This window comes from Peromyscus eremicus, chromosome 1 (genome assembly GCF_949786415.1).
Source record: "Peromyscus eremicus chromosome 1, PerEre_H2_v1, whole genome shotgun sequence".
Lineage (NCBI taxonomy): Eukaryota > Metazoa > Chordata > Mammalia > Rodentia > Cricetidae > Peromyscus > Peromyscus eremicus.
In genome coordinates, this window is record NC_081416.1 from 175,975,094 (window position 1) to 176,047,182 (window position 72,089).

A 72,089-nucleotide genomic window follows, 5' to 3' on the forward strand; every position below is an offset into this window, starting at 1 on the left:
GAACCATTCTCTGCTACAAAGTTGTTCAAGGCAACCCTGGCCTACCTTAGGGCATTTCTAGAGAATAACACAATGTGGTTGGTTATTAAAGTAGAGGACATGCAGTCGCAAGGGCTTGGGAATATGAGGGTGGATTTAGAGGACTTCAGAGGACAAGAAATTGGTGAACGTATTCAAAGTGTATTGTATCATATATGGTACTCTCAAAGATTTCATAAAAATGCTTTGTTAAAAAACTACAACAATAATCATTATTCTCCCTTAGTATGTGCAGAGAAACATGCAGACAAACAATTAATTTAAAGGAAGTTCAGAGCAAAATAACCCTAAATAAAGAGCCATGCATTGCCTATCCATATAAATTACTTCATGCGTGAAATAGAGCACAGCATAGTTCAAAAGTGATGAATGACATTTGCATAGTGAAATTAATCTAACTTTTAGCAAAAGTCTCTTGAAGAGAGGGACATAAAGATTATCCATTGCCTCTCCTTCCTTTACACCTATTCATTCAGTTGTACTTCAGAGTTTAAAATTATCTGTTAAGGATGTCTGGGCATTAGAAAAGGCTCTCAACTCGTCCTATTGAAAAGACCAAGCAGATGCCATAGTGGGCTACTCAGTCTTCTGTAGCAGGAATCTTAAATATTCTTGCCAGTTCCTTTGCTGATCGTGTTTTCTCAGACTAGAAGCCTCTGAGTCCTCATATCTGAATGGCTCTAAGCTGAACTGCTGCTCCAAAGCCTGAAAGCTTAACCAGCCAAATGCTTCTAGTTTCTGGTCCTCACGCCTTATATACCTTTCCACTTTCTACCATCACTCCCTGGGATTAAAAGCTTGCATTCTGGGATTAAAGGTGTGAGTCACCATGCTTGGCTGTATCCTTGAACAGATGGATTTCTGTCTCTGGAATGCTAGGATTAAAGGCGTGTGCTACCTACCACTGCCTATCCTAAGTATCTAGTGGCTTTTCTGTTCTCTGAGCCAAGATAAGTTTATTAGGGTACACAATATTGTGGGGAACCCAATACCACCACATTTCCTCTCTTTTTGTCTAAAATTAAAAAAGCTTATAACTAACACAAGAAAAACTATCTAATACGTCTATACAATATATACAGTAAAAAACTCCATTATATATATTAACAATGTCCAGTCCAATACCATTTTATAAACTCAGACAATAAAATTTTCATTACTTATCCTATGTAAAACAAGTAGTTCCTTTTTTTGGGTTTTTTTTTTTTTGGCTTTTTTGAGACAGGGTTTCTCTGTGTAGATTTGTGCCTTTTCCTGGATCTCGCTCTGTAGACCAGGCTGGCCTCGAACTCACAAAGATCCACCTGCCTCTACCTCCCGAGTGCTGGGATTAAAGGTGTGTGCCACCACCGCCCAGCAGTAGTTCCTTTTTAAAAGTTTTTTTTTTTTCATAATAGATTCAGTAATCTACCTTTTGTCATTTTTATATCTTCCCCTTTTTCCTTTTAGAATAGATTCAATTAACAACCCATTTATCTTATTACTTCTTTATCTTTTTTTCTCAGGGCAGATTCAGTGATCTACCTCATATCTATATTCTCTTCTTTAATTTTCCTTGCTTTTTTTTAAACAAAACCTCTGAATCTAATCTCCATGATCAGCTTTTTTCCTGACCATTAACAATTAACAACTTGTAACCAACCATCATAAACAATGACAATATCCAAAACTCATTAAACGACCAAAAATATCCCATCCCACCTCTTGGGAATGTGGGTGTTATTTCCTTAAAATTACTTCCTCTTTCTAGGGTTGAAGACATTTTTAGGGCATCCTGAACCGAAAACTTTTGGGCTAATTGTCAAGTCCTGTATCATTTGTCCAGTCGCTGCATAGTGAGAAAGTTCAGGGCTTGTCTCAAGTCCTTGCTCGAGTAGTCTGTCAGGCTGAATCATCTCAGCTAGCCATCTCGAAATTGTCCTGAGCAGTTTGTAGTCCAAAGCCGATCTTTCCTTGGTGTTAATCAGCTTAATGGCTTTACCATAGTCCATGTGGAATCATCATTGTGGGATCCTATCATCCTTTGAAGAATCCAAAGTCGCTGTTAGGTGTGGTCATGGTTCCCTTTAGAATTTTTTTTGTCCCTCCTCTGTGGTTTGGAGCAAACACAGTCTCATAAATGTCTGTTTCTCAGAACCATGAACGTTCTTCTCTAGAAAAGAAAATCTTCACAGCAATTGTCTTGCCAACTTTCCCAAGCTGACCTTTGTCGATGTTTTCTTGTAATATGATGGTCCTGGCAATTCTCTGAACAAGCATCAGTAAACCCTTTGTCCCAGGTAGCAGCTTCACCACAGTCACCAATAAGATGAGAAGGAGCCAGCAACTCGGAGCAGCAGCAACTGTCTCCATAGTCCCACTGCTGTTTGTGGCTCAGCCCCAGCCAAAGCTTCTCCTAGGTTGGCCTCACACTCAGGATCCTCCTGCCTCTGTCTTCTTCAGTAAATCCTACCAGTGTGTGCCAGCACAAGTGGCTGAGTGTAGCTCAGGTCTGAGCTGGGGCCCACAAGGCCACAGGCAAGCTGCTTTTTCGTGAATTCGTAGCACAAACCTTGGCCGCCAGATGTAGCAGGAATGTTAAAAGTTCTTGCCAGTTCCTTTGCTGATCCTGTTTCCTCAGACTGGAAGCCTCTGAGTCCTCCTATCTGAATGGCTCTCAGCTGAGCTGTGCTGCTCCAAAACCTGAAAGCTTAACCAGCCAAATGCTTCTAGTTTCTGGTCCTCACGCCTTATACACCTTTCCGATTTCTGCCATTATTCCCTGGGATTAAAAGTTCACTTTCTGGGATTAAAGGTGTGTGTCAACATGCTTGGCTGTATCCTTGAACACATGGATTTCTGTCTCTGGAATGCTAGAATTAAAGGTGTGTGCTACCACTGCCTATCCTAAGTATCTAGTTCTCTGACCCCAGATATTAGGGTACACAATATTTTGGGGAACACAATACCACCATATTCTTCTCTCAGAGATCAGGCCTCAATGTCAGTTTCATGAACTGAGCTATTAGTTTCTGGGAGGGCCATGAAAAAAGACAGTTAATCACTGATGCCCCTGCCAGCAGGACAGGAGATAGGACACACCAAGTCTGTGCCACTGAGCCAGCCCCTACAATCAACACTTGCTAGGCCAGCCAGTCTCCACAGCAGCTCAGGAAAAAAAACATGGGACTGGTCCATGCCTGCCCAGAAATGGGTAACTGTAACCCCAAACTAACCCTAGCCAATTAAAGTTACTAGCATAACTGTCACTCACATAAACCAATCCCAAGTCTGTTCCTATGTAGTCTGAAGACCAGAAGAACCCCTTGCTTTACGCCTATGAAAACCCTGCCCCATTGCTACTCTGGGTCTCTCCTGCTCTGCTGCATCAGATAGACAGAGAGGCCAGGGTTTACCCAACAACAGTAAAAAGATTTTGCTTTTTTAAAAATTTTTTATCAGATTGGTCTCTTGGTGGTCTTTGGGGATTCTGGGTACAACACTACATTCAGCAACTTCACATTCTTAACCTAGGCTCTTTGCATGTTCTGCATCCCTTGAGAAACTGCTGACTCACAGAGATGTTTTCTCCCGAAGTCCTCCTAATTGCTTCACTGGATTTGCTCTTTTGATTTGTACACATTTGAACTGACACCTAATTGTTGGAGCGTCATTTAAAATTTCCTCATTTCTTTATGTACATGATATTATGGATTGAGAGTTGAGTTGAAATCCACTTCTGTAGTAGGAAAGGGGACCAGGGAATAAGAAAGCAATAAATCAGGGCCAGAGTGTCATCTCAACACAGGACACTCAGCGGTTCAGCTCAGCAATTGCTACTGTGGCATCACACAGTATGCAGGTGAGAATTACTTTAATATGTACATATAGATAAAGATAAAATTGAGATTTTCCAGGGTAGTGTGAATTGACTATATTGCTGTGACTAGAATTGAGTTTAAAAATATTTTAACAGGAATTGTCGGGTATTTACTACTAGATGTAGAAATAACTGTATTCATCCCTTCTGGTGAAAATCTAATTATTTCCAACAGATCCCAAAAATAATCTTTAATACCTTTGCACCTTAAAGTACAATCTTCTAATCTTCTCTTCATTTCTTCTTCCTTTCCTTTTGTATTTATTTAATCCTTCATTCTTCCTTCCATTTTCAATGTACGTTTGATAAGAGTTGTTAAATTTCCATCAGTAACCAAGGAGCTATTTGTGAGTGATTGCTGCCAGGAGAGGTCAAATCAATTGTCTTCAATCTAGTGGACCATTGGCACTGGAATGGGACAGAAGGCAGGAGGCAAGCAGGAGAGTCTGAAACACAACATTGAAAAACCAGAGGTTGTAGCAGGTTCATTTCTGTTGGCAGAGAGAGTGGCATGTATTTCTCTTTGTAAAACATGAGGTTTGATAGACATGAGATGAAGACTGTGATCTGTGGAGCAATTAAAATTGGGTGGCCCAAAAGTGCAAGGTGATTTTTTGGTCTCTCTTCATTATTCCTTTGATTACTTTTTTTCTTTCCTTTGTTTACTTTTCTATCTTTGATTTTGTTGTTGCAATATGTTTACTTTCAGTCCATTCTTCTTATGAATTCACAAAGTCATTGTGGATGGCCATGCACTACAATTCTATGGCTTCTGCTCCCCAGATCTGGGGTTGAAGATTGCCTCCCTCCTTCAGGCATCCTTTTTGTTTGTTTTTCTCTTTAATTCTGGTTTGAAGAATTTTATCTCTGAAACCCCAGCTGGAATTCACTCTGTAGTGTGAGATGGCCTCAACTCAGATATGCACCTGCTTGTGTTTATTTAGTGATGGGATTAAAGGTGTGTGTAGGGATTTAAGGCACCTGACTTTCTCCAAGCATTGGAATTGTAAGGCTGAATTGTGTCCCCTGCAATTCTCATGAAGGAAGTGAATAGTGAAACACAGGGGTATGTTTATGATTCTCTGGAAACAAATGTTTTCATAAGAATATTTCTTCTGGCCAACATTGCTTTAATTACTTAAAACCCAGAATATCATCAACAAACTGAAGATTCAATCATATTCACAACTTCTGGTTAATCCATTTGCAAACTTTGATCATTTTTTCCTATTATGTGGATTTTTTATTCTCCCAGAAGAACTGAGGCTTGAGGTTTCAACATTCAAAATTATAGTAATATATTTTTAAAGGACTTCAGACTTCAGAAATATTAGTCACTGAGCTTTAAGGCTTCTTTGGGATGATTGCATTTGGGGTTCTGTCAATTTGTTGGGAATCAGCACATTTTGATATAAGACCATAGTCTTTGGGCATAAAACCTCAACATGTGGATATCAGGGGAAACAATTCAATCTAAAAATCAGCGTGCTTGGAGAAATTCATTCATAATGACACAAGCCTTTAATCCCTACACTTTAATCCCACAGCAAGCATTTGCGAGTTTGAAATTAAACTGGACTAAATAATAGTTACAGTACAGCCAGGGAGACATAGTGAGACAATGTTTTAAAAAACAGAACAGCAGCAACAACAAGACAGTAAAGAACAGACCGAAAACCAAAATGGATTCTTGAAGTAGTGAGACAGCTCTGGGCCCCCAGCCCTGAGTACTATGAAGCCATAGAATTGTAGTGCAAGATCATTGTCTACAACCTAATGAGTTTGTGAGTAGACCTGGCTAACAAGGCAGCCATTTGAAAAAAACAAGCAAACACCAACAAATTAGAAAAGCAAAGAATAAAAGACAGGAAAATGTAGACAAATTTCTAAACAGTCTTAATAAAAAAGAAACACAGAGCAAAATATAGGAGTAATAGCTGAAGAGATTAGAGAATTAGTGAAAAGCCACTGACTACCCTTTAGTTCACCATCAAGTTGTAGTTTCCTACACCAGAGAGCTTCATCCTGCCTAACCTGAGCTTTTATTACTTTCCTGTTCTGCTTTCTCATTGACTCTAAGACCAGCCACATGTCTTCCTAGTCACTGCCTGTCTATACAGACATCCAGGTCTCTATGGTTGGTACTGGGATTAAAGGCTTGTGTCACCAGGCTTGACTGTCTCCTTGACCACACAAAGACTCTGCCTGCCAGGTCATCGGATTAAAGGCTTGGACTACAACTGCCTGATTTCTGCTCCAGGCTCCCTGTGACTTCTGATCTCCATGCCAAATTTATCTATTAACATACAAATAGAAACCACTTTTGAGCACAATTAAAGTATCACCTCAGGGAAGTCCACATGTTGTATATACGTTTTATTTGCACCCTAAACTACAATCCTCCTCACATATCTATCATACATCATGTAAAACAAGTCAAACATCTTCACTTTGTCCATAGAGATGAGCCCAGGAAAGGTTGTCTTTTCTATGTTGTGCTTCAGACACCTCCTGGGCTCTTTTCTCTGTGTGTCTCATTCCACTGCCAAGGCTTTACCATATTCACTGCAGCATTTGAATTCCAAACCCTCTGGATATCAGAAATTTTTAACCAGTTTGGAATGAGCTACACGTCAGAAGTCATAGTAGGTGAATGACAATCTTTATATTCCTTTCAGCATGTTACTGTCCCCTTTCACTGCAGTGACTGACTATGCTTGCTTTGGATGTGTTCTCCTTCCATGTCATAATCCAGGATTGCATAGAGATGCAGAGCTGGGGGCTGAGGGAGGATTCCATGTGTAATTCAATCAGAGGGGCAAGTGTCTTTCCCGTTTGGTTAGCTTGTTTTTTTCTGCTCTAGTGAGGCTTTTCACTGGTCTTCCTACACTAGCAGGCTGTCCTGGGACTGGAGACCCTCCAGTCCACTTATTGATTGATAGGATTAAAGTGTTGACTGCCACACCCACACAGGAGGTGTGGTCCAATCTTATTATCAAGTGATAGGCATCTCAGATTGAATCACTGAAGCCAATCACTATAAAAGGAAGTCAACTTGAACAGAACCTCAGATGAAGAAGAGCAGTGACCTGGAGACACATTGGCTCCTAGTGCCAGCTGGAATCACTGGAGAAATTCACTGTAGAGACAAGTAACTGTAGAATAGGAACATTTGACTTCTTTGTTGCTTGAGTATGTGTGTTTTGTGAATATTTGTGGGGTTTGGGAGATGCTGCTTAACAGTTTTGGGAGATCTCAAAGGTGTAGTGTGGTCTTTTGGACCTTTCTGATCAAGGGTTTAACCATTAAAATTCTGAAGGATAGCAATATGCTTTTTTTATAGACTTGTCTTGGCTGTCCTGTGAGTTAAAGGTTGTTGGTCATTCAGTTTCAAAGTTTTTCTTATGAAAGTTTAGCTTTGTGGCTCTTTAGAATGGGAGACAAGGGTGAATCTTAATATTTGAGGTTCAGCATCTACAACTTCACCTTTTATAGGAAAGGAACAGACGGTCCTGTGCTACTGAACACCTTGCTGTTCTCTTCCTTCAGGTCTTCCCATGCTCAACCTAAGATGTTTCTCTCTGATGAGTCATGTACTGTTACAGTCACATCTCTTTGTTCTGGTCTCTAGAATAAATTGTGTAGGACTCTGTTTAAGTATTTAGTGTCAAGAAAAAATGGAACTGTGTTTATTAGAATTTATCTGGGACCCATAAACTCATAGGGAGTGGCACTCTTAGGAGGTGTGGCCTTGTGGTAGAAGACTGAATGAAACATGCCTTTAATCCAGACCTTGATGTGGAGGGCACACCTTTAGTGTGGACCACACCAACTGGAGTAATTGAGTCACTATTGGGGTTGGATTTGAGGTCTTTTTCCCAAGCTTCAATCAATAAGTAAGATTATATCTGTTGATGTCTCAGCTCTAGCACCACCTCTGCCTTTCTGAGGTCATGCTCCCCTGAACTGTAAGTGAGCCACCAAAATGAAATGTTTCCTTTATTAGAGTTTCTGTGATTATGGTGTCTTTCACAGCAATAGTAAATCCTCAATAAGATAGAAACCATCTGTGATAAGACTCTTAGTTGTTATTATTTAATTGTGTTCGTTTTAATTTATAGCTTTAACATATTCACAAATTTCTTAAATAGATCTTCAAGTCACAAGAGAGATACTTGACTGAGAAAGTTGAATTTTTTGAGGAGTCTCAACAGAATGGCTTTCCAGCACAACAACTCCTTTGAACCCCAGTCACCAGAAAGTGGCCATGTATTAGACAACAGGAACTTCATTCCAAGCCAGGACACTTCTCTACAGTGGGAAGAAGATATCTGTAACTCCTCAACTGCTCAGCTCAACTTTCCCACAAATGACAATGGTTCCTGTGCAAAGCATGAGCTGCAAGCAATCTTGAAGTCATTTACCTCGTGGTTGAAGCCAGAAAAGCATAGCAAGGAGCAGATGATTTCTCAGCTGGTCTTGGCTCAGTTTCTCAAAACTGGGCACTACAAGGACAAGTCTATCTTGAAAGAGAAGTGGGAATCAAATGGCAGAAACATGGGGAGATTCATGGAAAGTCTGACTGATGAGTGCTTGAAGCCTCCCGTCATGGTGAGTACCTTGGTTGAGAGATGGTTAAGTTAGCAATCAAGACAGTCATTTATATTTGCAGAAAAGTAAGAAGATGTAGTTATTTTATATGTGAGGCTGTCCCACTCCAACAAAATATTTACAATGGAGATTATGTATTACTATAAATGTGATATAAATTTAATGGGCTTAAAAGTGCAAGAAGGCATGGCTCTTTTGACTCATACAATTATTTATATTCTTTACATGGTGTTAGGGAGACTGGGAGATGATATTTGAGCAAAGCTTGTAAGTGTTTAGAATAGAGACCCTGGCTGGGATTGGAAGATGGCTCATTTAGGTAGGTGATTATATTGTAATTATGAGTGTTTAGTTGGAATTGCAGCACACATTTAAAATTCTGCCTCTCAGACCTAGCCTGTTATTCCAGGACCTGGGCTGTGGAAACTGAGGATCTAATTGTCTTAATGGTTTTCTAAATTGTCTACTACATGTCATTAAGTTCCTATGTAAAAAACTGAATGTGCAGGAATGTAGAATATGATTTCTGATGCTGAAATGTGGCTATTAAATGCACATTCAACACCAACACATCCCTAAGAAAAGTCCTGATGAATAATAAAGGGCTGCAATTCAAAGTTTTAGAACTGAAATTCTTAATTTGGATGTAACTACATTGAAACTTCTTTAAATGTCTAGGTCTGCATAATTCTCAGTTATTCTCAGAAATGGTCAAGGTGGTGACATTTTTCAAACACCGCATACATACATTTCTAAATGTCATGGTTGAAATAACTTCTTATTGCCTTAAACTTTTAAATTTGGATATTAGTTGGTTTGTTTGGTTGCTTGGTTAGGGTTTTTTTTCCCCATTTGGGACTGACTTTTGTTCAACTGGCTTGAGTAGGATTCAGAGGAATTATACTTTCCCAGCACTTCAAGTACTGGATTAAAGCTGTCCACCACCACACCCTGATGTTTATTTCAGGTTTTTACTCTATGCACACATTGTCATTTTAGTTTGTTTTATCCCACATTTCACTCCTTTGATTTTGTTTTAAACTGATCATTTCATGATTGAAACTGAATTCCAAATAAAATGCTGTCACGTTCCTAACAGCAGAGACAGCATGTTTAGGTGGAGACAATATATGTGTTAGAAGTGTTTCAGTCAGATGTGAGTTGTACTAAGGACGTAATAATAGAAAACAACATCACTTACAAACAGAGCTATGATACTAAGGGCATCATCAACCAAGGGTTTTTATCTAGAGTTAGTATTTAAATTTAACAACCAAAAATATAGGTATTGGAAATACAACCCACTCCCACAGCAAAGTGAAGTGACGGTGTAAGAGATAGGGACCACTGACAGACTAATGGCCGGAAGTGGGGGGTGGGAAATCCTCAGCTATCTGGGAATGAAAATGTCAGAGTTAATGGCATGAAAGCAGAAAGTTACAATTGCCAATATGACACCAGGACACCAAAAGGACATCAATTACACAGTTACTGTAGACATCCTAAGAATTTCAGAAAAAAAACTAACTATTACTAATCAAAGGCTGAATAAGGAGTTTCTAGCATAGCAGCCATCTTTCAGACAAAGACTACAGAAATGTTAAGGGTTCTGGGCACTGAGTAATAACTATAGATCCTGGGTGCAAGAGAAGGAGGAAAAATAAGGAGCTTCAAATTAAGGAGATACAGAGAAACACTAGCCATACAACTCTTTATTAAACAGAAAAAAAAATATTAGAACAGATAACACCCATCAATTAACAGAGGAGGCCCTAGAGGTGCAAGCCCCACAGGCAAGTCTATGTCAGAATTTTTACAGGCTCCTTTGGGTCTTCTCGATCTCCAGACTACCTCCCTCCTTGATATGTCCTACCTAGCCTTGGTGTCTTCTCAGTAAACCAGCTATTTCATTATAGTTGCCCTAGATTGGGTGGAATGGGGACAATCCTTGGAAAAAAATGAGAAGCCTTTTTTGATGGAGTAAGTCTCTATTTTCTGGATTGGAACAGGAATACCTTTCCTTGTTCAATGCATTGACCAGGTGAAGAAAATGTTGTGGCTAGACATTGCAGAAACCTAACCTTACCTTTTCCCTTGGTACAGTGACTCAACACTTGCAAATACATTGTGAATAAGGACTTTAGAGAACATAACTTGTGAATGACAGAATAACACCATTAGAGATGAGAGATAGACAAATGACCTAACTCATAGTTCAGTGATCCCGTGCAATCAGTTAGAGGACAGGTTTTCACTCATCCACAAATCCACAGATTCATTGGTAATGGTCCTCTGGCTTTGTTTACAGGTTCACGTCTCCATGCAGGGGCAGGAAGCCCTCTTTTCTAAGAATATGTCCTTAGAAGAAACCTTCAACCTTCTGAAAGGGCAGCAATCAGCAAGAAGTTCAATACAAGAGAGTGCAAGGACACCCTTGCCAATCCCCCAAGACATGTTATTGACAACAGGTAAGTGTCAGGAAGCTGCACAGAGGAAGGGTGTTGTGTCGGGATCTTTTCTGGGCACAGTTTCATAGACTGTCTTATTTCCACAGGACATGAAGACTGGGAAGATGGCCAAAACAATGGCTGGAGCACTAGTGATGTAAATGATGGGAATAGTCGTCCTGGAAATGAGATGGACTCCCTTTCCCTTATCCAACAAGTTCAGTTTAATGAACCTAAAGACAGAAGTGTTTCTGATGGAAATCCTCTGGATTTAAGCAGAACAAGTCAAGTCACCTCTAGGTACCAGGAAGAAATTCATAGAGGAACTTCTTCTGAAGATGTCCCTATGGAGGTACAACCAGAGATGATCTCCAGTCCAGAGCAGACAGAAGACTGCCAGAATCATGATGCAAGCTCCACACGTGGGGGTCGCCAAAAGAGACGCCTCAGAGACCCAAAGACACACAAATGTGAGGAATGTCCCAGAACCTTTAAATATCCCAGTAGACTTGCCGCCCACCAGAGAATACACAAGAAGCAAAAGTCATTTGTCTGTAAAACATGTCATAAGGGCTTCTATACTCGCTCAGACCTGAGAGTACATAAGGTCATACACCAGGAAAATAAACCTTTAGAATGTAGTACTTGTGGAAAGTCTTTCAGCAATCAAACCAATCTGAAAGCTCATGAGAGGATTCACACAGGAGAGAAGCCCTACACCTGCTCCCTGTGTAACCATAGCTTTCGCCAGTCATCCACATACCACCGTCACCTGAGGAATTGCCACAAAGCAGAATGAACTGTGTACCTTCCTCACCAGATGATAGCAGGGCTCCAGCTTACTGTTTCATCTGTAGATGAGGAAGCATGTAGCTTCTAAACAGGAAGTAAGCATTGAAGACATGATTTGTAACTTCTGGATTGTTCCATCTGTCTGTGTGGATAAAGAAGATGAGTCTGTTTTATGTTAAGTAATATTTTTCTAAAGCATTAAATAGCTTATAATTTCTGCCTGATATATATTAAATAAATGAATGGAATTGTAATACAATTGCCTCTCATGTATATTTTGTGTGGCTTGTGCTTGTGATTTTGTGAGTTTTTGTCTGCTTTTTTTGGTCTCAGTTCCACAACATGAGTGGACAATAGAGGACTGTGTTGTCAGTTCGTTAATTTTGCCTTGTTTGAGACAGTGTCTTTCTTGTTAGGAGCTTTGTACATAAGTATGTCTGGTACTACAGATTCCAAACATTCTCTGCTCTGCAGCCCTTATCTCTACAGGTTCATGTCAGTGCCCTGCCATTCCCTCTGACTTTGATACCCCATTAAAGTTTAAATCCCAAGTCTCAGGCTTGCAATGTAAATGCATTGCCCTCTCAGCCATCTCCCATGCTATGAGTGATTACTGCTTAAAGTTCAAGAATGTGCACCCACAGGTTGGACAGGGTCCTGATGTAGAGTAAAAAGCTTCAGTTGCTCACAGTGGCTCAAATGAGCCATCCCTATCAATTCCATTATAGTCCCACTGTAATGTTCATAGCTCTATCCACAGTTCCCTAGAAACTTGTGGAATAGACGGGGCTGTGTGGATGCTGACCTCACGTAATGACAAATAGAAGGCAATTGGCAAATGTTTTCAACGAATGAACTCTAAAAAGTATCTTACAGAAAGGAAAAAGGACTAATATGTATATTGTAAAACAGGGTTCTGTGCAGAGTTGAAGACAAGCATAGGCTGATTGAGATGTTGGCATCTGTGTATGTGTTGGTGATTTCCAGGTTGAAGCCTAGCTGAGTTCAAGTAACCTGTAGACGTGTTGTGGCAAACCATGATATCCCCCTGATGTATGTAGTACAGCCTTACAGCTAGCCACCAGGAGCCTTCAATTTATTAAAATACAGAAAGAGCTGACATGAATACCAATACAATTTATGCATTTTGACTCTGAAGTTCTTTTTTTGTTTGTTTGTTTTTTTCAAGACAGGGTTTCTCCATGTAGTTTTAGTGCCTGTCCTGGATCTTGCTCTGTAGACCAGGCTGGACTCAAACTCAAAGGGATTTGCCTGGCTCTGCCTCCCACTGTGCTGGGATTAAAGGGGTATGCCATCTCCACCTGGCCACTTTGAAGTTTTTATTGTTGGCATACCTTGTGGCTGATCCTTTCCCCAGCATTTGGCTTTCTGAACCCTTTCCTTATGATATGTTCTCCAGTCTTGTTTTTTTTTTTTTTTTTTTTTTTTTTCCTCATGAGACTTGTAGATTGGCAGGATTTAGTCTCTCAAGATTTCAGTATTAAAGATTCCTGGATTGTGATGGTGGGGATTTCTTAGCCTTTTCATCTTTAGAGATAGTAGCCTTTGTGGGATTAGAGAATTTTGGAATAGAATCACAGTTTTCCATATGTTTCTAAATGAGGTCATATCCTAGGTTTGAGGGTTAAGACCTGTACATGTGAGTGTCAGAAAACAGAATTCAGCTGATAACAATGAGATATCCTGATGGCATGGAGCATTCCTGCACCATAGCACCTGGGAGATGTGGTCAGGAGGATCATAAGTTCAGTCCTTCTCTGCTACATAGTGTGTTCCAGGCCACCCTTGCCTACATGAGAGCTTTTCTAAAGACAACAAAATGAAAAAATCACACACACCAAGTAAAATCAAAGGTTCAGTTTTTGATGCCCATTGTGGCAGATGTGTGTAATCCAACATTCAAATGCACTTGTTCTCAACCTGTGGGTCTCACCTGCTTTGGAGGCCAAGTGACCCTTACACAGGCATCCTATATCCTGCAATAAGCTATTTATATTACAATTCATCAAAATATCAAAATTACAGTTATGAAGATGCAACAAAAAAATTTTATGTTTGGCTGTCACCACAACATGAGTAATTGCAATAACAAGTTAGTGTATTATGAGTAGGATAGAGAATCAGTGTTCAAGCAGTTAAGGCAGAAGGATCCAAATCACAATGCTAGTGGGGACGCATGCCCTAATCCTGTGTAATCAAACCAACAGTAATGTTTGTCAAGAAATATACATGTGGACAATATGGCTATCTCAGAAAGACCGTTTTAGGGTGAAAAATCAAACTCATTAATCTGGCCATATTTTTCTGCCACGAGTGCCTGTAATCATAAGAACATTTAAAGGGAAACATATGTAAAATTTCTTGAAGATAAGTCACATGGGAACTTCTTTGTAACATAAAGTGTATCAGAAAAACCATGCTGATTCCACAAACTGGGATTCAGAAGGAAGACTTAGTTCTCATTTTGCAAGAAAATCTTAACTCTCAGAGACATGAAGTATCAAATATTGATGAAATTCCATTGGATCTAAGAAGGTGTAGTTTATTGCCTCTCATATGTAGACACTACAATTCAAGTGAAGTGGCTGGTCTGACAATGTTGTGTAAATATGGATGGAAAAGGGTCACCTTAAGAAAACAGTCAGGACACACCCTCCGAGACTGCAACTTTTTCCTGACACAGAGCCTGCCAGCACCCCACTGGACTAAGAGGTGAGTCTTTATCCTCATACCCGAAAACACGTCCCACCCCTTAGGCTTTGGGCCGAGGGGCACAACCCTATGCCCCTACACTCTAACTCATTGGAGTTCCAGTTTCAGGCCAGTTGGTAGGCAAACCTCCTGCACACAGGTCAGACTACTCCCATCCCCCATCACACCCTGTAACCCAAGCCCCACCTCCTCAAATCCCACCCACCCTCTGGGACTGCAACTGTTTTCTGAGATAGAGTCTGCCAGCACCCAACTGGACTAAGAGTCCAGTAGACAGGCAGACATCCTGCATACAGGTCACACTACCACCATATACCACATGGTAAGACTGCAGCTGCTCCCTGAGACAGAGCCCACTAGCGCCAGTTGGACTAAGAGCTGATCCCTGAAACAAAAAGTTCATCAGCATCGACTAGACCAAGAGCTTTTTTTTTTGATTAGACAGGATTAGGGTATGTGTCCCCACTAGCATTGTTATAGTGGCAAAGCCCATATTGTGTAAGGTAATCTAATAAATAAAAAATAATAATAATAAATTACAACTGTAAATGTATCATAATATATCTATATCTATTTCTAATATCTAATATATATTAGAAATCATTTACTCAAGAATTAAGGAAAACAATATTTTTCTTTTTATTAATTAAACATATATTACACTTATGATTTGTTATATATATATATAAATATAAATATATTTATAATATATGGATATATAGATATAAAGCCTGAAATCTATCAGGCTGATGATCAAGACTAACAATCAACAACAATCTGTGAGATTTTTAATCACAGTGATGATGCTGTATGCATAGCCACTTAGACATGTGTTGCACGAATCTTAAAATGTCTTTTAATAAAAAGCCCAGGCCAGATATTGGAGTAAATGCTGAAAGATCAGAGAGACAAAGGAACAAGCTACTGCCATATCTTACCTCTAGAACTCTTCAGCCTAAAAAGCTCTAAGTCCTCACTCAAAAGTCTCCAGCAAAGAAAGTCTTTATTTCCTGTCTCATCATAGCTTATATCCCTTTCTCTCCCAAGCATTAAGGGGGTGTATGCTTCCCAAGTACTTGGATTAAAGGTGTGTGCTGCTACTGCCTGGCTTTGTTTCTCCCCTAGACTAAATCTATATCAGAACTTCCAGGGTGACTTTGAACTCACAGAGGTTCATCTGTAAAGCCACCTAGGTCCAAACATTATATTCCTTGTCCTCCTATCACCTTATCTTCTGAACCCCTGGTCCCTTCTCCCAAGACTCTGACACTAATGAATGACTTGCTTGCCCATTTCCCATGGGAACACACAGGAGAACTTACATATACCCAGAAGAACTGCACTCAACAAATAAATGACATACATCTCACCCTTTTTAAAAATATTATGTGCAATTGTTGTATCATTATCCACAGTGTTTTTTTTAATGCTTTTTAGAAAATGTCTTGGAAACTTTAGTCAGGTATATAATGAAATATGAGCCTTTATATACCCTCTATTCGTTCACTCCAATCCTTCTTGTATCGCTTTTCATATGACCCATCTCTAAAATCCTGTCATTCTTTTTGATAGCGTATAAGACTATTTAGTGCTTCCTAAACAAGCATGAGTGTAGGATCATCCACCAAGGGTAGGAAACCTACCAGTGACTACAAACTCAAAGATAATGATTTCCCTTATTCAGTAGCTGTCAACTGCCAATAGCTCATCAGTGAGGCATTGGACCTGAAATACTTCTGCTCCACTTATGCATAGAATTAAAACTAGTATTATAACTAGACTAAAGACCTCTGTATGTAAATCATGAGTTTAAAACTTTACAGCTATGCCCAAGTTCAGAGTTGCAGTTGTCTTTCAAAGGATAGTATCACAAAGCACCCAAAGAAAACCCTGCAATTTCTTTGCTTGCCAAGTATCCTGAAAAATGGCTATGTCTCAGGAGTTTGTCACTCTGAGCATTGCACCCCCTCCCTCTTATTTCAGACCTTGGATGCTTGGATTACCATGGTAAAGGCTATGCTCTTTATCATCTATTCTAAGAATGTGCTGTGAATTTTAGAGTACTGAAACTTTTCTCAGCATTGCAAGGAGTCTTCTGTTAGAAATGTATGGATAGTCAGACAAGAGAGGAGCTAAGAATGAGAGCTGAAAAGAAGATATAGAGAAGCAGTAGAACATAGAGACATGAGCAGAGAGATCAGAAGCTTACATAAAATAATAAAATGAATGGACTGAAAGAGCATGGTGTGCGTAGATTTATTCATAACCTCAGATAAGTAGAGATTTCTAGCTGTTTGTAGGTTCTTCCTTGCACACCTGGAGAAAGCTTTGGGTGCTGGACTTTAAAGCCTTTGTTAGTGAAGGGGGTCAGGAGGTCCCACTACTGGCTGAATATTAGCTATTGGCCACAGATGGCTTCTGGGAGACAAAGTGTCAGATTTCTTTGAGTATTCAACTTTAAGAGGCTAACAGTGTTTCCATATGTGTCCCTGAATTAGGCACATACTAGATTCAGTAAGTAGACTCAGTGTTTATTTTGAAGACATGAGATTTGGAGAGAATGCTGGTGGAGGGTATGAAAAGTAAACTGAAAAGTAGACAAAGGGAGTGCACCAAACTAAGAGGCATACGCATCTATGAAATACTCATTTTAAGTAATAAATTTTATAAATCTTTTTAAAACTAATTTGATTTGTGCTCAAGAAGTCAGTGAAACCTGTATTCAGTGAGATAGAGAAACTTCACTAACTTTCTTGTGAAACAGACCTCAGAGTTTCTAATGCCATCCGAAAGGGCCTTAGACTTGAGGAATTATGGAAACTCAATGCCTCCTAACCACAATTTGCCTCTGTGGAGATATTCACCAGAACCTCTTAAGTATCTTTGTTAATGAGCATCTGGAAAAGTTTCATCAATTATTTTGTCTCCCAAACCCACACTGTCATTGTCACTGCAGATGAAATGAAAATTGCAGTTCTGGAGGGAGGTGAGGTCACAGACTTCTATCTCAGGTTTGACATGACTCTATTACAAGTGCTTCTTAATCCTCAGTATCTCTCCTATGACCCTACCTTCCTGCAGATGATGAAGCCTGGTTAGTACTTTGTATTTCAGGTTGGGTGAAATATCCATCCGAAGGGCGAGGTCTGCATAAGTGCTCATGTCTGGTAATGGGAATCTGTGGTAGAACCAGGTCTGTTGAACAGAGAGAGAAAGCACAGGTATAACTCATTAACTAAAGAGGGACTGAGAAATATACACATTTTTTAACATTGTTTCCTCCTTGTTGGTTCTTACTACTATGTAAGGTCCCCACTAAAGATAACTATGGATAGAGTAGGATAATGCAGGCCAACTGTGAAGGTCCTGAAGGACAATTGTAATAATTCAATGTGACAATTTGGCCTACTTTCCATGAGTGTTGATTATTTTTGAAGTATTATTATTATGAGTGAACATATCATGATTTTTTCTGATAGTGGACAATATAATGTGACTATAAGAAGCACACAACCATGGGAAGGTCCCAGATGTGAATGTTTCTGGAGTTAAAAAGTATTCTTATGTGACACTGTATTTATCATCTGGTTATACAGGCAGTGGTAACTTTGTGTTGAATGGCCAGTGGTAAAATATCTGGTTTGAAAACTCTTTCTCTTGAACTTGGAAAGGTAACAAGGAAAGGAAGGTAGAGTGTAATTATTGGACAATGACAACCAGGACCATAATAATTCCAAGCTAATCAACACAGTATGGAGTGTAGGATTAGTTTTCCTATTGACTTATTACAATAGTCCTTAAGCACCCTCACAGATGGCCTGCGTTATTCTGGGGTATCCACAGTCACTGAGTGGGGGACTTATATTACAGTAAAAATCACAGGGACTGCAAAAAGTTAGGTACATATCCATATTTCTCAGTCACTGCTAAGTTATGGTGTTATTCTTGTGTCATCTCTTTCTGTTTTACACATCAGTTTTTACCCATTATTTCCAATTCCAGTTATCTCCCCTGTATTAGTCTTACTTTAACGTTAAGCAGAATGTGACACCATGCCTTATGTTACTGTTTATTGTTATTGATTTTAGAACATAGGGCTTTGTGCTTTGCAAGCCTGGGCTCTACCACTCAGCTACTTCTGTAGATCATCGTCCTATATACCATTGGAGAATATTTAAGGAATCTCTTTATTCTGATTATTCTTTATAATCTAACACACACTATCTGAATTTTAAATCATCATAGATTTCATTATACTGTATAAATCAATATAATAATAATTAAATATTCCTGTTATTGAGGTGCCTAACTTTTATGTCATCATTTTTAAAGCATGGGTAGGAAGTCTCTGTGAGTTTGAGAGCAACATGATCTACAAAATTAGTTCCAGGATAGCCAGAGGTACATAGTGGCACACTGACTTGAAAATAAAAACAGAAAGGTATTAGCAAATAAGTGGAGAATTTTCAGTCATTTGTTTTGGTCATTCAGTTTTATTCTCATGCTTTTATTTGTTATTCACATGTTAGTATTTTATATTGCATTTTACAGAGTAATAGTGTTAATAATTCCTCATTAGTTTCCACTGTAGCTTTTATATGTGTAATGATAATAATGCATATTTCTGGTAGAATCATAAACTCGTGGTGTATCTCATACTTGTGAAATTAAACTGAGAGTTGGGGCAATATTCTATTATGTCAAATCAAACTTAGAACACTGTATTTATTTACAATCTTGAAAGCCTTATTTGCACCTTGTACTTTTTTATGGAGGAAACATTCATGTTGAAGTGAAAACTAAATTTTAAAAAGATGTTTTTATTTGTCTCTTTTTATTTTGTGTATATGAATGTTTTGCCTGCATGTATATGTGTGCAATGTGGGAATTCAGTGCTTACAGTGGCATATGAGGGTGTCAGTGTCCACTGGAACTTCCATTGCAATTAATTGTGGGCCACCCAATGGGTGCTGGGGACCAAGCCCAGGTCATCAGCAAGGGCAGCAAGAGTTCTTTAACACTGAGCCTTTTCTCTAGTCCTCTCAGATAAAAATTAACACCAAAAAGCATACAAGTACATAACAACAAAATAAAAATATCAGGTGGGAGACACAACCGTGTAAGAAGTAAATGTGTTTGACAACGTGTATCACGGCCTTATAATCACAGACTGAGGTCACTGTGTTTGTGATACACTTGCCACTTTCATGACCTTTTTGTATCCACTTTGCAACAAAACAGCTGTTGGATTAAAGAGGCATTTATTCTCGATGTTTCTCAGATCAGATCATGACAATATACACCTAATACAGCTAAAAAAAAAAGAAAAAAGAAAAGAAAAAAAAACAAGAAAAGTGTCAAACTAAAAGGATAACAGGGACTCAAATATTTCCACTGCTATCTGCCATATATACACTTAATTCATAAAACTTTTATTTGCCTTTATACACTCAATCCTTAACAAATAAACACAGTGATTATTTATTAGTGAGAATATTGGGGTTCAGTAGATGTGATCAGTAATGTCTTGCCTTGTGTGAAATGTACTATGCCTGTGAAAACAAATATTCATTACCAGAATTGGGCAGTGTGACCTTACAGATTTGTGCATAGGAATAGCCACAAACAGTCATGGTCTTTGGTCCATATTTATTTTACCATTTTTCTTCACTAAAATGAATGCAGGTGGACACTGAAATACTCAATTCTAAAAGATGTGGTACAGACATTTCCTTGTCACTGTTATTCAAGGAGTTTCGAAGACCACAGCAGGTCTTAGCATGGAGCATCTTGTTGATACTTCTCCATCCTCACAGATGCAGCAGGGTAGGTATATTGGCATCAATTTCCTGGAAATGGGCCTGGCATCTCAGCAAGGAAACAGTGCCAGGAAGGTAGACCTTTGAAAAGCATCCTGGGATGTTGTGTTTTTATGTGTCCAGTGTTGGTGATGTGTATCCTAAATAATGTCAAGTGTCCTATACATACGATCATCATATGAGCCAGCCAATGCATAAATAGAGAACATACTTATGACACTGTTCTGACAAACATTTCAATGAATTCATAGGTCAGTCAGTATCAGTGTTCCCAAATATTGCATGGTGTTCATTAGAAAATTGGTATCATTGTTATTCCATGATTTTCATGTGCAGATGTCAGCTGCCGTTCAACCAACAAAATTAAACCATTCTCATTTTTGTTTGTGATTTATACTTTTTAAGACTTAAAACTAATAACCATGAATTGCATGGGATTTCTCAGGGAACCCATCACTGGGAACTCAGTGGTATATAGCAAAATCCAATAGTGTAAGATTTTAAGTGGTGTCCATGTATAAAAAAGTCTATTGTGTATATATTGATTATTTAATCAAGGGCTGTTAATTGATCATGTGGGTGATTTTCATGGTGATGCTCCTAAGAATACTACTGTGTTATATACTTCAAATTTCTTCAGTAACCAAAGGAAATTTACTTTGGTGTTGTGTTGGTTTGAATAGGTAGGTATATTCCCCACAAACCCATGTGTTTGAAATCTTGGACTATTGGTAGTGACATTGTTAGGAGGTGTGGCATTTTTGGAGCAGGTGTGGTCTTGTTGGAAGAAGAGTGTCATTGTGGGTCAGGCTTTGAGTTCTATATGCTCAAGTTATGCCCAGTGTGGGACTGAGTTCACTTCCAGTTGCCTGTGGATCCTGATGAAGAAATCTCAGCTACCTCTCCAGCTCCATATCTGCCAGCACTCTGACATGTTTCCCACCGTGGAGATAATGGACTCAACCTCTGAAACTGTAAGACAGCCTCAATTAAATATTTTCCTTTATCAGGGTCATAGTGTGTCTTCACAGCAATGGAAACTCTAACTAAGACAGAAGTTATTCTTAGGCCTGGAGTTATTGCCAAGCACTTTTGTATTTCTTCTTCTTAAGCAGATGTGATCAGTTTGGCACAGCACTGGGTGTTACATTCAGGCACATTGCCACGATAAGAGGTTAATCTACAAACAAGCCCAAGCTTGGTATTTCATCCTTTATTTTTCATTTTATTTTCTTTTATTTTTAGTTAGCTTCAATGTACCCAGTTTCTTTAAGGCTTCTTCATATTTAATGTTTTAGTTGAAACAATCCTTCCTCTCCTCATCTCACTGCTCCTTTTCCATCTTATCCATTGCATGCACATTATGTTCCTTCTGTTCTCAGACCTTTTGTGCTTTCTTTCCTTCCACAGCCTCTCTCATGCAGACTCTTTTTAACTCTCTTATGACCCAATTCTAGTTTGTTGGGATCAACATACGTTTGTTCCACATAAACATGTGTTTCTTACGCCTATAACTAATGAAACCACATTGAGACAGATAATACGCCAGTTACCTTACTGGGACTGTCCTACCTCACTGAATAGAATGCTTTCTATATTCTGCTGTAGCCATCCCCTAGGGTGTTCCACAATACAAGTGAATGGAAAGTGTGTACTGCTAGTATCTAGTAGTTCTTAATGTTATAGCTCTTATATCCAGTTTATTTTAACTTTTTCAGGTCCCAAGAATCTTACCCAATTTTATTCCAGTTCTTGATTGTTTAGTTGAATGTCGTTGCATGGCTGATGATTACATGGAGCAATTCTGCCTTATCTGGGACTGTATGGTTCAGCTTGGTATTGATTTACAGATGTTTCTGCCTACTTCTTCAAGGTAATCTCAGCTACCTAAGAGGATTTCAGACACCTTCTCCCACAGGAAGAGAGTATGGTTTGCTGAGAGTTTACTCTGACATCACTTCACTGATGGACTGTCTAACATATTGCTTTTTTTTTACTATCATTTTCTCTCTCAGCCAATGGAGGTGTACATGATTATCCCATACACAGTTTCAACTGAGGCACAGAATATTATTCCAGTAGCCATCATTCATAATATATTGTACTTCTCCTTGCCATTTATGGTAGTGTTTTTTTTTTTGCCTTACACTATGCTGTTGTGTATTCTTTGAGATTTCATCACATCTGATACCCACTTCTCTCTAACAGCCCAGAAAGTGTGCGCATACATGTGTTTGTCTATGTTTTATGAATTTTATGAATACATGTCTGAAAGTGATGTCAGTTGTCACTTAAAGACTCATTCTAATGCATTTTGTGCTTTTAATAATTTTTCCTTATCTAAGACTATTGTAGGGTAAAGGCCCAAAGACAACGCAGCATGAACAAAGTCCAAAATGAGATTCTGTATTAAGTGGATTTGGTTACTACATGGAGGAAAAACACTTCGCACAGTGAAGATTGAAATTAATTTTTCAGATGTTTTAAAGGCAAACATACCAGAACACTTATAACTGATTTGCTGTTGTCAGGGATTTGTGTGGATAAAGCAATCAAGCACTTAAAAGAAGTTAAAAACATTCAGTTTTGTGGGGCACTTTGACTCCCATTTTGTAGAACAGAGTTGAGTACTTTCCAAGAGACTTTTCATAGAGGAAGTAGAAAAGGGAGAGTTAGTTTCAGCTTAAACAAAAGATAGCTCCACCTGAGTCAGGATGAGCTGAGGGAACTCTGGCCACATCAAAAGACCATAGACATGTTCTTTGTGGTATTATAGTTTCCTCACTCTATAATCTTCTATTTTTAGATGAGATAAACATTAAGCATTGATATATTTAATCTGTGTCAACATTATTGAAATTGTTTTCTTTTATGCCATGACTAGAAAATATCAAGATATTCGGAAAATCTTGCATTATATTTGTTCTATGGGCTGTCATTTTTCACTGTCTCTCATGGGCCCATGTCACATCATCGTGAATGTTTCATTTTCTATGAAACTTGTTGGCTCTCATTCCATCGTTATGGACATCCTGAGTTATTGCTCATTCTCATAGTGATTGATATACATGGAAAGTAACTAAACTTGTCAAACTTTTGAGGAAGAGGTCTGTTTAAGTGTTCAGATTGGCCTTGAACACCTTAGCTTCAAAGTACTTTTGTTTCAGTCTTCCAGTAGTCCAATCAATTTAAGGCTTTTCCTCCACTGCAGGTTGTAAATATTTGTCAGTATTTTTCTGACCAGATGAATTGTGTGTCTATATTCTGAAGGTAATTGTACCAAATCACATAATGGACTTCTGGAATATGGCAATGAGAATTCTTTTCTTATCACAAATTTCATCTGGAATGTTGGGAAACTCCTCTCTAATTTTCTACTATCTCATCCTTTACTGTAGAGAATGCACATTAAAGCCCACAGATTTGATTCTCATGCACCTAATGGCAGCCAATGCCTTGATCATTCTCTCTGCAGGAGTGCCCCAAACAATGGCAGTATGGGGACTTAAACATTTCTTGGATGATTTTGAATGCAGGCTCCTATTGTACATTCAAGCATTTGTCAGGAGTGTGTCCACTGGCATCATCTGCCTCTTGAGTGTGTTTCAGGCCTTGACCATTAGTCCCAGGAAGTCCTGTTGGAAGGATCAAAAAGTGAAAGTTGAGAAGAACATTGGCTGTCACATTTACCTCCTCTGGATCCTGTATATGTTGATAAATTTCATTCCTATTGCATACACATTTGTCAACAGGAATAGCAAAAATGTGACAACAAGATGAGACTTTGAATACTGTTCCATCGTAGTTCAATATGAAATTTCTGAATATCTCTATGCAGCACTGATGGTGTTCCCTGAAGTCTTCTTTTCTGTGATCATAGCCTGGTCTAGTGGATCCATGATTGTCATTCTTTACAGACATAAACAGAGGGTCCAACACATCCGTAGCACTCATGGTTCCAGCAGAAATTCCCCTGAATCCAGAGTCACCAAGAACTTTCTGATCCTAGTATCTACCTTTCTGGCTTTTAATAATTTCTTCTCCAACTTAAGAGGCTTCATTAGTCTTTTGTATTATCAAAATTGGTGGCTGACAAACATCAATCGCTTAAATTCTCTCTGTTATCCATCTTTTGTACCCTTTTATTTTCATGGATCATTACTCTATTGTATCCAAGCACTGTTTATTCTGGATAAGGAATAAAAAGAATGTAATCTCATTTTAACTGTGGAAATATGTTTTGCTTGGTACTTAGTTGTTTACACACCTTTCACACTCAAAAGGTCAATACAGGAAGTTAAATTGGTAAATTTTTGCCTTTTTAGGAGTAGCTGAATTGATTATGGCCATTTGTTCAGTGATTAAATAGCAGCCTGCAGGATCAAATCCTAATGTGTGAGGCCCATTGTACTCTTCTACTTGAAGGGCTGAGAGTCTTCCCTCTCTAATTTTCTACTATCTCATCCTTTACTGTAGAGAATGCACATTAAAGTCCACAGATTTGATTCTCATGCACCTAATGGCAGGCAATGCCTTGATCATTCTGTCTGCAGGAGTGTTCCCTGAAGTCCACCTGATACACTAAGGAGCCAGCCAAAAGCTGCCAATAGAATATCTTTTATGTGACTTTCATTCTGTCTGGGAATCTTGGCTGCTTGGTGATTTCACAGGTAGGTCTCTTTCCTATATTCTAAGTGCACCAAGATGGAAATAGGGCATGGCCATGAACTTGGGACAGGGTGCCCTTGTCCCATTTCAACTGGTGTGCTCTGTACCAACATAAGAAGAAAATAGGATTAATATCTATACAAAAATCAATTAAAAATGACTGATGGTTTTGGGGTAATTCTGAATTTGGTTTGCTAGTATTTCAAAGAGAATTTTAGACTTATCAGAGATATTGACTTGTAATTTTCTTTACTGTTGTCCTGTCTTCGTCTGGTTTGGCATCAGTGTAGTGCTGGCCTCACCAAAAGAGTTTGATAGAATTTAAAACATACATAATAGAAATCATTTTGTTGTTTCTCAAATAAACAGAAAAAGGAACAACTATTTGTCCCAGCATTTTGTTCCTGGGCATATACCCAGAGAATGCCATATCATTCCCCAGAGACATTTGTAATTCTATTTCCATTACTGCTCTATTTATTATCAAAAGGAAATGTGGACCACTTACATATCCATACATGGACAAATTGATAATTACATTTGTGTCCATATACAAAATGGAATATAATTTGACTACAGTAAAGATGAAATCACAAAATGTGCAGGAAAATTGATGGAATTATAAGGGATAATATACAGCCAGGTCACTTATCATGTAGATAGGATAAGATAAATAGTAGAATATTGAATCTACATCTAGAAAGCAGCTACTAGTTTTTAATATTTTATATTGGATTAGATGTTTGTATATTGTATACAAATTATGTACATTGATACAAATTTGAGTTGATTTTGTTAGAAAATTCTGTACACATACTTCTAATCTTGTTCAAGGTTATTGGACCTATACAGCACAATTAAAAATGTAATGCAAATTGCTAGTCCTTGAAAATTATTATTACCTACTAATTAGGATATAAAGAAATACAAGTTGTATTTAGGCACTCACCTATTACAATTGAAGTCACATTAGGTATATTTTCAAAGTCAAACAGAAATGTATTTTAGATAAACATGTCATCTTCAAACACTTCAGAGATCTACACAATATGGCATTTAAGACGTTTTAATAATGTAGATTCTTTTTTGTTTATGAAAATGAGACATGTCTTCTCCTGGCAGCACCAATCTACTTCAGAGAAGATAATGGGCATCAAAGAAAGTCCATATGGAGTTTACTTTCTTTGTGGTATGTTAGCCACTGGGCGAGAAAGTGTCCTTGCCTCAACAACTGACAGTATGCTGTCCAAAATGGACAAGCAGGACACAAATTGAAGGACTGCCAGTCCTTGCCAAGACAAGGTAGGAAGGCCCTTTAAAAAATCCTATTTCACAGGAATCTGTCAGATATTCTAGGTCTGTAGGCCAAAGATGAACACTCCAACATTGCAGAGAGTTCTTGGGTGACTGTCCAGACAGCCAGTTATTTGTCATAACTCACAATTTTTTGGAAGTTGCTTGCTTGCTCTTTGCTTTCTTAGGTAACATTATTTCCTTCTTGGATCTCTGAGGGAATAGAATATTATATAGTGATAGTTATTGTTATCTTTGTTAACATATTCAGAAAAGAAACTCCCTAAAGATATATAAAGTATGTAAGTTTGGAAGACATCAAAAGATAGATCCTTCTGGTTCTCTCTGAGTTCAAGGCCACAGTGGGCTACATGAAATTGATCTGGTATAGGAAAGAAACAGAGCCAGGCAGTGGTGACACACACCTTTAGCCAGCACTTGAGATCTCATGCCTTTGCTTGGGAAGTACACACTCCTTTAATCCTAGGAAGTAATATGGCAGGGCAAAGAAAGTTTTATAAGGCATGAGGATACAGGAACTCTCTCTCTTTAGGCTGAGGATTTTGTAGAGGTAAGCACTAGTGGCTGCTGCTCTGCTTCTCTGATCCTTTAGCTCTCACCCTGATATCTGGCTCTAGGTCTTTTATTAAAAGACCATCTAAGATTCAAACATTATCTCCTTGTTTCCACTTCTTTGCTAAGTTCTATTATACTATGTTCTATTATATTTGGATTTTGATATGTTTCATTATCTTTCTTCCCATCTTTTATTATATCAAATAGGCACCCTGTTATATTGAAAATTTTATATATGAGGACTGTATTTACCTCCTTACCTCCCATTCTCTACTCCAACTTTCTCTTGGTCCCCTCTGCTTCCTCCCAAATTCATAGACTCTTTTAATTTATTTATATATATGGATAATTATAATCTTCAAAGTCCACATAGTGTTGATCATATGTTTATATTTTTATGGCTGAGGACTTGGTATTGGATTAACATTTAATGGATTCATTCCCAGGGAAGACTAATTCTCCCTCTTTCTGAGCTCATTAATTACCTGTAGCTTTACTTTTTTCTTTTGTTTCTTTCCTTCTTTTTTCATGGTGATTTTTTCTTTCTTCTTGAATATAAATTCATCTCTCATACATGATGTGTCATTGATTAAGATGCACTCTCATGAGAATTATAAATTGCTGTGATACATATAGTCCTGGTGTTGACATTTTTCTATTGGTAATGATCTTACCAGAAAGAATACTAACACTTTTCATATTTTCACCGGACAATAGGCATTTTCCTGTTGAAATTTTAGAAAATGTAAGCTTATAGCTAAGTCTTACATGATAAGCACAATAAATGGACAGAACCAAAAGAATGGGAATAGGATTTGCAGTGTAAATGTTAGAACTCTGAATTCTGACATTTGTTGTTTGATATTACCAAGTCCATCAGAGCCTGGAAATTGAGGTGTAGTGTCTGATGATAAGAAAGGGACAAAATGTTGGGAAGCATGCAGCTGTTGGTGCACTGGCATTGACCAGCCACCTAGTGTTTCCATTTACAAAGCATAAACATGGTGAAGATGCCAGGAGTTGAATAAAGACCACAAAACTGCTCACCAGGACAAGCATGGTTTAGGTGGCTCTAGTCACAGGAGATGGCCAACGACACAGAATTCTGAAAAGTTTTGGACCCTCTGCTTGTGCTTCATCAAGAAAAGCACCAGAGAAACATTGAACCACATCATGATTACCAAACACATAACATCCAAAGATCTGAATAAGATGACAAATAATGTGTAGTTTAGATTTTAAGCTTTGGCCATACCACAATATAGAAACTTTCTAATCCCTGTGCAGTTTCTTCCATCCCTCATGTCTGTCACAAGCACAGGAATCAAGTCATTTACCATTAATTTCAGGGCCAGCATAGGCAGCCAGAACTTCTGATGATGGGTCTCTGTCTTTGAACTGTACTTGGCAGTCCATGAGGTGATCAAGATAACCTGGAATAAATTTAAGATTGATTTGGATCCAAGGGATTCTCCTCTGGCGACTCTATAAAAAACAAGTTTACATGCAATGTTATGTAGAAAATATGTCTAACCAAAAGCAGCCATTTTCTGAATGATTCCTTTACAGAGAAGAACTATGAAGTTAGCCGTGGTCAGGTGTTTGACAATTAGGTCATTTGGCCTGGCTCTGATTCCAGAGAATACATCAGTAAAGAAACGGCAAAGCAAGGCTGAGTTAAACAACGTCCCCAGTGCATTCTGAGACAGGAAGAGGATCCCCATGGCCATGTCTGTGGATGACATTCTGTTATATTACTGTGACTATCACTTAATGTGAGATCCAGAGAACTCTTGATAGACATGCAGGACTACTCTCTTCATGCCATTCTAAATACTGTGTTCACCTTCAACCAGTACATTCCAATCTAGAGGAATTAGAAAGTGTGTCATTTTCAGACAAAGCTTCTGAGTTTAAAAGTGCGCAGACTGTGGTGAATGGTCATCCCTATAGTGTCCTTCACTTTGAGTTGGCATGTTGCACAGTACCTCACAATCAATATTCGATTTGAATTTGTTGCAGCACTGATAGATGGATACAGTTAGTGAACAGCTCACAGGAGTATTATCTGACTTTCAACCATGTAAGTCTCTGGAATTCTCAGGATTGGAGGCAGGCATTTTACTCACTGCACCATCATTCTAACTCCAGATTCACCAGATCCCACCAAGGGTAAAAGACTTAACTGGACTGAGAACAGCTGCAGCAAATGAGATTACAGTGTTTGGAATACATACAACACTACCATTCATCACCTTTTAAAATATTTCTTGTTTGAATATAAAGAAAATTTGTTCATCTAGCTGTTCTTTTCTTTGTTCCATTTTTAAATTCCTTCCCTGTGTTACCAAAGAATCCTATTGAAACCTGAAATATTTTCAGACCTGTATTATGAAGGTATAAAATAAAATAACCCCAGGAAAACAATGCAGGTCATGTGAAGATAAATTTTACATACAAACTAAAATAATTAAAGGTAAAAATAGTCTCATAGTCAGAATTGCAGTCTCGAGAAATTTACCTATATTTTTATAACTAAGGTACCATTATTCACACCTAGAAAATGATCAGTAATATACTACAGTTGTCTAAACATGTTGCAAATTAAATTAAACATACATAAATATTTACAATATATAATATTTCATATTAAAAGGGACAATATGTTCTTTGTCTGTTTATATGTCCAAGGAAGTACACAGAAGACAAAATAATATCTAGCAGTTAGACTCAAACAGTAGCATTGCTGTGAACAGTCAGCTTCAATTATGAAAATGTAAATTTGGTACATAGAGAGAAACCCCATTAGAATTACTTGCTATTGGTTGCTACCGATGTCTGCCTTTTCTACATTTTATATATATAAATATGACATTAGATCCTTGTTACTATTGCTTTCCTTTACAATGTGATCATATCCCTTAATTCCTACTGGGCACTCAGCTTTGCACTAGGAAAAAGAAAACCATCAACTTCTGGAAGCCAGAGTTTGTACATTTAAGCAGGGGTGGCTCAAGTCTATACGAATCTCCTCCTTTAGCTCACTGTTGCTGCCGTGCATTGTAGCATCTTTCTGAATACAGACTGATATTTCTTCAAAGGGTAAGGGAGAAGATGTGAACCCATAACACTGTCACACTTTGTTTTACTCATAAAGGTCTTACTTCCCTCTTTCTGGTACAGACCTATAGCTAAAACTATAGCAAATAGTTTCAAGAAGAGCGGAATAGGACTGTAAGAGCATCTCATGTACAGGTTTCTTTAACCCTTATTATTCTAAAGCACATACTGGATCATTTCCTCTGCTTACAAATTTGCCTTTTGCTCTGTATCTAGGGAAAGGAAAAGACCAGTTCAGAGCTGCACTCACATAGCATGCAGCAGACTGTCCTAGCTTCTATAATTCTGAGGGAAGAATTTAAGATTTACTTGTGAAAGTAGATTCTGTGATGGCTGATGCTGCCTGCATAGGACCTCAGTGGTCACAAGACAGACAGCCTGTCTCTATATAGGTGGAATTTCCTGATAGAGTGTGACTGATATATCGTTATGTCATGAACTCATCTCCTTTCTGGTCAAGATGAGGTCATAGGAGGTAACCACGGCATTGCCTGTTTAGGGAAGTGATGTCACCCCTGAATAACCTTACTTCCATCACAAACACTGAGAAAGATTCACATGCTATTGATCTGCAGAGGGACATGCTGAAGATTGTCTGCATTCTGCTCTGCTGGGTCTTAGGACACAAAGGCAAGCCAGGGAGCTGGAGAATAGGGATGGATTTTGAGGAGGAGTGAGTGATGGTGAAAAGGGAAGAAGTGGATGGGTTTTGAAATGCAGAGCCAATCTCACCAAAATTACTGAACAAACCAATAGAAAATGGCCACCTCCCCCACACAAACAGAATATCAAGCCAAAATATTTTCCCAGGATGCCAAACACCACCCTCAACAATTTTTTATAGGAACGAGATAGGATTACATAATGCCACTTTCTTCAACCTCTGTCACAACCTAGGGAATATATTCTTATTCTATTTGAAAAATTTCAGTATTCCCTATGAAACTGAAAATTCCACATAGCATAGCTTGCTTCTGTTATGGGTTAGGGTTGCTCAGAGATTCACCAGGACTATGAATAAATGTTAATAAGTAGATACTTTTTATATAGTTACTGGAGTGATTGGGGCCTGGTCTGCACCTGAGAGCTCTACTAAAATACAGAACTAACCCTCTCCATCCAGACATCGTAAAGGCAAAACTCACAAGACATATACTCTGTTTCTGTGTAGATAGAGGCTTATTTTAAAATATTTTCTTGTATATGTCCTAGTCATTTCTCTGAGTAGAGTAAGGAAGTTTGGTTACAAAAGTAGAAGTATCCATTAGTCTTTATTTTCTCATAAGAACATGAGATTTTATAAGCTCAATCTATTTTAAAAAATAGGTTTTTATGTCTGGAAAAATGGGAATGAGCTGTTAAAAAAGCCTATACAATTTAGGGATATTTTAGTTTCATATATGCATCGTAAGCATAGTAATTGAACCCTTAAATGTATTGGAAGAGAGCCTGGCATGGCCATATCTGATGAGAACAGAAAAAGTCATAAAGCCAGCACAGCTGCTTGACAATGATCCAGGAATGCTGAGCCCCATGATGGCTGCCATGCCACCTCCTATTTTCATCTCCACCTGTTGCGTACTTGAGGCACTTTTCAGATTTGTACAATTGGGGATATTGGATTGATGGAAAATTTCTTATCAATCATTTATGCCTTCTCCCAAGAATGCTGCTTCTAAGCTTTCCCAGAACAGTCTTGAACATACTATTTCCCCCTGCTTTAAAGAAGATATCCTTATCTACTTGAAGGTCTTCCTTATGCCTTGGAGGTTGTGTCAACAAGATTTGGTGGGCTAGCGGAGTCGCCTATAGATCAGATTACAAGCCTCTTCCCAGTATACACTCAGACAATTACGTGGTAGTAACAATTGAGGTTATCTCTGCCCTACACAGAGACTTATACTTATGGGCAAGGAATGATGTAGAATGATGCTAAAAGTATGAAACATCAGGATCTCTCTTTCTTAGAAAAGTTAGCTCATGCAGCACCCCTATGGTGACACATGACCAAGGAAGAACAGAATGCCAGGATTAGACATACAAACAAAATTTACAAAGATAAAAATGTGAATATAGTACAGGCAAGAATTTGAATAATAACTGCAATAGCTTTGGCCTGAGGATTTTTTTCCTGGGCACTCTGACCATTAAAAGTTAATAATGCATGTCTTGGGACATAGCAGTATGCCTGGGCTGGCTTGAGAATTTTGTTTTGGTCTAGCGTCTTGAAGCAACCAGAGATAAAAGCCTGAGAAAGGACTGTCATATGCCTCTATATTCTTAAAAATTGGGTTATGGAGTTAATGAATAAAAATGATAACTCTGTTTATCAGTGATGTTAAAACTTGAGGGAAATTTTTGGAAAAGATAACTGATTTCCTATGGTTTATCAGTGATGACTAAAAGATGTTCAAGAGGTAATGATTTTTTGTATAAATAAAGCCTGTGAGAGAGACGGGTTGCCAGACAGAGTAGGAAGAGTCATACTGAGATGTGCTTTCTCTCTGTCAATCTCTTGTAAAATGAAACTCAGAAGTATACCATGTCTAATTTATCTGCTGCGAGTTTTGCATTCACCCATCCCTCATCTGGACCTGACACCAGCAAGAATCTACTTCTGTAAGTAAATTACAGTACCTCTGTATGTAAATTACAATTTGCAGAGACCAAAATCTCAGAGGCCAACATTCTCTTACTATGTGGTCAAAAGGAATGTTTAGCATGTGTTGCACTGTGAAATTGATAGATCTGTAGGGTTCTAAATGGTTAAGAATGAGCATTTAAAAATATGGTGAAATAAAGTGTTTGGCCCACACTGGATAAAGAAACCTCAAAAGATGAGGGAAATGATTTAAAATTATGTGGAAGAGAAATTTGAAATAAACTTACACAAAATCAGCTATGTCAGGAGGAGTGTTTGTTAAACCATAAATAAAGAGCTCTAAGATATTTCTGGAAACCATTAGGTTGTATCTTTTCCACACTCAGGTTTATACATAAATCACTGAAACAACACAGAGAGCTTCCACCTCCTATGGCTCCTCATGTCTGTGGAAACAAGAAATCAATGCACAGAGGTGCAGAAGGAGAATTAAATTGCTTATGCAAAGAGGCTTTTAATTGAACATTTTTATTTTCTGAAATAATGCAGGGGATATTTAAAGCAACAGGAGAACAGTGTAAGAAAAATAGCAGTAGTCCGACAAAATTTGGTTACAAGTAATAGCCAAGGTTATTCTCCATGAGAAGCTTAATATCACAGATTTGTCATGGATTCAATGCTCTTCTATATTTCATCTAGTAATGTTTCCTGTCTCTTCCATCCTCTCCCCTAGCATCATAACTCCTCCCTACTCCTGTTTTCCTCTCCTCTCCTCTCATCTCCCCTTTGCTCTAATTTCCCCCGAATTACTCTTTCTATCCAGGACCAAGTCCTGGTACCCAGAGATTTCTTTTCAGGAAAAGAAGAATGAGGACCACTCTTGAATGACAGATTCTATAAACTGATGTTTTTCTGCTTAAACTCCTTCTGCTAGCACCCAAGTTCACAGAACTTCTGCCAGCAAATGTTGCTTCTCCTTCCAAGCCATCAGACCTTTTATACATAAATCAACACTGAATGCTACATGGGTCACCAGGATACTATGACAGTGGCAAGCTATTCGGGGTACACAAGATTAGTGTTCAGCCATATTTCTACAGTTTTCCCTGACTTCTAGTGAACACAGAGATACTCGTGTGGACTGAATGCTTCAAAGTCTGAAGGACTTTGCCTTGGTTTCTCAGGACATGAAAGGCACACAGTGCCACAGGGGCCATGGACTCTACTCTGAATAGCTATAATACATTCCTGTCAAGGTAACTATACCAGTCCAACTCAGTGATTCTGCACAGAAGGCAAAACTTTTTGTCACAGCAGCAAAATGAGAAAAAGACAATGAAACCCTTGATAAAAGGAGTTTTGTTAGGATGAAGAAACAAACACCACTTTATTTTATTTTACTTTATATTATATTATTTTGGTTTTATCAATGTTCATGGTACATGAATCCATGTTACAGTAGAGCTTTTCATACAAAAATATATTCTGAACACATTTTCCTCACACTCTTCAGCTGCCATATTCTTGCTCCTTCTGTAGGTCTGCGTTGTTCCCCTGGACAATTTTGCATATACATACACACATATATATGTATCTATATAACATCTTTGCACCATAAACAGGAAAAGAATATGAGTGACTGGCTTTTCTTTTCATTTATTTCTTTTCCTTTCTGTTTTCTTTCTTTCATTTTTTTTGTGTCAGTGTCTCTCTACATTTATTTGCTATTCAGGAAATCAATACATAAACCAGGGTGGCCTTGAACTCACCAATATGCCAACCTTGTCTCCTGAATACATATGTTAAAGGTATGTGCTGTCATACCTATGCTGTAATTGCTTTATCTATGACTGTCTTTATTAGCTTAGTGTTTACATCAATTTTCCAAGAGCAGTATAAATTTGCCTAGTTAATGGTTGAGAAGAAAACTATGGAGTATATACAATCCATTTTTGTTGGATCTCTATCTGGTTTTCATTTCAATGAAAATAATGGATGTGTAAATGGAATTTTGAAATGTTCCTGCTTTATGGAGGGAAATCACTCTTGGTGCTTGAACCCAGAACTAGTCAGTTCATCGATTTTAGAGGAGAGTTTGCATTGTCATTTTTACTAAACTAGAATAATTGCTTACTGCACTCTAGATGTTTATTTTTATACACACAGAATAATATAGGCTTCACACTTCATCAAAGAAATGTCGTTGAGAGGCATCTAGGTTGTTTACAGGTTCTGGCTATTATGAATAATAGTGCTATGAATGTAGTTGAGCAAGTGTCCTTGTGGAATGATTGAGCATTCCTTGGGTATATGCTCAAGAGTGATATAGCTGGGTCTTGAGGTAGATTGATTTCCAATTTTCTGAGAAACCACCATACTAATTTCCAGATTGGCTGTACAAGTTTGCATTCCCACCTACAGTGGAGGAATGTTCCTCTTGCTCCGCGTCCTCTCCAACATAAACTGTCATCAGTGGTTTTGATCATAGCCATTCTGACAGGTGTAAGGTAGTATCTCGGAGTTGTTTGGTTTAATTTCCCTGATGACTAGGGATGTTGAGTTATTCCTTAAATGTCTTTTAGCCATTTGTGATTCTTCTGATGAGAATTCTCTGTTTAGCTCTGTAGCCCATTTTTAATTGAATTGTTTGGTATTTTGATGTCTAGTTTTTTGAATTCCTTATATATTTTGGAGAACAGCCATCTGTCAGATGTAGAGTTGGTGAAGATATTTTCCCATTCTGTAGGCTGTCCTTTTATCGTACTGACTGTGTCCTCTGCCCAACAAAAACTTCCCAGTTTGAGGAAGTCCCATTTATTAATGGCTGCTCTCAGTGTCTGTGTTACTGGTGTTATATTTAGGAATTGGTCTCCTGTGCCATTGCATTCAAGACTATTTCCTAATTTCTCTTCTATCAAGTTCATTGTAACTGGATTTATGTTGAGGTCTTTGATCCACTTGGACTTGAGTTTTGTTCATGGCGACAGATACTGATCTATTTACAATCTTATACATGTTGACATCCAGTTATGTCAGTACCATTTGTTGAGGACGCTTTTTTCCCCCTTGGTACAGTTTTGGCTTCTTTGTCAAAAAATCATATTTTTATAGGTGTGCAGATTAATGTTGAAAAAAATCATGTGGTTTCCATGTTACGGATTAGAGGCAGTAAAGAGAGTGGGAACTGATTAAAGCATAATCAGTTATGCTTAAATTTCATAAATAAAAGAGATAAATCTTAATATTTAAATTGTGTGCTTCATGACAAAATCCACACTTTTTCACTTCTCCCAGAATATTTTCGTGCCATCATTATAAAATTAATTTGTACTACATAATAATACGTTTTCTAATGCTGTGCTTTCTAATTGTGATATCATGCTTTTCCTTTTACTTCTACTTTAGTAGATAATCTTCTCAAATTTAACTGACTATGTTCTTCTCCTGAGTCCTCTAAAATGAGTCAGATTGGACATTTGAGAATCAAAAAATAAATTGAAGACAACCAAGAACAATGTCATTATCCTATAATGTTTAGGGGTCTATGGTAATTAGATGGCATGTCCCTGTTGCTGAAGATACCATATACTTGAGCCATAGACCATGAAGAATCAAGCTGATGGTGAACTGGAAGTTTCATCCTTGATAGTTTTCATAGTGCTTGAAGTAATCATAAATTTTACCCAAGAGTGAATCCTGAGAGCTATAACAACTAACCTGTTGTAATAGGGTCATGGACATCATGGGAGTAACCAAACCATTTTATAATTGATTTGAAGACCAAGTTCATAAGATGGAAGCTATGCCTGGCACCACTACCAGAGATAAGAATATGTGCCTAGAGAGTACATAGATGCTGGGGAAGCAAATAATAGTAGTATTCTGATAAGTTTTTATAGTAACAATCTGCTTTCTATACTCTTATGTTCATACAAAGAGATTAGTAGAACTATCAACCTTCATCAGAAAAGCTTCATTTTGCACTTCATGGTAATTATCACATAGATTCACAATTATTCTAGGTTTTGAGAATAAAAGATTCTGGAGGGTTCAGACTAAAATGATGAGTCTATATCACCCCCTTTCCTCAAAAGTCTCAGGGATCATCATGGAAGAAGAGGCAGAAAGAGTCTAAGAATCAGAAGTGGCAGATGATTCCAAGGAAACTGGTTTTGTTCAGACTCAACAGGATACTTGCACATAGGAATTTACTTGTTAGGACAGTATGTACAAAAACTGCACAAAAACAAGCCAGACAAAATCCCAGCACAGTGAAGTATTGAGAGATGCTGGTAGCAAAAGGCCATGGGAGTATACAGCAGGTGATGACTAGTGTTCAAAATGTTAACCAATCAGAACCAAAGGTTCTGGTAGGGGACGAAGCCTTCACTCATGGTGTGTTTGAGTTATTGCCTTTTGAATGAACTGTTTCTTTGTCAGGAGCCAAGTAGCCTAACTGATTCTCATGGGAAAAAGCTGTGTACCCAATCTTCCGTTAACAGTTTCAATAGCAACCATTTTTCAACAAGACCACAGTATGTACCTTTTGATCTACTCCCTGAAACATAACGGTTTGCTGTATGGTCCGTTGATCAGGCCCTGGAACAAAGAGACCTTTTCCTGAACCCTACCTTACCCTAACTTCCTCCTAGTAACTTTCCATACCCCTATCTACTTCTCCTAGCTCCTAGCATATATAAGCCTGACTCCCCTTGCAATAAACGAGACCTTGACGCAACTCAGACTGACTTTGTCTTCCTTTACGCGCCTGGTCTCCTTTCTCTCTCACCCCCATTGATCTTACAGGAGGTGCCTCCTCGGGTCTCATCAAACAACGTGGCCCGCGGGATGGGTCATTTCTTGTTGTAGATTTTTTTATGCAATTACAGGTATGATATCTTCCCATTACCTTGCATCTTCATGTAATGTGTATATGTAATCTCATGATTCCATGTCAATCTTACGGGCCCATATATCTGTGGGTGGTCAGGAAGATGACATTTCATGTAGCTGTATATTGTTGATATATAGGGAATATACTAGCATATGCCTCATGAACAGACCCATTGTCCCACAAGACAGTAGACACTTAAACCTGCTTTGTTCCTTTCACTCAGAATAACAGAACATAATAATCTCTGATCAGTCTAATACAAACTGCATGCATCTAGCTCACTTGTACATCAGAGCATGTTCAAACTAGACTAAATACCTCTGTATGTAGATCATAAGTTTAAAAATGTACAGCTATGACCAAGGTCAGATTTTCAGTGGTCTTACCAAGGATGCTAACACAAAACACCCCAAGAAAACACTGTAAATTCTTTGCTTGCCAAGTATGCTGATAAAAGGCTATGTCTCAGCTTTTATCGTTCTGGGCACTGCACCCTCTCCCTCTGTCCTCAGACCTTGGAACCTTGGATTACCATGGTAACTGCTGTGCAGTTTATGATCTAATCTGGAATGTGCTATGAACTTGAGGGTGTTGAAAAACTTTTCTCAGGATTGCATGGAGTCTCCTGTTATAAATGAAAGGATAGAGAGACAAGAGAGGAGCTATGAATAAGAGCTGAAAAGAAGATGTAGAGAGGCAGTAGAACAAAGAGAGATCAACAGAGAGATCAGAAGCTTACTTGAAACAATAAAATGGATGGACTGAAAGTGCATGGTGTGCATACATTTATTCATACCCTCAGATAAGTAGAGTTTTTCAGCTGTTTGTAGATTCTTCCTGGACACAGGGAGAAAGCTTTGGGGGCAGGATCCTAAAAGCTTTTGTTAGTGGAGGAGGTCAGGAAGTACAAAATCTGGCTGAATAGCTATTGGCCACAGATGACTTCTGGGAGACAAAGTGTCAGATTTCATTGAGTGTTCAACCTTTAAGAGGCTAACAGTGTTTCCATGTGTGTCCCTGGATTAGGCACACACTAGATTCTGTAAGTAGACTCAGTGTTTGTATTGAAGACATGAGATTTGGAGAGAATGCTGGTAGAGGGTGTGAAAAGTAATATAGAAAGGAGATAATGGGAGTGCACTGGCCTAAAACTTATATACGTGGATAAAATACTCAAAGAAAGATTTTAAGTAATAAATTTTATAAATCTTTTTTTAAACAAATTTGATTTGTGCTCAAGAAGTCAGTGAAACCTCTATTCAAGGAGACAGAGAAACTTCACTAACTTTTTTTGAAATAGACCTTAAAGTTTTTAATGCCATTCGAAGGAAACTTACTCAGCCTTTAGAGATTATGAAAACTCAATGCCTCCTAACAACACTTTGCCTCTGGAGAGATAATAATAAGAAACTCGTAAGTGTCTCTGTTAATGAGCATCTGGAAAAGTTTCATAAATTATTTTGTCTCCCAAAGCCAACACTGTCATTGTCACTGCAGAGGAAATGAAAATTGCAGTTCTGGAGGGAGGTGAGGTCACAGACCTCTCCTTCATGTTTGAGCTGGCTCTCTTGCAATTACTTCTTAAGGGTCAGGATCAGCAATTACCCCACCATTCTGTGGATGATGAAACCTGGTGAGTACTTTGTATTTCAGGTGGAGTGGAAGATCCAGCAAAAGGGCATGACCTGCATAAGTGCTCATGTCTGGTAATGGGATTCTGTGGTAGAACCAGGTCTGTGGAACAGAGAGAGAAGGCACAGGCCTAATTCATTAACTAAAGAGTGACTGAGAAATACAGAAGTGTTCCTAACCTTGTGTCCCTCCTTGTTGGTTCTTACTGCAATGTAAGGTCCCCACCAAGTGTGACTGTGGGTGGAATAGGATAATGTAGGACATCTGCAAAGGTGCTGAAGGACAATTGTAATAAGTCAATGTGATAATTCTTCTTACCTTCCATGAGTGTTGATTATCTTTGAAGTATTATTATTATGAGTGAATTTATCATGGTTTTGTTCCCATGGTGGACAATAAAATGTAACTCTAAGAAGCACACAACCCTGGGAATATTCCAAATATGAATGTTTCTAGAGTAAAAAATATTGTTATGTGACACTTCATTTATCATCTGGTTATAAAGGCAGTAGTGACTTTGTGTTGAATGGCCAGTGGTAAAATAATTGGTTTGAAAACTCTTTCTCTTGAACTTGGATAGGTAACATGGAATGGAAGGTAGAGTGTAACTATTGGGAAATGACAACCTGGACCATAATATTTCCAAGCTAATCAACACAGTATGGAGGGCAGGATGAATTTTCATATTGACTTATTACAATAGTACTTTACCACCCTCACAGATGGCCTGCGTTATCCTGCTATACCCACAGTCACCCACAGTGTGGAACTTAAATTACATTAAGAACCATAGGGACTGGCACAAAGTTAGGAACACTTCTGTATTTCTTAGTCACACCTAAGTTATGGAACTATTTTGTGTCTTCCCTTTCTGTTCCTTGAATCAGTTTTTAACCCCTTATTTCCATTTCCAGATATCTCCCCTGTATTAGTCTTACACTAATGTTAAGCAGAACCTGATACCATGCCTTTTCTTGCTGCTTATTGTTGTTGCTAATAAAACAAAGAGCTTTGTGATTTGCAGTCCTGGGTTCTACCACTTGGCTACTATTCATCCATACTAGTGCTATATCACATTGGACAATATTTAAGGAATCACATTATTCTGATTTTTCTTTATAATCTAACACACACTATCTGAATTTTATCTCCTCATTTTTAAAGCATGCATAGCAAGGTCTCTATGAATTTGAGAACAACATGATATACATAGTGAGTTCCGGGATAAGCAGAGCTATATAATAACACCCTGACTTGAAAACAACAACAACAACAACAACAACAACAACAACAACAAATTATTAGCAAATACATGCAGAATTTTAAGTCAATTGTTTTAGTCACTGAGTTTTCTTCTCATGCAGATGTTTGTTATTCACATGTTAGTATTTCACATTGATTTTGTACAAAGTAAAAGTATTAGTAATTCCTCATTAGTTACCACTATAGCCTTTATCGCTGTAGTAATAGCAATGCATATTTCCTGTGGAATCATAAACTCCTAGTGTATCTTGTACTTGAGAAATTAACCTGAGAGTTGGGGCAATTTTCCATTATGTCTAATACTCAGAACACTGTATTTAATTACATCTTGAAAGTCTTATTTGCACTTTGCATTTTCCTGTAGAGGGAATGTTCATGTTGAAGTAGAAACTTATTTTTAAAAAGATGTAGTTTTTATTTTCATATTGTGTGAATAAATGTTTTGCCTGTGTACATATGTGTGCAATATGGTAATTTGGTGCCTACAGTGGCCATAAGAGTGTGTCAGTATGTACTGACTTGGAATTGTAGTTAATTGTGAGCCACCAAGTGGATGCTGGGGACCAAACCCAGGTCATCAGCAACAGCAGTAAGCATTCTTTAATACTGAGCCATCTCCTTAGTCCCCTCAATTGAATGCTTTCACCAAAATGCATACAGTTACACACCAACAAATGAAAATATCAGGTTGGGAACCTAAACTTTAAATGTGTTTGAGAACATCTCTCATGGCTTTATGATCACAGACTGAGGTGACTGTGTTTATGTCACACTATCCAAGTTCATTAACTTCCTATATACACATTGGATTTAGAGAGTCGTTTATCCTCAATGTTTCTATGGTCTCGGCATGATGGTGTCTACATTATTCAGTTAGAAAAATCAAGGAAGGTGTCAAACTTACAAGATAGCAGTGACTCATCAATTGTCACTGCTATCTGCAATATATGCACTTAAATCATAAAAATTAATTGTCCTTACATGCTCAATTCTTAACAAATAAACTAAGTGACTATTTACTAGTGAGAATATTGGAGTTCATGAGATGTGACCTGTACCTTCTATGTTTTCATGTGCAGAATACTGTGGCTTTGAAGGCAAATATTCATTACCATAATTGGGCAGAGTGACCTTACAGATTTGTGCATGGAATTGTTTCATACAGTGGTGGTCATTGGTCAGTATTTTCTTTCTTTAACATTTCTTCTACTTCAATACACTTAATGAAGGTAGAACCTTAAATACTCAATTGTCCGGGATGTGGTAGAGATATATCTTGGTCATTTTCATTCAAGGTGTCTCCAAGACTATATATAAATGGTCATAGGATAAAGCATCTTGTTAACATTGGTAATTTTTCTGTCATCACAGGTGCAACAGGGTAGGTCCATTTTTATCAATTTCCTAGAGATATGTCTCGTATCTCAGCAAGGAAAAAATGTCAGGTATGTACACTTTGAAAAGCATCCATGGATGTTATTTATTCATGTGTCTACTGTTGAACAGTCTGTACCCTAAAATATCAAATTTCCTGTGTATATGATCATCATATGAAGCAGCAAAAGCATGTATAAAGAGCGTGTTTGTGATACTGTTCTGATCAACATTGGAATGAATTACGATATGAGTCAATATCAATGTTCACAAATATCAGATGGTGTTTGTTGGAATATTGTTATTAAACACTGACTCCATGAGTTTCATGCACAAATGTCAGCTTCCATTAAACAAACAAACTGAAACCACACTCATTTTCTTCTTTTGTTTGTGATTCATACTGTTTCACTTTAAGAACTAAAATTCATGGTTATAAAGGTTATACATCTCACAGCATTTTCCCAAGTGAAACACAATTTGAAACCATTTGGTATAGGAAAAAACAATAGTGTAAGATTTTCAATACTCTCCATGCATATAGAAATCGATTATGTGTCTGCTGATTAACTGAAAATAGGTTGTTAGTGAGCACATTTGGATGATGTGCAGGTGATGGTCCCAAGAATATTACTGGATTGTAAATTTCAAATTTCTTCAGTGACACAAAAAATTACTTTGATTGTTGTGTGGGTTAGCATAGGTAGGTATGTTCTCCAGAGATGCATGTATTTGAATGCCTGGACTATAGGGAGTGGCATTGTTGGAGTAGGGGTGGCATTGTTGGAGGTAGAGAGGTTTTCTATTCTCAAGCTATACCAATTGTGGGACTCAGTTCACTTTCCCTTGCCTGTGGCTTAAGATGTAGAATTATCAGCTGCCTTTCTGGATCCATATCTGTTGGCACATTGCCATATTTTCTGCAAAGAAGATGATGGACTAATCATCTTAAACTATAAGGCAGTCTCAATAAAATATTTTTTTATGATAATTGTGGTCAAGGACTCTCTTCACAGCAATAGAAATCCTGACTAAGACAGAAAGGGCTATCAGTGATTGGGGTATTGTTCTGATATGGCCCACAATGTTTTTGTTATAGTAATACAGACTTTGGGAATATGGACTAGAAAATCAGTTCAATGCTTTAAGTGAGGTATAATGGACCATTCTAATAGGATTATGGAAGACAGTAGTGCTAAGGATGATCTGAAAAGTGAGGGCCTGACTCAAGAGGGTTCAGAGAGGAAGGATGTTAGTATTTGTCCTAGATATTGTTCTTGTGATATTTTGGTGAAGAATGTGGGTGCTCTTTGCCCTTGGCAGAAATGTTTGCATGAGGCTGAAATGAAGAATTTTTGGGTTAATTCCATGGGCAAAGAAATTCTCAAAACAGCCTACTATTGACTGTCTTTTATCTATTAGAGTTTACTCCTATGCAGATTTATAATGAAAAGGAGCAAGCTGAGCAAGGAAAATACAAAATAAGCAATTTGATGGGGAAAGGAGCACCAGGATGTGGAATGGAGCTTAGTCCTGTGTTCAAGGAGATGAACAGATTAAGAAGGGAAATAATGGGAAAGATGACCTCAAGGCAAGATCCCACTCAGGCAATTTCCAACTCTTACAACATAAATGTAAAAGCCCTAGAGCCCGGTGTGGTTGTGCCCACCATTAATCCAAGGATTCTAAAGGCAGGTGTCTGTGGATCTCTGAGTTTGTGGCCAGCCTGGTCTACAAGTCATGTTTTATATTAGCCAAACTAAGGCAATGAAGGAAACAATTAAAAAAGAAAGTTGTTAAGATGTAATTGAAAGATTTCTGACTTCAAGGCCAGCCTGTTATGCAGAGGAAGTTTAAGGACATCTAAGATTAGGAGTGAAGGAAATTGTGGAAAATAGAAAACTGGTAAAGTTTCAATCAAACAAGGTGTATATTTTCCAGCATCAGAAAGCAGCAGAACTTTACAGCTAAGAACATGTGGCTCTGGCGTTGGAGTCAAGCATAGAAGACAGTGGATATGGACTGGAAAGCTGCTGAGGCCAATCATGTTAAATGTATGTGCTAGCCTTGATGCCTGAAGAGAACATTGTCTAAAGCTGTCAAGGTGAATCCTGGATTTCTATACAGACCCTATATTTTATAGATGCCAGAGCTGTGGTATACCTGCCCAGCAGAGCTGCTAAGGGGCAGTGAAAACACCCTGGGACAGAGTGATTTGTAGTCAATAATTCTGAAAGAGTTGGAGATCTAAAAGCATTTTGACATGGAGATGAAGGATTTGATATTGGCCCATGAGGTTTTTGAATCTTGCTCTCATCCAATACCTTATTATTTTCCATATTCTCCAATGTTCCAGTGTATGTTAGAAGTATGTGATCTGTTTTCGATTTTAATTAAATAGGAGATTACAGTTAAGCAACTGCATAAATCTCAGTAGAGAATTTTAACTTTGGACTTTAAAACATTGTTGAAACTCTGATAGACTATGAGTACTCTTGAAGTTGGACTGAGTGCATTTTGCATTATATTGTGGTTATAAGACAATGGGAGCCATGCAGTGTAGTGTTGTGGTTTGAATAAGTATGACACCCATAGATTAATGTTTTGAATATTTGGCCTAAAGTGTGGCATTATTAGGAGGTATGGCATTGCCAGAGTAGGAATGGCCTAGATGGAGGTGTGTGATTGTGTGGGTTGATGTTTGAGGTCTGTCTCATATGCTCAGGCTATGCACATTGTAGGAGTAATTTCACTTCCTGCTACTACAGATCAAGATGTAGAACTCTCTGCTGCATTTACAGCAGCATTTTTGCCTGCATGTTGCTGTGTTTCACACCATGAGGATAGTGGACTAAGTCTCTGAAACTGTAAGCCAGTCCAAATTAAATATTTTACATTATAAGAAGTCCTCTCATCAAGATGTCTCTTCACAATAGAAACCATAACGAAGGCAGAAGTTATTCTTAGGACAGGAGTGATTGTCATGTAGGCTTGTGTTTGTTCTACTTCAGCAGATATAACCAGTTTTGCAGTGTTTGTAATTAGACTGAGGGGCATTGACAGACTAACAGTTCTTACTTTATCTCAAACAAGTCAAAGCTTGGTATTTTCATCCCGTTTTCCTTCATTTTTTTGTTCATGATTTATATTTTATTTTATTTTAACTAGCTTATATGTAGTTAGCTCTTTAAGGCTTTTCATATTTAGTGTTTTAGTTTGAACAATTTTTTCTCTTCCCATTTCTCTGCTCCTATTCCAGCTTATCTGTTGCATGCACATCAATTTCTTTCTATTCTAATATCAGGTCTGTTTCTTACCTTCTCCAGCTTCTTTCAAAGGGACTCTTTTTAACTCTCTCATGGGCTTTCTTCTAGTTTATTGGCTCAACATGCAATTATCCCCCTTAAACACATATTTCTAACACCTATAAATAGTGAAATCACATTGGGACAGAATATGGGTATTGATATTTCTGAGCCTGTCTTACTTCACTTAATGGAATACTTTCTATTTTCTGCTCTAGTCATTCCACAGAGTGTTCTACAGTGCCAATGCATTGAGCAGGGAAACTGCTAGTATGTTGTAGTTCTTAAAATCTAACCTCATTTCCCCATTTTGTTTTAACTTCTTCAGATCCCAAGACTCATGGACAATTTTGTTCCAGTTCTTGATTGTTCAGCTGTCTGACATTGCATGGCTGATGATTGTCTGGAGCACTGGTCATTTCCTGGGACTGCATTGTTCAGCATGGTACTGATTCACAGCTGCTTCTACCTAGTTCTTCAAGGAGATCTCACCCTGATTAAGGGCCTTTTAGATACTTTCTTCTACATGAAAAGCATATGGTGTGCTGAGAACTAACTCTGACTTTACTGAACTGATAGACTCTTTGACCCACTGCCTTTTTTCCTATGATTTCCACTCTGAGACTAAGGATTGGTACATGATTTTACAAAACACTGTTTCAATATAGACTCTAAACCTTCCCGCATTATCTATCATTCATCAGATGTTGTCATCCTTTTCCATTTATGGTAGCATTTTTGCTTTACTTCAAACTGTTGTGCACTATGTCAGATGTCATCATATCAGATATTCCCATCCCTCTACCAGCACTGACATACATGTGCTAACATGTATGTCTATGTAGTATGATTTCCTAAAGTCATTTCTTAACATGATGTAAGTTGTCACTTAAAGCATCATTCTAATGTATATTGTGCTTTCAATAATTTTTTTCTCTTAGTTTGTTGCAGGATAAAATCCACTCAGCATGACAAAAGTCCAAATTGTGAGTCTGAATAAAGTGGACCTGCTTACTATATATATATATATATACATATATATGTATATATATACATATATATATATATATATATATATATATATATATATATATATATATAAAACATCTCACAGTGAAGCCTCAAATTCATTTTACAAGGAATATTTAAAGGCAAACATACCAGGACAAGTATATTCTTGTTGGCATTTTGCACGGAGGGTAGGGGGTAAAGCAATCAAGCAGTTTAAAAGAAGCTAAAACATGCAGTTATTTGGGGCATTTTAACCCTCATTTTGTAGAATATGGTCGGTACTTTACCAAGAGACTTTTCCTGGAGGGAGTAGAAAAGGGAGAGTGAGTTTCAGGTTAAACCAAAGATGGCTCTCCCTGCATCAAGATGAAAGACCCTTTGTAATGTCAGAATTACATAGCTATGTTTTCAGTGGTATTATAAATATTTCATTCCATGTAATTTATTTTTAGATGAAATATACATTATGCAATAACATATTTATTTTTTCTTGACTTTATTCACGTTGTTTTCTTTTATACTATGACTAGAAAATATCAATATATTCTGGAATTCTTGCAATATATTTTGTTCTATGGGCTGTCACATTTCACTGTCTCTCATGGGCCAATGTCACATCACTGTGAATGTTTCTTCTATAAAACTTGATGGTTCTCCTTCCAACTTATGTATGCTCTGAGGTATTGTGCAGCCTCAAAGTATCATACATGGAAAGTAACTAGTCTTGTCAAATTTTAAGGATGAGATCTGTTTAAGTGGACAGACTGGCCTTGAACACCTGAGCTTAAAAGACCTTTTGTTTCAGTCTCTCAGTAGTCCCATCAATTAAAGGCTTCTTCCTCCACTGCAGGCTGCAAATATTTGTCAGTATTTATTTGAGCAGAAGGAAAGCAGTTTCATATTCACAAGGAAATTATGCCAAATCACACAATGGACTTCCGGAATCTGGCATTCAGAATTATTTTCTTATCAGAAACTACAACTGGAATTCTGGGAAATTCCTCTCTAATTTTCTACTATCTGGACCTTTACTGCAGAAAATGCATATTAAAGCCCACAGATTTGATTCTCATGCACCTATTCACAGCCAATGCCTTGATCATTCTTTCTGAAGGAGTGCCCCAAACAATGGCAGCTTTTGGATTTAGGCATTTTTTGGACGATTTTGGATGTAGGCTCCTGTTGTACTTTCAAGGATTTGGTAGGAGTGTGTCCTTTGGCACCATCTGCCTCCTGAGTGTCTTCCAGGCAATGACCATTAGCCCCAGTAAATTCTTTTTTTTTTTTTTAATTTTTATTTTGCAATACAATTAAGTTCTACATACAGGCACAGATTCCCTTGTTCTCCCCCCTCCCGCCCCCCCTCACCTTCCCCCCAGCCCACCCCCCATTCCAATCTCCTCCAGGGCAAAGCCTTCCCCACAGACTGAGATCAACCTGGTGGACTCAGTCCAGGTAGGTCCAGTCCCCTCCTCCCAGGCCGAGCCAAGCGACCCTGCATAGGCCCCAGGTTTCAAACAGCCGACTCATGCAATGAGCACAGGACCCATGCCAGTGCCTGGATGCCTCCCAAACAGATCAGGCCAATCAACTGTCTCACCCACTCATAGGGCCTGATCCAGTTGGTGACCCCTCAGCCATTGGTTCATATTTCATGTGTTTCCGTTTGTTTGGCTATTTGTCTCTGTGCTTTATCCGACCTTGGTCTCAACAATTCTCTCTCATATAAACTCTCCTCACTCTCGCTAATTGGACTCCCAGAGATCCACCTGGGGCCTAGTCATGATCTCTGCATCCAGATCCCTCAGTAGTTGGATGAGGTTTCTAGCACGACAATTAGGGTGTTTGGCCATCCCATCATCAGAGTAGGTCAGTTCGGACTGTCTCTCGACCATTGCCAGCAGTCTGTTGTGGGGGTATCTTTGTGGATTTCTGTGGGCCTCTCTAGCACTTTGTTTCTTCCTATTCTCATGTGGTCTTCATTTACCATGGTCTCCTTTTCCTTGTTCTCCCTCTCTGTTGTTGATCCAGCTGGAATCTCCCATTCACCCAAGCTCTCTTTCCCTCGACCCTCGACCTTCACTACCCCCACTCCTGTCCAGGCTGTTCATGTAGATCTCATTCCATTTCTCTGTCATTGGGCGATCCCTGTGTCTTTCTTGGGGTCCTGATTTCCAGGTAGCCTGCCTGGTGATGTGAGTAGCAGTCCAGTCATCTTTGTTCCACATCTAGTATCCTGTTATGAGTGAGTACATACCATGTTTGTCTTTCTGAGTCTGGGATACCTCACTCAGGATGATTTTTTCTAGGTCCATCCATTTGTCTGCAAACCTCATGATGTCATTGTTTTTCTCTGCTGAGTAGTATTCCATTGTGTATATGTACCACATTTTGTTTATCCATTCTTCAGTTGAAGGGCATCTAGGTTGTTTCCATGTTCTGGCTATTACAAACAATGCTGATATGAACATAGCTGAACAAGTGCTCTTGTGGTGTGGTTGAGCATTCCTTGGGTATATGCCCAAGAGTGGTATAGCTGGATCTTGGGGAAGATGGATTCCCAATTTTCTAAGAAAGCGCCATATTGATTTCCAAAGTGGTTGTACAAGCTTGCATTCCCACCAGCAGTGGAGGAGACTTCCCCTAGCTCCACATCCTCTCCAGCATAAGGTGTCTTCAGTGTTTTTGATCTTAGCCATTCTGACAGGCGTAAGGTGGTATCTCAGAGTTGTTTTGATTTGCATTTCCCTGATGATTAGGGATGTTGAGCAATTCCTTAAATGTCTTTCAGCCATTTGAGTTTCCTCTGTTGAGAATTCTCTGTTTAGTTCTATAGCCCATTTCTTAATTGGACTGTTGGGCATTTTGATGTCTAATTTCTTGAGTTCCTAATATATTCTGGATATCAGTCCTCTGTCAGATGTGGGATTGGTGAATATCTTTTCCCATTCTGTAGGCTGTCGCTTTGCCTTGTTGACCGTATCCTTTGCCCTACAAAAGCTTCTCAGTTTCAAGAGGTCCCATTGATTGATTGTTTCTCTCAGTGTCTGTGCTACTGGTGTTCTATTTAGAAAGTGTTCTCCTATGCCAATGCGTTCAAGACTACTTCCTACTTTCTCTTCTAGCAGGTTCAGAGTAGCTGGGTTTATGTTGAGGTCCTTGATCCACTTGGACTTAAGTTTTGTGCACGGTGATAGATATGGGTCTATTTGCAGCCTTCTACATGTTGATATCCAGTTTTGCCAGCACCATTTGTTGAAGATGCTTTCTTTTTTCCATTGTGCACTTTTGGCTTCTTTGTCAAAAATTATTTGTTCATAGGTGTGCGGATTAATGTCAGGGTCTTCAATTCGATTCCATTGGTCCACATGTCGGTTTTTATGCCAGTACCAAGCTGTTTTTATTACTGTAGCTCTATAGTAGAGCTTGAAGTCAGGGATCGTGATGCCTCCAGAGGTTGTTTTATTGTACAGGATTCTTTTGGCTATCCTGGGTTTTTTGTTTTTCCATATGAAGTTGAGTATTATTCTTTCCAGGTCTGTGAAGAATTGTGTTGGTATTTTGATGGGGATTGCATTGAATCTGTAGATTGCTTTCGGTAAGATTGCCATTTTTACTATGTTAGTTCTGCCTATCCATGAGCATGGGAGATCTTTCCATTTTCTGACATCTTCTTCAATTTCTTTTTTCTGGGACTTAAAGTTCTTGTCATATAGGTCCTTCACTTGCTTGGTTAGTGTTACCCCAAGGTATTTTATGTCATTTGTGGCTATAGTAAAGGGTGATGTATCTCTGATTTCCTTCTCCGTTTTTTGTCCATTGTATATAGGAGGGCTACTGATTTTTTTGAGTTGATCTTGTATCCTGCTATGTTGCTGAAGGTGTTTATAAGTTGTATCAGTTCCTTGGTGGAATCTTTGGGGTTGCTCAAGTATACTATCATGTCATCTGCAAATAGGGAAAGCTTGACTTCTTCCTTTCCAATTTGTATCCCCTTAATCTCCTTATGTTGTCTTATTGCTCTGGCTAGAACTTCAAGTACTATATTGAATAAGTATGGGGAGAGCGGACAGCCTTGCCTCGTTCCTGATTTTAGTGGAATTGCTTTGAGTTTCTCTCCATTTAATTTGATGTTGGCTGTTGGCTTGCTGTAAATTGCCTTTATTATGTTTAGGTATGTTCCCTGTATTCCTGATCGCTCCAAGACCTTTATCATGAAGGGGTGTTGGATTTTGTCAAATGCCTTTTCAGCATCTAGTGAGATGATCATGTGGTTTTTTTCTTTGAGTTTGTTTATATGGTGTATCACATTGACAGACTTTCGTATGTTGACCCATCCTTGCATCCCTGGAATGAATCCTACTTGATCATGGTGGATAATTGTTTTGATGTGTTCTTGGAGTCTGTTTGCCAGTATTTTATTGAGTATTTTTGCATCAATGTTCATGAGGGAGATCGGTCTGTAGTTCTCTTTCTTTGTTGTATCCTTGTTTGGTTTGGGAATCAGGGTAATTGTAGCCTCATAGAAGGAGTTTGGTAATGTTCCTTCTGTTTCTATTGTATGGAACAATTTAGAGAGTATTGGTATTAACTCTTCTTTGAAGATCTGGTAGAATTCTGCACTGAAACCATCTGGTCCTGGGCTTTTTTTGGTTGGGAGACTTTTAATGACTATTTCTATTTCATTAGGGGTTATTGGACTATTTAAATAGTTTATCTGGTCTTGATTTAATTTAGGTATGTGGTACCTATCCAGAAAATTATCCATTTCTTTTAGGTTTTCCAGTTTTGTGGAATAGAGGTTTTTGAAGTATGACCTGATGATTCTCTGGATTTCCTCAATGTCTGTTGTTATGTCCCCCTTTTCATTTCTGATTTTGTTGATTTGGATGCTCTCTCTCTGTCTTTTGGTTAGTTTGGATAAGGGCTTGTCTATCTTGTTGATTTTCTCAAAGAACCAACTCTTTGTTTCATTAATTTTTTGTATTGTTCTCTTTGTTTCTATTTTATTGATTTCAGCTCTCACTTTGATAACTTCCTGGCATCTATTTTTCCTGGGAGACTTTGCTTCTTCCTGTTCTAGAACTTTCAGGTGTGCTGTTAAGTCACTAGTGTGAGATTTCTCCAGCTTATTTATGTGGGCGTTTAGTGCTATGAATTTCCCTCTTAGTACTGCTTTCATAGTGTCCCATAGGTTTGGATATGTGGTGTCTTCATTTTCGTTGATCTCTAGGAAGTCTTTAATTTCTTTCTTTATTTCTTCCTTAACCCATTGGTGATTCAGGTGGGTATTGTTCAGTTTCCAAGAGATTGTAGGTTTTCTGTAGTTTTTGTTGTTGTTGAAATCCAACTTTAGACCATGGTGGTCTGATAGAACACAGGAGGTTATTCCAATTGTTTTGTATCTGTTTAGATTTGTTTTGTGACCAAGTATGTGGTCGATTTTAGAGAAGGTTCCATGGGGTGCTGAGAAGAAGGTATATTCTTTTTTGTTAGGATGGCATGTTCTGTAGATGTCGATTAAGTCCATTTGAGTCATGACATCAGTTAAGTCCTTTATTTCTCTGTTAAGTTTCGATTTGGGGGATCTGTCCAGTGGTGAAAGTGGGGTGCTGAGGTCTCCCACTATTAATATGTGGGGTTTTATATGTGATTTAAGCTTTAATAATGTTTCTTTTACATATGTGGTTGCCCTTGTGTTTGGGGCATAAATGTTCAGAATTGAGACTTCATCTTGGTGGATCTTTCCTGTGATGAGTATGTAATGCCCTTCTTGATCTCTTTTGATTGATTTTAGTTTGAAGTCTATTTTGCTGGATATCAGGATGGCTACACCCGCTTGTTTCTTAAGACCGTTTGATTGGAAAGTCTTTTCCCAGCCTTTTATTTTTAGGTAGTGTCTATCTTTGAATTTGAGATGTGTTTCTTGTATGCAGCAGAAAGATGGGTCCTGCTTACGTATCCATTCTGTAAGCCTATGTCTTTTTATAGGTGAATTAAGTCCATTGATATTGAGGGATATTAATGTCCAGTGATTGTTCATTCCTGTTATTTTTTGGTGGTGATGTGTGTGTACTTTTCTTCATTGGGGTTTACTGCTGTGGCTTTATCTATTGCCTGCGTTTTCAAGGGTGTATCTGACTTCCTTAGGTTGGAATTTTCCTTCTAGTGCTTTCTGTAGGGCTGCGTTTGTGGATAAATATTGTTTAAATCTGGCTTTGTCATGGAATGTCTTGTTCACTCCATCTATGATGATTGAAAGTTTTGCTGGGTATATTAGTCTAGGCTGACATCCATGGTCTCTTAGTGTCTGCATTACATCTGTCCAGGACCTTCTGGCTTTCAAAGTCTCCATTGAGAAATCGGGTGTTATTCTGATAGGTTTGCCTTTATATGTCACTTGGCCTTTTTCCTTTGCTGCTCTTAATATTCTTTCTTTATTCTGTACGTTTAATTGTTTAATTATTATGTGGTGAGGGGACTTTTTTTGGGGGTCTAGTCTATTTGGTGTTCTATAGGCTTCCTGTATCTTCATAGGCATTTCCTTCTTTAAGTTGGGAAAGTTTTCTTCTATGATCTTGTTGAATATATTTTCTGTGCCCTTGAGTTGGTATTCTTCTCCTTCTTCTACCCCTATTATTCTTAGGTTTGGTCTTTTCATGGTGTCCCAAATTTCTTGGACATTTTGGTTCATGACATTGTTGACTTCAGTGTTTTCTTTGACTGATGAATCTATTTCTTCTATTGTATCTTCAACGCTAGAGATTCTCTCTTCCATCTCTTGCATTCTGTTGATTATACTTGCATCTGAAGTTCCCAATCGTTTTCTCAGATTTTCTATTTCCAGCATTCCCTCTGTTTGTGTCTTCTTCATTTTTTCTATTTCCCTTTTCAGGTCTTGGACTGTTTCCTTCATTTGTTTCATTGATTTTTCTTGATTTTCTTTCATTATTTTATTGTTCTCTTCCAGGACTTTTTTGATTTCTTCTAATTTGTTTGCCCTTTCCTCTAGTTGTTTACAGCGTTCTTCACATTTTTTGGTCTTTTCCTCTACACAAGCCTCTAGCTTCTTCATGATGACATTCATAAGGCTATTTTCTTCTGCTTCTTCCAATTTCTGATGTTCAGGTCTAGGTGCTGGAGGAGGGCTAGGGCCTGGTGATGGTGTATTGCTATTCATTTTGTTGTATGTGTTTCTGCCTTGACGTCTGCCCATCTCCTTGTGGTTCGTTCTTGGCCTTATCCGCACACTTGGTTCAGACAGAGCTGACAGATTCAGGAAGTCTCTCTCTCTTGTCCAGATGGGAGCTCTCTTGTCCAAATTGGAAGTCCGGGGCAGGATGGGAGCTCTTGTTCAGAAGGGAAGTCCGGGGGAGGATGGGTGCTCTTCTCTTTCTCTCTCTCTCTCTCTCTCTCTCTCTCTCTCTCTCCTCCAGATGGGAAATCCGGGGCAAGATTGGAGCTGGGGGCCAGCCTCTAAGTCTCAAGAAGAGGCTTGGGGCTCGGGCAGATGGGCGTGGGGTCAGGGCTTGGAGACTGCAGGGTCTGCCAGGGGTCTTAGAGAAGGGGATCCTTCCCAGTGGGGCAGGAAGGGAACTTGCCCGGTGACCAGAACCTGGGGCCAAGTTGGACAGGTCTTCCCGAGTGGCTGGTGCCCAGGGATGGGGTTGGGGGCAAGTTAGGGGACTCACCTGTGCTTCAGAAGGGAAGTCCGGGGCAAGATGGGAGCTGGGAGCTGGGGGCCGGCCTCTAAGTCTTAGGAAGAGGCTTGGGGCTCAGGTGGATGGGCGTGGGGGCAGGGCGTGGAGACTGCAGCATCTGCCAGGGGTCTTGGAGAAGGGGATCTTTCCTGGTGGGGCTAGAAGGGAACCTGCCCGGTGACCAGAACCTGGGGCCAAGTTGGGCAGGTCTTCCCCGGAGTGGCTGGTGTCCAGGGATGGGGTCGGGGGCAAGCTAGGGCACTCACCTGTGCTTCAGAAGGGAAGTCCGGGGCAAGATGGGCCCAAGTTTTAGTTTTTAATAAATGACAAAATAAAGCAAAATAATTGTTGTTGGTTTTGTCTGAAGCAGGAGTATCCCTGACTGATCCTAATTTAGTAGTGATAAAGACCACAATCTGCATGTGATGATACTTTATTTGTGCTGAAATGTGGTGATATTTTATTTGTATATTAATAAATAAAGTTTGCCTGGAGATCAGAGGAAATAGCAAGCCATTTTAAGTAAACATAGAAGTCAGGCAGCACACGTCCTTAACCTGATCATTTAGCACGCAAGGTCTCTGTGTGTTCAAGGCCACACTAGGGAACAGAGCCAAACATGGTAACACATGCCTTTAATCCCATTACCAACCATAGAGACCTGGAGGTCTGTACAGACAGGTAGTGACAAAGAAGTAAGGTAACTGGGCTAAGGGAGCCAATGAGAGTGTAGAACACCAAGGCAATAAATGTACAGGTAAACAGGAAGTAGCTTGCATTTGGTAGCTGCAAGACCTGGTGAGGTAAGGTTGGCTGGTAGCTATTCCTATTTCCCTGATCTCTAAGGCTTTCATCCTCATATTTGACTCCATGTTTTTTATTTAAGAAGACCATTTAGAAATTCATCTACATCTGCACATCAAAGTCAGTCTTCACTACATAGCTAGTGGAAAATCAGCAAGGGATATATTACATACATAATTTCCCAACTCAATCTGCGCTCCCTCACACACTCACACACTTGCTTTGGTGTATAACATGGCTACTAATGTGGGTGTTAATGTTGTGAGTACTTTGCTGAAATTTTAACATTGCTAAATATTTTCGGGGAAGACTTTGGAGGAGATCACTTATGTATAGAATCATATTAATCATATTATCTGAAAAAATAGAGATATTTTGACTTCTTTTCCTATTTCCATAACTTGTTTCTTTCTTTTGTCTTATTTCCTTGGCTTATGAGTTTCACTCAAGGCATTGTACTGAATTAAAGAGGAGAGAGGAGATATTCTTGTCTTGTTCCTGATTCTAGTGGGAGTAATTTGAGTTCTTCCAATTTAGTATTATGTTGGCCCTAAGTTTGTCATATGTAACGTGAACAAAATTAGAAACATATATATATATATGTTTATGTATATACATATATATGTATATGTATATACATATATATATAATTGGTATCAATATACATAATTTGTATATAATATACAAAAATTCAATCCCATGTAAAATATTTAAAACTAATAGTGGCTTCTTAAAAGTAGATTTAGTAATCTACCTTTTTATCTACAACCTCTCTTTTTTCTTTTCAGAGTAGATTCAATATTCTACACTTCATTCTATCATTTATATTTCTTTTTTTCAGAGTAGATTCAATAATCTACTTCTTATCTATATCATCTTTTTTCTTTGTATTTCTTTTTCCTTTTTTCTCTCTTTTTATTATCCAAAAAAGAGGAAATGTGATATTTTACTTGTCCTGAAATGTGATCATATTTTATTTGTGCTTTAATAAATAAAGCTTTCCAGGAGAACAGAGGAATAGGAACAGCCATTATATGTAAACAAAGAAGTCAGGCAATGGTAGGACATTCCCTTAATCTTAGCACTTGGCAGGCAGGGATCTGTCTGGATCTATGTGAGTTCAAGGCCACACTGGAAACAGAGCCAGGTGTGATGGCACACACCTTAAATTCCAGCACTAGTTAAACATGGAGGTCTGGATGTCTGAACAAACAGACATTAATCAACAGAGCTGGGCAGGAAGAAAAAGTGATGTAGCTGGACAGAGAGAACAAATCAGATGGTAGAACAGCAAGGCTTATAGGTGTAGGTAGACAGGAAGTAACTCACATTAGTAAGCTGCCAAGTTGGTGAGGCAAGGTTAGTTGTGGCTTTCCCTATTTCCCTGATATCTCTAAATCTTTCACCCCTATATCTGGCTCCATATTTTTATTTAATAACATTGTTTAGAAATTCACCTACAGTCATTTCCATAATGGAGGTATTAATTTGCACCCTTGGCAGCAGTGAAAAAGAATAACTCCTTGCTCTTACTCATCACCTCCAACATTTCTTGTCAACTATTTTGATAACAGTACTCTTAATGTGGTGAATTGGTATCATAAAATAACCTTAATTTTTATGTTCATGATGATGAGGTTGTTAAAACACATTTTTTGAAATACTTATTGGCCATTTGCATTTCTTGTTGGAGAAAAAAATTCAATTCATTAACTCATTGATAACTGCCCATTTTTTCCTTGACGCATAATTTCTAAAGGCTTGTAAATATTGGATATTAGTTCCTTATCTGCCACCATTCCCAGGGTATTTACAGGTCGTGGTAAAACATGAGCTTTCTTCCATCTGTGAACCTCCTCAGACCCTTCTGCCTCTTAGCCTATCTCCATTCATAATTGTCAAATCTTAATATCTTGGAAGATATTTTACCTTGAATCCACAGTGGACATGCCTATCAATTATCCCATAAGAACTTAAAGAATATTAAAAGCAGCAAGTGAAAAAATCAAGTAAATATAAAGGAACATTTATTAGAATCATACTTCATTTCTTAATCAAAACTCTAAAGGAAAAAAAGAACATGAAAAGATGAGATATATGCTTAAGATATGCTACAAACTCTGAGAGATCACAGCTGTAATTCCAGACTGCTACACCCAGCAATATTTGCAGTGACCATAGTTGGAGAAAACAAGATTTTCCATGATAAAAATGTACCTAAACAATGTCTAACTCCAAATCCAGCCATACAGAAGGTGGTAGAGGGAAAATTCCAGTAGAAGAATGTTAAACACAACCAAGAAAAGCAAGGATTAAATAATCCCAGAAAGCAAATCTGAAGAAGGGGAACACACACACACACACACACACACACACACACACACACACACTAATACACACACCAAACCAACAAACACTGCACATTGATATTGTAACATCAATGGTCTCAATGCCCCTTTAAGAAAGACTAACAAAATGAATGTAAAATCAGGATTTGCTCTTTGGCTGCATCCAAGAAACCTCTGTTGACCTCAAGAAGAGATATTGCATTAATGAAAAAATATACTAAGAAATTGGGCATAAAAGGCTAGCTGAAGCAGCCATTTTTAACATTTGATAAAATAGACTTCAAACCACAACTAATCAGAATAGTTATAGAAGGACACTACATAACAGAAAAGGAAAAATCCACCAATATGACATTTCATTTCCTAATATATATTCACCAACTACAAGGTTTGTAAAAGAAACAACAGGACAACGAAATCATATATGGACCCTCACACAGTAATAGTGGGAGAATTCAGTACCCAGATCTCTCCAAGAGACAGATCACCCAGACAAAAACTAAAGAGAGAAAGGCTAGAAATAACTGACATTATAAACCAAATGGACCTCAGAGGTAGAACACATCACTCGGAGAAAAAGAATATACGTGCTGCTCCACACCTCACGGAACATTGTCCAAATGTGACCACAAACTCAGACCCCAATCAAGTCTCAACAGACACAAAAATTGAAATAATACTATAGAGGCTATCTTACCACTATGGATTAAAATTGGATATCAACAATAGAAACAGCAGAAAGATTAGAAACTCTTGGAAACTGAACACACTCTGAATAAACTGAATAAAAAGTACTTCAGACAAAAATTAAGAAAGAAATGAAAGATATTCAAGAATTGAATGAAAATGAATACACGGCATACCCAAACTTCTGCAACACAATGATGAAGGTTTTATGACACAAGTTCTTAGCACTGGGTCAACCATAAAAAAGGAGCGATCTCATACTGATATTTTAACATCAAACCTGAAAGCTCTAAAACAAAATACAGAAATCACACCCCAAAGAAGTAGACAGCAATGAATCATTCAGGCCTGAAAGCAGAAGAAAAACTACAATAACAATAAAAAAGTAAATAAAACAAAATGGTGGTTGCTTAAGAAAATCAATAAAATTGACAAACCCAAATCTAATGAACTAAATGGCAGAGAATATCCAAATTAACAAACTTTGAAATTAGGAGTGGAAATAGCTACAAAACCAAAGGGAATTCAGAAAATCATAAGAACATACTTTAAAAACATCTACTCCACCAAACTGGAAAAATCTAAAGGAAATTGATAATTTTCATAATTCCAGTTAAGTCAAGATGAGATAAACAATTAAAACAGACATATAAACAATAATAATGATTTTCAAAATGAAACTCAAATGGCTGAGGGACACAGAAATGTTCAAAATCCTTAGCAATCCAAAAACTACAAATCAAAATAATGTTTAGATTCCAACAGAACGTAATGTCAGAACATGTCAGAATGGCTAAAATTAATTAAACAATTGACAGATCATGATGGTAAGGACTTGAGTAATGTTGGGAGTAAGCACAGCCACTATTGACATCAATGTGATGGTTCCTCAAAATATTGGGACTCAGTCTACCTCAAGACACAGCTATACAACTCGTGGACTTACACCCAATTTTTCATCCAACTACTGGAACACTTGATGAAAGATGTTCATTGCATCATACTAGTCAGAAATTGAAAACAAGCTAAATGTCCCTCAACATAAATATGATTGGGGAAAATGTGATACATTTGCCCAAAGGAGTAACACTCATCTCTTAAAACAAAGAAATTTGCAGACAAGAGGGTAGAACTAGGAAAAAATCCTTAGTGAGGTAACCTAGATCTGGAAAGGTAAACATGGTATGTGTTCATTTATTCCTGGATATGATATTTTAAATAAATGATAATAAAGTCATAACCCATAGACCCTGAGAAATTAGGCATAGAGGAAGAAATGAGGGGAGACCCATGGATCTCCCTGGGACAAGGAAATATTATAAACTTTATGGTTGTACTGGAGTCAGAGTAGAGGAGGGACAAGATTAAGAAGTTTAGGTGGGAAGGGAGGGGAGATGGGTTTGAGAGAGGGAATGACGGGGAGACAGCTGGAAATGAAGGACATTGATGTATGATGGTAACCTAGTTCTAGTTCAGTAGAAACTTTGTATTATGTATGAATGTGATGCTAATTGAATTACCAAGTAATGAGGGAGAAAGAACCCCAATTGGCCAACTCATGTCACCAAAGCTTCCAGTACCAAGATGCTGTTTCATCTAATTTAGTTGTTGGTCAAAGCATCCCAAAATGTCTTTGTTAGTGTTTCTATTGCTGCCACAAAATTCTATGACCAAAGGACAAGTTGATCCCCAAAAGGATCATTTGGCTTACACTTCCAGATCATAGTCCATCATTTGAGGATGTCATAGTGGAACTCAAACAGGTCTGGAACCTGGAGGCAGAAGCTGAGGTAGAGGCCAAGGAAGAGAGCTACTTACTGGTTTGCTTCTCTCAGGATGCTCAGCTGATTTCTTATAGAATGTAGGACCATCAGCCCATGGATGGTAACACCCCCATCGACAGGCTTCTCTTACATCAATCAGTAATTCAGAAAATACATTACAGCTGGATCTCATGAAGGCATGTCCTCAACCAAGGCTCCTTTGATGACTCCATCTTGGATCAAGTTAACACACAACCACATCCAGTGTACATATGGAAATCACCAGATAGCCCAGGCAGTTACCAAGAGAATGGATTGCTCTCAACAAACTGACAACAAGGACCCACTGCTAAAGAAAACATCCATACAAGTCACAGAACATGGAGAGGTCCAGCTGATGGCTACATAGAAATTTTACCCCCATGTTCTAGTGTCCATGAACCAACCAGAAAATCTTTGATCTATCTACTTGCAAATATGTTAAGGCAATGGTGTGACAAACCTTTTAGGAATAGCCAGCCAATGTCTGATTTGACAGAAGTCCTAGAAAAAGAGATAAAATCCATACCTGACAATGTTTGGTTAACAAACCCAGAGGCTAGATATTTAAGAGTCCTAGGGTAAAACCAAAGATTACTTATCTAATAAAAGAAAAAATAGAAAAGAAAGTAAAATGACTCCTAATGTTATTCTGTTATACTCATAAATCTGTGTCATATTCTGCCAACATCAGAGATGCTTTCTTCTGCAACTGATGGTAACAAAAACAGAGACCCACAGCCAGATATCACACACACACACACACACACACACACACACACACACACACACACACACACTCATACTCAGAGATATAGATAGGTACATAGATAGATGATAGATAGATAGATGATACATAGATAGATAGATGATAGATAGATAGATAGATAGATAGATAGATAGATAGATAGATAGATAGACCTTTGAACACACAGTTCTAAATGAGTTGTATCCATCAAGTCTCTCCCCTCATACCTCAGGAGAAGGGGAGGCAGAAGGAGTGGGAGAGACTAAGGGGACAGAGGAAGACATCAAGAGGGCCAGGTTCTCTCACCTGAGCAAAGCTCATGTGAACTCACAGAGACTGAAGCAGCAATCACAGGATCTACATGGTCTGCTCCAAGCCCTCTGTATTTAAATGATAACTTTTAGTTCAGTACTTCTGTGGGACTCCTGGAAACAGAAACAAATGAAGCTCTGAATCTTGGCACATCTCTTGACTTCCCTTTATTTTTTTCTGCTGGCTTGCTTGTCCAATTTCGATATGACGAGTTTTGTTTGAGCTCATTACATTTTATTATGTTTTTTTAGTTACCTCTCAGAAGACTGTTTTTTTCTAATAAGAAACCAAAAGCGAATGGATCTAGATGGGAGAGGATGTGGGTGTAACTAAGAGGATTAAAATGAGAGGAAACTGTACTCAAGTAATATAATATGAGAAAAAGGGAAAAAAAATAAAAGGGAAAAGGAAAAACACTCTAACAAAATTGAAGATCATCTCATAAACATAAACATAAATTTTAATTAACAAAGTGAAAGATAGGAGTCACAATTTTTGTCCTTTGTGGCTAGAGGAGACGCCAATCTTCACAGACTTTGTTGAACACTGTCACTAAAAGGTTGGAAACAGTCAAACATTTTCTTTTTCTGGAACAGCTGAAATCAAAACACGTGGGAAATGATCATTGAAGAAGATTCCTGGTCCTAGAGGATGCTAGAGCAGCTGTCATGGGACAAGGGCCACCAGAAGTACAATTTATGGTCCACCATGATGTCCGTTTGCCTTGCAATTATAGTGTGATATACACAGGTGTCTATCCAACAGCAGGCAAGGAGTCAAGATTCCATGACAGTATAAAAGCCACAAGAAAGTCAGCTCTATTGGCAACAAGTTATTGGCTTCTTTGCACATAATATGGGCAAAGGAAAAACTCCACTTTCTGAAAGTTGAAGACTATACATAGTGCACTAAATACAGTATGATAAGTTCATATAGGCTGTTGATTCAACCATCTGACAAAACTCCCATACTCATTTGACTAGTCTTAGGAAGACAAGGGGCTAAACCTTAACTTTCTTTGTTGATTTCATAAGGTGATAATTGAGTAAAATTTGTATGACAAGACAAACTAATATTTTACATAGTTATACTAAAATTAAGAGAAATTTATTTTCTTAACCATATCAAACTGAATAAGGACAAAATTGAGTAATGTCTCATAATAACAAATGGTACAAAACATGGAAAACAAAGAGAAGTGAGGCGAGAAATGTACACCAGCCACCAACCGTGATGATACAATAGAGCAATGCAGCCTCGCAAGATGGTGGAGAGAGTATAAAATGCCAGGAAGGTAGCCAACAGGACAAGGATGTTCTGGGTCGCTCTGGACTCAGGGTAGTTTCTCCTGGAACCATGAGAGCTGTGGATATTTTGAACCCTCCTCTTGTGTCTGTAGAGAATGACAATCATGGAGGCACTGGACCACGTGATGAGCACAGCAAAAAAGGACTCAGGACATATCACCAATGCTGCATAGAGTGAGTCAATGATTTCATCACGCCCTACAGTAGAGCAATATTCAAAATCTCGACCTCTTGTAATATTTTTGCTATTCATTTTGAAAAATGTGTGCATAAGGAAAGTGAACCATATCACCATGTTGAAGACCCACAGAAGGGGAATGGAACAGTCAATGTACTTTGAAGCTTTGACTGTATGGCCATTCCAACAGGATTTCCTGGGACTGAGGGTCATGGCCTGGAAGACACTCAAGAGGCAAGTGGTACCAATGGACACACTTCAAGCAAATCCTTGAATGTACAGTAGGAGATCACATCCAAAATCATTCAAGAACTGCTTCAATCCCCAAACTACCATTGTTTGGGGAACTCCTGCAGAGAGAATGACCAAGGTATTGGCTGCTATTAGGTGCATGAGAATCAAATCTGTGGGCTTTAATGTATATTCTCTGTAGTAAAGGACTAGATAGTAGAACTTGAGATGGAGATTTCCCAGAACTCCAGTGGTAGTTTGTGATAAGAAAATGATTCTGATAGCCAGATTCCAGATATTCATTCTGTGATTCAGTACAATACCTTTATGAATATGGGAACACTATTTCTTAGGTCAAATGAACATAAAAAAAATCACATTTTTCAACATTTGCAGATCTTATCCAATAATGTCTACAAGTATATATGCAAATGGGTATCAGTATAACATCAGTATAAGATTTAGAAAGGAGAGCTAGACAGGTAGTATTAGGTGATGACCTGATAAAAGGATCTAGGATTTATAACAAGAATATAAACATAATTATTTTTCAATTTTCTACTTTGTAATTTTTTTCAATATTTCTGGTGCAAGAGTCATAAAATACAAGTATCAGTGACAGTGTAAACCATAAGCAATGATTAACGTCTTTTATGACTACTCTAACTGTATTAAAAGTTCAGTGAAATGTACAGAATTTTTCCACAAGCAAATGTTGCTATCACTGGTTATTACATTGTTGCCTTTAACACATTTATTTGTGAATTTATTGCAATAAACTGGTGTTAGTTGAAAATGAAACAGTATCAAAATCTTTCCAAAGATGCAGGAATGGTTCCACATATAGCCATCAGTAAATGTAAGGCACAGATGGACTCAAAGTCAGAAATGACATGATATTAAATGCCAGAAAAAATTTTTTGTTTTTCTTTTTGAACATATTATTGAAAAATGGATTGTACTCTCATATAATATATCCTTATTATAGCTTTATTTCCCTCAATATTTCCCAACTCCTTCCCACCTTCCAGTCCATGCAGATCCACTACCTTTCTGTCATTAGGAAAGAACAGGCTTCTAAGACACCACAACAAAACATAAAAAATAAAATATAACCAGATAAAACCATCACATGGAATTTGGCCATGATAAACTAACAAAGGATACAGCCCAAGAGAAGGCACAAGAAACTTAGACCCACTCATACACATAACATGAATTCTACAAAAAAAATATTTAACTGAAAGGTATAACATTTTGTTTCAGTATGTATGAATTTGTATGAGATTTACTTATTTAATTTAGAGGTCCTTTTACTCTTGGTGTCATCCATCCCTTCTGGTTTTTATGCCTTTCCAGTCTCCTCTTCCATGGATGCCCTAATCTCTCAACAGCAGGATCAAATTAGACAGTTCACTTGCCAGACTGGATGTCAGAAATGTTTTAAAAAATACCCTTCATTATAAATGCTATAGAGTGTCTAGGGATCAATAGATCATAACTTGACCTAAGACAAACTTCATACTATGAATCTACTTGCAAGTGTTAGGATCAAAGAATCTTATATATAATAGGCACATGATTACTGGCCACCTCCAGTCATGTTTAATCTTCAAAAGTGTACACTAGTTTTCGGGATAGTACTGTAATTAGGGAATGACCTGAAAAACAAGGCGTTTTCTTTATTAGCTATATTTATAAAAGGAACAGATTTGGGGAAAGATAAAGATATGTGGAGGGAAAAATGAACACAATAAAATGAAGGGAAATGGGAAGGGCAAGACAAGAGTGGACATGAGTTGATGAAAGATTTTCCAAAATCAATGACAAAGACTCTATGTGTCAAGAGTATATACTAGTGCCGTAGAGGAGTTGTAAATGCCCAAAATTTGAGCCACAAGGCATTTAGAGTAGAATATGGAGGACATAGGGTATCATCTAAGATATTTGAGTTGGACTGAGGCAGAGAACAAGAGAATAGAAGACACAGATGATTGACAATGGTCTAAAGGTTATGAAGGTCACTACAAAGGAGTTTAAACTAATGAAAACACCTATTACCCCAATGAGTTTTCAGGGTGGAAAAGGGATGCCATAGAGACTAGTGACATATGCTGATATGTAGTGAATTTCTAAAAGTCACTATGGTAGAAAGATGATGGAGCTAGACATTGCTATCTCAATGGCACCACAAAGCATCTATTCTTTTTCTGACCCAATATATATGTCTATAGTACAAACCACCCATCATTTCTGAGAAGGTATATGACACTAATACCATATTATCTGTACCCATGTCCTATGAATGCCCAGTTTGAGACAGGGTAATAGCTATCAACAAGTTCAGATGTCTTCTAGATGCTGAGATGGTGGATGTAGAGCTATGGATTGAAATGATTGAGCCTGTCTTTGGAAGGGTACATGCATGATGAGACTCACTGTTTGTGTAATTATTATGCTATAATAAAGAAGATCTAACATCATAGGGGTCCATGCTATGCTGAAATCTCCCCATGTGGAAAACAGTGACTGACAGTCCTGATGGAAAGAAGCAGTCAAACTATTGCTGTGATTTGTCCACTTTACCAAAAGAATTTTTGAGATTCAATAGAACCCAAATGAGAACACACATCTCATTCTTCATATAAATAAAAAAACAAACCCTAAAATTCATGTGCAGCACAACAGACCTAGACAGAAAAAAATCCTGAACCAAAAAACAATGCTAGTGGAATTGCTATTATAGATCTTAAGAAATATTGTAGAGACAATAAAAAATATGTTGTTGACATAAACACACACATGTAGAACAATGGGATAAATTTGAAACCCAACATGAGGACACATAATGAAGCCAGTTAATATTAAAGAGTGTGCCTAAAGTGTTAGGTGGAGGGAAGAAAACATCTACAACAAATGATTTTGGAAAATTGAAGCCAGTTAATATTAAAGAGTGTGCCAAAAGTGTTAGGTGGAGGGAAGAAATCATCTACAACAAATGATTTTGGAAAATTGAATTTCTACATTGGAAGAATGAAATGTACCTGTCACTTCACTCAAAAACTAACTCCAACAGGAACAAACACTTCAATGTGAAACTTAAAGACAGAAACTGCTAGGAGAAAATATAGGCAGGATCATGCATGGCATAAGTGTAGGAAAGGATTTTCCTTTTTTCATTTAATAAAATTTTTTCATTCATTTTACATATCAACCACAGATCCCCCTCTCATCCCTCCTCCCACTCATCCCCAGCTTCCCCCCCTGAACCACTCCACAGACCCTACTCCAAAAGGGTAAGGACTCCCATGGGGAGTCAACAAAGCCTGGTATATTCACTTGAGGCAGGACCAAGGCCCTCCCCACTGCATCAAGCCTGATCCAGGCATCTGAATCATCGCTAATGTGCTTCAGAAAGCCAGCTCATGCAATGGAAAAAGATCCTGATCCCACTGCCGGGGCACCCTCAGAGAGACCAAGCTACACACCTGTGTCCTGTATGCAGAGGACCTAGACCAGGCCCATGAATGTACCAGGGCTATTGGTCTTAAGATCATGAGTTCCTACCAGCTTGGTTCAGTTGTGTCTATATTTCCTCATCATTATCCTGACCCCCATTATATATTATATATAACCCCAATATACAAATTATATAAATATAAATATATATATATATATATATATATATATATATATATATATATATATATATATATAGCTTATATAAACCCTCTTCCCTGTCTTTGACTGGACTCCCAAGGCTCAGCCTGTTGGTTGGCTGTAGTTCTCTGCATCTGGTTCCATCAGTTACTGGATGAAGGCTCTATGATGGGGTATTCACCAGTCTGATTAGCAGTATAGGCCAGTTCAGGCAAACTCTCTTCTGTTGCTAGCTGTCTGATCTGGGTTCATCCTTGTGGATTCTTGGGAATTTCTCTAGCACCAGGTTTTTCCCTTACCCCATTTTGTTTCCCCCTATCTATAAAGATATTTATTTCAATGCTCTCCCACACCATCACACCCCCATCTTGACTATCCCATTCACTCATGTTCTCATCACACCTCCCCTCCACTCTATTGCTCGCTTCATCCCCAGTTTACTCATGGAGATCTCCTCTGTTGCCCCTTTCCATGGTGACTGATATGTCCCTGTTAGGGTCCTCCTTGTTTCCTAGCTACTCTGGATCTGTTGGTTGTTGCCTGATTATCCTACGCTTTTATTTAGTATCCACTTACGAATGAGTACATACCATATTTTTCTTTCTGAGTCTGAGTCTCTTCAATAAGGATAATATTTTCTAGTTCCATCCATTTACCTGCAAACTTCATGATGTCATTATTTTTTACTTCTGAGTAATACTCCATTGTGTATAAGTACCACATTTTCTTTATCCATTCTTCGCTTGAGGAGCATTACAAATAATGCTGCTATGTACATAGTTGAGCAAGTGCCCTTGTGGTAGGATTGAGTATTCCTTGGGTATATGCCAAAGAGTGGTATCATCGAGTGTTGAGGTAGATTGATTCCCAATTTTCTGAGAAACTGCATACTGATTTCCTAAATGGCTCTATGAGTTTGCACTTCCATCAGTCATCTTTGGAGGAGTATTCCCCTTGCTCCGTAGTCTCTCTAACATTAACTGTCATCAGTGATTTTGATCTCAGCCATTCTGACAGGTGTAAAATGGTATCTCAGAGGCATTTTGATTTGCTGTTTCCTGTGACTAAGGATGTTGAGCAATTCCTTAATTGTCTTATGGTCATTAGAGATTCTTCTATTGAGAATTCTCTGTTTAGCTGCGTATCTCATTTTTTCATTGAATTGTTTGGTATTTTTATGTCTAGTTTCTTGAGTTCTTTATATATTTTGGAGATGAGCCCTCTGTCAGTTATGGGGTTAGTGAAGATCTTTTCCCATTCTGTATGGTGTCACTTTGTGTTTTGCATTACAGAAGCTTCTCAGTTTCAGGAGGTCACATTCATTAATTGTTGTTCTCAGTATCTGTGCTACTGGTGTTATATTTGGGAAGTGGTCTCCTGTGCCAATGTATTCTAGGCTAATTTGAACTTTCTTTTGTATCAGGTACGATGTAGCCTGATTTATGTTGTGGTCTTTGATCGACTTTGACTTAAGTTTTGTGCATGGCAATAGATATGGATCTATTTGCAATTTTCTATACATGTACATACAGTTATGCTAGCACCATTTGTTTAAGATGCTTGCTTTTTTCCATTGTACAGTTTTGGCTTCTATGTCAAAAATCCATTCATAATTATGTGGGTTAATGTCAGGTTCTTCAATTTGATTCCACTTGCCCTCATGACAGAATTTATGTCAACACCAAGCCCTTTTTATTAGTATTGCTCTATAGTAGAGCTTGAACTCAAGGACAGTGATGCCTCCAGAAGTTTTATTTTTTATTTTTTTTTTAATTTTAGGATTGTTTTACCTAAAATAGATTTTCTTTTACATGTGAAGGTGCCCTTCTACTTGGGGCATAAATGTTCAGAGTTGATGAATTTTTGATACATCATCTTGATATATTTTTCTTGTGATGAATATGTAATTTCCTTCTTGGTTTATTTTGATTAATTTTATTTTGAAGTCCATTTTGTTCAGTATTAGGATAGCTACACCAGCCTGCTTTTTAAATCCATTTGATTGGAACATCTAGAAAGCATTTTCTTTTTAGGACTCCCATTTGGTCAGGAATTAAGGAAAACAATATATTTTTCTTATTAATTATAATTGTTTCAGATAATTTTATATGCATATATATAGGATATATATATATATATATATATATATATATATATATATATATCCAAGAAAGTCTTTATTTTCTGTCTTTTCATACCTTATACCCCTTTCTCTGCCAAGCATTAAAGTTGTGTATGCTTCCCAAGTACTGGGATTAAAGGTGTGTGCCATTACTGCCTGGCTCTGTTTCTCTCCTAGACTGAATCTATATCATATATTGCAGGGTGACTTTGAACTCACAGAGGTTCATAAGTATCTCTGCCTGGTGAGTGCTAGGATAAAAGGTATTTGCCACCACTGTCTGGCATCCATGTTTATTCTAGTGGCTTGTTCTGTTCTCTAATCTTCTGGCACACTTTTTTAGGGTAAAATATATCACCACAGACAAGTTCACAGGTATGGACAGCCATGTTGATAGAGGGTTGCCCTGAGGGCCTAATGTGTATAGAGTCAACACAGCTTCTTCTCTACAACCAGGAATATGCTTGGCAGAGTTAGTAGTGAACTTGGGCCAGAAGGTAGAGCAGCTCTAGCTTCTAATCCTGAGAACACAACTCATAGCACCCTAAGGGGCAATGATAATCATTGCAAGTCCACTGTGTGCTTGATCTCTGATGTCCTTGAGATATCCCATGTCTCCATGTGCAACATTGCTTAATTCAGCATCCCATTGAATTGTCTCATTGTATGGCAGTTTCTCCTTCTTTATCTTACTTCCATTGTCTTCATTTCTCCTTCCAGGAAAACTACAGATAAGATGTACTTCTTAATAAACTTGTTTGACATGAGACATATCTTTTGTAAATCCATCTAGCCTCAAACATTATATTTCTTGTCCTCCTATCACCTTATCTTCTGACCCCCTGGTCCCTTCTCCCAAGACTCTGACACTGATGAATGACTTACTTGTCCATTTCCCAAGTGAACACACAGGAGAACTTACACATACCCAGAAGCAAATGCACCATTTTTAAAATATTATATGCAATTGCCATATCATTATCCACAGTGTTTTTTTTTTTTTTTTGGTTTTAGAGACAGGGTTTCTCTGTGTAGCTTTGCGCCTTTCCTGGGACTCACTTGGTAGCCCAGGCTGGCCTCGAACTCACAGAGATCTGCCTGGCTCTGCCTCCCGAGTGCTGGGATTAAAGGCGTGCACCACCACCGCCCGTCTCCACAGTGTTTTTTAATGCTTTTTAAAAAATGACTTGGAAACTTCATTCAGTTATATAATGAAATATGAGCCTTTATATATCCTCTATTCACTCACTCTGATCCTTCTTGTATCCCTTTTTATATCAACCATCTCTAAAATCCTATCATTCTTTTTGACAGCGTATAAAACTATTAAGTGCTTCCTAAACAAGCATGAATATAGAATCATCCACCAAGTGTAGGAAACCTACCAGTGACTACAAACTCCAAAGATAATGATTTCCCTTATCCAGTAGCTGTCAACTGCCAATAGCTCATCATTCAGGCATTGAACCTGAAGAACTTCTGTTCCACAAATGCATAGAATTAAAACTAGTATTATAACTAAAGACCTCTGTATGTAAATCATAAGTTTAAAACTTTACAGCTATGGCCAAGGTAAGAGTTGCAGTTGTCTTACCAAAGACACTAACATAAAGCACCCAAAGAAAACTCTGCAATTTCTTCATTTGCCAAGTATCCTGAAAAATGGCTATGTCTTGGGGAATTTGTCACTCTGAGCATTGCACCACCTCCCTCTGATTTCAGACCTTGGATGCCTGGATTACCATGGTAAAGGCTATGCTCTTTATCATCTATTTTAGGAATGTGCTGGGAACTTGAGAGTTTTGAAACTTTTCTCATCCTTACAAGGAGTCTTCTGTTAGAAATATATGGATAGTCAGACAAGAGAGGAGCTAAGAATGAGAGCTGAAAAGAAGATGTAGAGAAGCAGTAGAACACAGAGAGATGAGCAGAGAGATCAGAAGCTTACTTAAAACAATAAAATGAATGGACTGAAAGAGAATGGTGTGCATTGCTGTGGGACGGTCTGTATGTCAAGTGTGTTGCTGATTGGTCAGTAAATAAATCACTGATTGGCCATTGGCTAGGCAGGAAGTATAGGTGGGACAAGGAGAAGAATTCTGGGAAGTGGAAGGCTGAGAGACAGACACTGCCAGCCACTGCCATGACAAGCCGCATGTGAAGATCCCGGTAAGCCACAAGCCACGTGGCAAGGTATAGATTTATAGAAATGGATTAATTTAAGCTGTAAGAACAGTTAGCAAGAAGCCTGCCACGGCCATACAGTTTGTAACCAATATAAGTCTCTGTGTTTACTTGGTCGGGTCTGAGCGGCTGTGGGACTGGCAGGTGAGAGAGATTTGCTCTGACCGTGGGCCAGGCAGGAAAACTCTAGCTACAGTGCATAGATTTATTCATAACCTCAGATAAGTTTTCTAGCTGGTTGTAGATTCTTCCATGCACACTGGTAGAAAGCTTTGGGTGCAGGACCTTAAAAGCTTTTGTTAGTGAAGGGTGTCAGGAAGTCCCACTTATGGCTGAATAATATCTATTGGCCACAGATGGCTTCTGGGAGACAAAGTGTCAGATTTCTTTGAGTATTCAACTTTAAGAGGCTAACGGTGTTTCCATATGTGTCCCTGAATTAGGCACATACTAGATTCAGTAAGTAGACTCAGTGTTTGTTTTGAAGACATGAGATTTGGAGAGAATGCTGGTGGAGGGTATGAAAAGTAAACTGAAAAGGAGACAAAGGAAGTGCAACGAACTAAGACGCATACACATCTATGAAATAATCAAAGAAACATTTGAAGTAATAAATTATATAAATTTTTTTAAGCTAATTTGATTTGTGATCAAGAAGTCAGTGAAACCTGTATTCACTGAGATAGAGAAACTTCACTAACTTTCTTGTGAAACAGACCTAAAAGTTTCTAATGCCATCCACAAGAGACTTAGACTTGAGGGATCATGGAAACTCAGTGCCTCCTAACAACACTTCGCCTCTGTGGAGATATTGTCCGGAACATCTTAAGTATCTTTGTTAATGAGCAACTGGAAAAGTTTTGTGAGTTACTATGTTTTCCAAAGTCAACACTGTCATTGTCACTGCAGATGAAATGAAAATTGCAGTTCTGGAGGGAGATGAGGTCACAGACTTCTATCTCAGGTTTGACATGACTCTCTTACAAGTGCTTCTTAATCCTCAGTATCTCTCCTATGACCCTACCTTCCTGCAGATGATGAAGCCTGGTGAGTACTTTGTATTTCAGGTTGGGTGGAATATCCATCCGAAGGGCGAGGTCTGCATAAGTGCTTATGTCTGGTAATGGGAATCTGTGGTAGAACCAGGTCTGTTGAACAGAGAGAGAAAGCACAAGTATAATTCATTAACTAAAGAGGGACTGAGAAATATACACATTTTTTAACATTGTTTCCTCCTTGTTGGTTCTTACTACTATGTAAGGTCCCCACTAAAGATAACTGTGGGTAGAGTAGGATAATGCAGGCCAACTGTGAAGGTCCTGAAGGACAATTGTAATAAGTCAATGTGATAAATCGGCCTACCTTCCATGAGTGTTGATTATTTTTGAAGTATTATTATTATGAGTGAACTTATCATGATTTTTTTCTGATAGTGGACAATATAGTGTGACTATAAGAAGCACACAACCATGGGAAGGTCCCAGATGTGAATGTTTCTGGAGTTAAAAAGTATTCTTATGGGACACTACATTTATCATCTGGTTATACAGGCAGTGGTAACTTTGTGTTGAATGGCCAGTGGTAAAATAGCTGGTTTGAAAACTCTTTCTCTTGAACTTGGAAAGGTAACATGGAAAGGAAGGTAGAGTGTAACTATTGGGCAATGACAACCTGGACCATAATAATTCCAAGCTAATCAACACAGTATGGAGGGTAGGATGAATTTTTCTACTGACTTATTACAATAGTCCTTAAGCACCCTCACAGATGGCCTGCGTTATCCTGGGGTATCCACAGTCACTGAGTGAGGGACATATATTACAGTAAAATCACAGGGACTGCAAACAGTTAGGTATACGTCCATATTTCTCAGTCACTGCTAAGTTATGGTATTATTCTTGTGTCATCTCTCTGTTTCACACATCAGTTTTTACCCATTATTTCCAATTCCAGTTATCTCCACGGTAT

General features: G+C 38.2%; 1 protein-coding gene and 2 pseudogenes across 1 annotated transcript; 2 read left to right on the forward strand and 1 right to left on the reverse strand.

The window, feature by feature from the left end:
• Window positions 1–8,113: 8,113 nt before the first annotated feature.
• On the forward strand, window positions 8,114–11,755 carry LOC131900252 (zinc finger and SCAN domain-containing protein 4-like). The gene is made up of 3 exons (XM_059251615.1): window positions 8,114–8,509; window positions 10,818–10,977; window positions 11,064–11,755. Exons 1-3 carry the CDS (start codon window positions 8,114–8,116, stop codon window positions 11,753–11,755), a joined length of 1,248 nt encoding a protein of 415 aa, XP_059107598.1.
• Window positions 11,756–23,591: 11,836 nt separating this feature from the next.
• Window positions 23,592–24,525, forward strand: LOC131900398 (vomeronasal type-1 receptor 4-like; annotated as a pseudogene).
• Window positions 24,526–61,546: 37,021 nt separating this feature from the next.
• On the reverse strand, window positions 61,547–62,467 carry LOC131902570 (vomeronasal type-1 receptor 4-like; annotated as a pseudogene).
• Between the last annotated feature and the right edge of the window lie 9,622 nt (window positions 62,468–72,089).

What these genes read in the sequence shown, in the direction of transcription:
- LOC131900252 (XM_059251615.1), top strand. Translation starts at nt 8,114, where the DNA reads ATGGCTTTCCAGCACAACAACTCCTTTGAACCCCAGTCACCAGAAAGT. An exon ending in GCTTGAAGCCTCCCGTCATG is followed by an intron (nt 8,510 to 10,817) that starts GTGAGTACCTTG and finishes CTTTGTTTACAG; the next exon opens with GTTCACGTCTCCATGCAGGG. An exon ending in AGACATGTTATTGACAACAG is followed by an intron (nt 10,978 to 11,063) that starts GTAAGTGTCAGG and finishes TTATTTCCACAG; the next exon opens with GACATGAAGACTGGGAAGAT.